Source organism: Colossoma macropomum, unplaced genomic scaffold (assembly GCF_904425465.1).
Source record: "Colossoma macropomum unplaced genomic scaffold, Colossoma_macropomum, whole genome shotgun sequence".
NCBI classification, from domain to species: Eukaryota; Metazoa; Chordata; class Actinopteri; order Characiformes; family Serrasalmidae; genus Colossoma; species Colossoma macropomum.
The window spans coordinates 5,895,005-5,965,988 of NW_023494809.1; the positions used below are offsets into that span (position 1 = coordinate 5,895,005).

The window sequence follows — 70,984 nt, forward strand, 5'->3', positions numbered from 1 at the left end:
GAGGGGGAGGGCGAATAATAAATAATTGCCCCCTCTTTGAAGGCATATGATGCCCTAAATGTAACTAAAGCCCAGCAGTGAGGAGCTGAACTTTACCCTCCTCTGCTGTCACTGTAGACTGGCAGGGTCGCCTACAGAGCAGCGCTGGTAGCTGTTAATGAAGTGATGCTCTTTTTATTTGAGGGTCCCATTTCAGAGGAAGATTTCAACCACTACCCTGTAACTCAGTTCCAAGGGGCAACACTCAAAAACAAGGAGTAGGGGTAAGAATAAGAAATGGGACTGGGCCTTAGTAATACTGGTAGACCTCAGGGCGTAAAAAGACGTTTTGCTTTAAAACTGTACTAATTGTGGGCTGATTTCGAGTTGTGGCAACGTAAGCTGTTTTCTCAACAATCAGGTCGGGATGATGAAGAAGGTGGCTATGCATGTTCGTTGTGTTGCCCATGTACTTTATTTTAATGACACAGTTCTTGCAAATCACAGAGTCTCTATTTCATTTGTCCCTTTTTTTGGTTTTTTGGTTTTTGGCGCCAGTGTATTGATAACAAAAGAAAGCGATACAATATATTGCCGTATCAAAACATTATCCCACCCCTAATACATATGTCAAAATACAATATTTAAAAACAAATACAAAGCAGCAGTTCTTACTGTCTATATTCTGCTGCTATGTAAACAGTTCCTAGTTACATTATGCACCACAATAACTGAACTGAATCCTAATGTATTGAATACTTACCTAAAGAGCCATAATCAAACTGAATCATCCGAGATTTACACCAATCCAGCGTATCTTTCCTCCTGCTGCTGCAGCAAAAACAACCCTACATCATACAATGAGTGACACCTGTCTGTTTTATTTCAAACAAAAACACAGCCATTATACACACAACCTCATTTTATGTGTCTTTACATTAATAATACTTCAATCAGGTATCAAAAGGCTTAAAGCAGCAAAATAATTTTTCATTTATTCCTGAAAAAAAATCTTTTCAGCGCATTCATTAGATGCCATCTTCTATTTGACTGTTTCTGACTCCAGTCCTGCACTCTTACAGATGATAAAGGTTCTTAAACTCTCGCGTTCTCGCTTTAGATGTACGGTTCTATGTAAAATTGTAGCTAATATAGAAGCGTTACTTTATGTGGAGGCTCTTTATACCTTAAAAAGGCCCTCTGCACTCATCTACACACATCTCATTTACAAAAATATTTCTTCAAAGAATCATTCACTGAACGGTTCTTTAGGGAACCAATAGTGGTTCTGCTATGACACTTCAACACTGCTCCTTTCTGCTTCAACTCTTTATTTTGAGTGTAGTAACATCAGTGTCCTGCTCTAACTCTCCAGCACTGCTGGGAATAATTAATGAGCTCACAACACTGAGTGTTTACATGCACTCAATACTCCCATCATAATTGGATTCTGCAGCTATCTGATTATTCAAATGGTCATGTAAGCAGCACACTGATTTCTTAGATCAGAGTAAAGTCACGTCTTCTTCTGCGAGTTTATTGGCTGGTTGTAAAGCAGAAATCTGATTACTTTCTGACTCATGTATACCTGGAGTTTCCCCATTATCAGATTACCCAAGAGCACATTAATGTATTGATCGGATTACTGACAAAATCTGTTTTTCTGCAGTTATTGGATTATTTAGTGCATGTAAACACACTCGGCAGTTTAAGAAATAAATTCTTATTTCTGAGCTTTTGTCCATAAATACAGACCTAAGATGTAGTTCAAGATGATCCAGACAAAATGTTATTCTTCCAAAAATCATGTTTAGTTATTCAATTTTTCCACTAATACCTTAATTAGAAAGTTATTAATCTATGTAAGAATAAACACATTCAGGCATAACATTATGACCACCTCCTTGTTTCTACACTCATTGTCCATTTTATCAGCAGCACTGCTGAGTCTGATCCACTCAGACCAGCGCAACACACACTAACACACCACCACCACGTCAGTGTTACTGCAGTGCTGAGAATGATCCACCACCCAAATAGTACCTGCTCTGTGAGGGTCCATGGGGGTCCTGACCACTGAAGAACAGGGTAAAAGGGGGCTAACAAAGTATCAGAGAAACAGATGGACTACAGTCTGTAACTGTAGAACTACAAAGTGCACCTATATAGTAAGTGGAGCTGATAAAATGGACAATGAGCGTAGAAACAAGGAGGTGGTCAGAATGTTATGCCTGATCGATTTATAAAGACGTAAACAGAGTCATTCAGAGTGGTTTGGTGTGAAACGCTCTGTTCTAGAGAAACTTACTGAGTCAGAACTGTTCACAGTGGTGGTGATAGGAACCAGACGTCCACCTCTAAAAGCTCCCTCACAGAAAGTTCCTACATGAAATGGTTATGAATTCACTGCCTGATGACTGAGACACTGTTTTATAGTACTTTTTAAATTTATTCATGGCAGAGAGGCACATGTGTTCTTTGCATTCAAGAACATTCCTTATGATTTGCTCAGTATTTGTCTCAAGACCTTTAATACGTTTGTTCTTCGAAAATCTTTTGTGAATCCAACCTTAAGTGAGCTTGAGCAGGAAACATCTGAAAAGAACTCTAGAACTTGGGTTGAGAACCTCTGTTCTATTTCTGTATATGACCTTCACACAGTTATAGAGCATCTCCACACTCACAGTGTTGGTAAGAAAAGATACCCCCCCCACCCATCCAAATGCCATCCCACAGAAAAGACCACCGTCCTCACTCTTGTCCTCCTCCTGCCTGCCCAGGAGTTTTTCGACCTTCTTTGGGACGTCCCATCTGCTTCCTGGGGCCTTTTCCTCTACCACCACCACCTCCAGGACCTCCACTCCATCCTCCTCCTCCTCCTCCTCTTTTCCTCCTCTGTTGATGCCTCTGGCCCTGAGACTCCTCTTTAACAGCCTGAGCCCAAAGAGCATCAAAGCTGCCCGGCGCTTGGTAGCCAGGCTGGTTCGAGTCCAGTGGGTCTCTGGAGAGCAGAACCCAAATTCCAGGCACGTTCCTGCTGACAGTGAGGCTGTCCAGGCCGGCCCCCGGCTCCAGCGGCTCCCACTTCTCCTGCACCGTCCGGTAGAGCAGCCGGGTGCACTGGTGAAGGCCTCGGACAGCGCCTCTTCAGGATCTCCACGCAGGTGATGGTCTTCGCCACGCTCGGACCCACTCCTGTGAACACGATCTGCCTACACAAGCTTTCTCCAGAGGCTGGAGCACTTGTTTCTGGTTCCTCTGGAGTTCCGGCACTTTCCACAGGCGCCTTTCCCTCCATGCGGCCTAAAGCGAACTTCATGAGGTTGCGGATCTTGCTGCCGTCCCGCACCCGGACCTCAGGAGTGTTGGGCTGGAGGTTAGTGAAGGGACACGGGCACGGCTGCTCCACCACACCTGCTTTTCTGTAGTTCTCCATTGGTCACCTGGGGTTGGAGCTCACCTGTGTGCAGATTAAAAAAAAAGGAGTGTATATTTTCCCTACACTGTTATCAACTATAGTGTTAGTAATGATATGGATAAAAACAACTGCAATACATCCTGCAATAAAACAGACACACACTGTTTAACATGCAAAGACTGGTCTGCATGATTCTTGACCACAATCTTGGCCATTTCTGACCTTGTAACTACAATTTACATCTGGGTACAACTTGTCAGAGGACAGTTCCATACATTTTTCAGAATTTCTGCATAGTTCATTGCAGAGACACTTACTAAATCTGATGTCTTTACAGTGGTGGTGATAGGAACCACGGGTTACCATGACAACAAAACAAATATAGACATTTTATTTACTATTCAAAAGCACCAGTGAACCTACACAAGTCTTCTGAGCTTATATGGAATGTTGATGATGGGAAAATAGTGGTAAATATAAAAATAATTAAAAAAAAGTTTTATTTTGTTAGGCCTTCTGTCTAAATGCCTGAAATTGAAAAAATGTCTTGGACCAAAATCGTCTCAAAAGCATTTCATGTAGGAACTTTCTGTGAGGGAGCTTTTAGAGGTGGACGTCTGGTTCCTATCACCACCACTGTGAACAATTATGACTTGGCAAGTTTATCTAGAACAGAGCGTTTCACACCAAACCACTCTGAACCGCTCTGTTTACATCTAAAATATATAAGTATGCAGTAATTTTGAAAAACTGGTTCATCTTTAAGATAAAGACAAATCAAACTGTGACACTGAAACTGAATGTAAGGTCACTCTGTGGAGTCTTTTGAGGTTTATCAGTTTCTCCAAACCCTCAGATCCAGCAAAATCCACCGTTATGTCAGAAGGTGCACTCTTAAAAACCAGGGTTCTTCACTAAAGACAATGGTTCCATATAGAACCATGAACACTCAGTACCAGTTGCATCTTTAAATGGTTTATCGCATGGTGAAATGGTTCTTCTTTTTGATGGAGAATATGCTCTAAATGGTTCTATACAGCACCAAACAGGGTTCTGCTACTGTTACAAGCTTGACATGGTAAGAACAGCAGCAGAACTCTTTGTTGATGCTATATAGAAACATATACAACACATTCTCCATCACTCTAAAGAACCATTTCTCCATGAAAAGAACAATTTAATTCAAATATACAGATCCACTGTTTTTACTGAAGATCCCATGAAAAGCATCTTTTTAAGAGTGCAGGTGGAATTTTTGGGAACACAGCTTGTCTGTCTTAAATGTCCAATAACAGTCCGTTGGGCTTAAGCTGACTTCTTATTTTTACGTTCCACCTTAAATGCTGCAGCATTTACGTTATATTCGTAAGGCTATCTGCTGCAACATTTAAGGTGGAACGGAAATTTAGAACAAGATCTGTTCAGCTTTGTTAGCACTCTGCTGTTACCCGACACCCAGTCCTTCATAACCCTTTACTGATGGTCATTAACTTAACTACTTGAGCGCAATTCGTGTTGAATGGTCAGCAACATTTTCTCAATATAAACAGTATTACTGGTCATCATTATTGATTAGGAAACACCATTTAAACAGTGTAAAGACCCTGTACCTTTCACAGCAGCACCTGAACGCCAGCGGAGAGAAAACTACCTTATAAACAGCCCAACTTGCCCCAGATGGTCGTGCGGATCTGATTGACGCTGACCAGCTAGTAATACAACCAGCTAAGCTAAGCTACCTTAGCTATCTCGGTTTAGGCTGTATTAGCCCGTCATCCTGACAAACTGCAGCCGAAAACTTGTTCTACTCCGCGTTCTGCTTATCTAGTTCACATACTTGAAAAACTTGATGAACTGTCAGTTAGCCACCACAGCAGAGCAGCCACGTGGTGTTGGAGTGAAACGCACTTGCCGATAAGCGTTCGAATCTGCTGCAAACTGACGAAAGTGTTCATGGGAAATGTAGTTCAGCTCGATTACGCGTTACAGCATCTTTTACAATACATACAAATCTAAGTACAGTTCAGCTTAAGTCTTTTCGGTAACACACACACACATACACACAGACACACACACATGCACATATGTATATACATATATATATATATATATATATATATATATATATACTGGGTGAAAGTCAGAGACCACCTTTCGCCCATTTTATTTGCAGTCATAATGGCCATTAAATACAAGTTATTCATAGATTAAACATAAAATAATCCTCTTGCATAAGAAAAGAGAAAATCAAAGGACACACTAAGTGAAAAAAAACAAAATAACTGAAATCATTAAAAGCTACAGAGAAAATGGGGCTCCTGAGAACCACCTGGAAGACCTGGTCGACCCCAAAACTGCCCCCATCAGATAAACAGCACTTAAAGCTTTCATCTCTGAGAGAGAGGAGAAAATCAAGCTGCTTCAGATCTGAAAACATCCACAGGTGTTTCTGTCCATCCTTCCACTGTGAGAAGACGACTCAGCGCTGTGGGTCTGAAAGGATGTGTAGCTGATCAAGAAGAACCTCACTGAGAAAAGGAGACGGACACATCAAACAAAGAAGCTGAACGATGGACTGACCACCCCAGAGTCCAGACCTCAACACCACTGAATGTGTTTGATTACTTCAGAAAACGATCAACCAGCTTCTAAGACTGAACTTTGGAGGTGTGTCTGCAGATTCTTTGAGGAACTGAAAGTGAGTCTCCTGAAAAGAATGGAAGCTGGAATAAAGGAGAAGAGAGACTCACTGACACTCAGACAGCTGAGAGTAGATTTGGTTGTTGAGCTGTTCATGAATAACTTATATTAAATGGCTGTTTTGACTGGAAACAGAATAATCAAGTCAAGTCAAGTCAGCTTTATTGTCAATACTACAATATGTACAGGACATACAGAGTACTGAAAGTGCGTTACTCTCAGACCCCATGGTGTAAACACTAAACACTAATCATAAACAAAATAAACACTAATTGTAGAAAAATAGAATAATAAAAAGAAAAAATAGAAAAATAATAATAATATAAATAATCTAACTATAAGAAGGTCCTGAAATTAACACTAAAGTGCCATAAGGCACATACAGATTAAAGTCTGTGGGTATAAATAGTGCAAATATAAACAGTAGTGCAAATTGGAATGAGCTTATGGAGCTTATGATTGAAGAGTCTCTGACTTTTTAATGTCTAGAATGGAATTCTAGTTCAGTTTTATGTGCATGTGGCACTTTTTACAACAGACATGTATATTGCATTTCTATATTGCACTGGAAATGCCAGCACATTGTTGTTTATTTGTAATATAGATAACAAGCTAGCATGTTGCATGTATGTAAAGCCCAAGTAGCTTGTCTTCCTTGGCCCACAGACTGTTGAGGCGAGTGTCTAACCCTCACCCGTGACTATATATGGTATAGAGAGGATATTATCTCTTCCTTTTAAGTGCAGTTGCCAAACCACTGTTACAAAATTAGTGTTGCACTATATGTCCACTTATTCTCACTCACCACTTCAGCCCTGCACTGCCCAGAGGAGTCTGACACACTTCACTGGTGAAGGAGGTAAGATCACAATAACACTGTAAAGCTTCTACAATCAGCCTTTAAAGGCTGACAAAGGTTTCTCTCATTAGCTTTTGTTGTTTAAAAGGAGGGGCGGGGCTTCAGCTTCTCATACTTAAAGGGGAATTCCACCTATTTTGAGAATTGTCTGCGTAATTAAGTGGTTAAGATGTAAACAGACTCGTTCAGAGTGGTTTGGTATGAAACGCTCTGTTCTAGAGAAACTTACCGAGTCAGAACTGTTCACAGTGGTGGTGATAGGAACCAGACGTCCACCTCTAAAAGCTCCCTCACAGAAAGTTCCTACAGGAAATGGTTGTGAATTCACTGCCTGATGACTGAGACGCTGTTTTATGATAGTTTTGAGAAGATTTTGGCCTTTTTAATTTAGTGGGACATGCAGGGTGTTGTGAGGCCTCAAAAGAAGACTTTTCTTAAAAGAAATGTTTTTTCACATTTACCACTATTTTATCATCATCAACAGCACATAAAAACTAGCAACTAGCTAATCTATGGCGGCTGCACAGAGATGAAGTAAACACATCACAGCTCATTATTTGAATTTATGGAAAAAATGAATTTATCAAAAAAAGTCTGATGCTTCTGACCTTTCTCAAGGTCATGGCCAATTAATCTGGATGAAAAAGTGCTGTTTTTATATAAATATTTGTGTACATGACATTCTATGACATTGTTTGAACAATTGCCATATTTACGCTTGTTTTTTGGTATAAAAAATGTATGTTTTCAACATATATTTAATCCTTATTAATCCTAATCATTATTGTATTGTTTTGTTATTGTTGTTATTGTTACTATTATAAATTAGTTTACTTTTGTGATATTGTTATCATCCGAGTAGTAGAAAATACTGTGATATGAATTTGAGTTCATATCACCCACACCATGTGAAATCCATCCAAAAGCGATGTCAAAATTTAAAAAAACAAAAACACACACACATGTTTGCTTCTGTGAATTGCAGGGACATTACATAGACCACCATCCATTTCCTGCGGACCTACCCAAACCTTAACCATAATTACTGCTAGCCTAGGCCTAACCCTGACCCTCACTTTAACCTTTTCCTTACATGAAAACATGTCTTCACCTTAAAATTGAATGATTTACATTGTGGCGACCAGCTTGTGGTCCTCATAAAGAACGTCAGCGTCTGTACACTCTCAGAAATAAGGTACTAAACTGTCACTAAACTCCTGTCACTAGGGTGGTTCCCTCAAGGGTCCATCTCAGTACCTTTAGTCAGGGAACATAACTGAACCATAATCCACTGAAATGATATGTTCTAAGCTGTACTGACTCCACACACCCCGTCTCGTCTCCAGGCTTTTATTTTACTGTTCTGTTTAAAACATTCGGTTATGAAAAGGTACAAATACGAACTTTTCACCTGGAAAAACTTATTTAAGGATCACAATCAGACCTTAAAACCACTGTTGGACCTTTGAGGGAACATTTACACTGTTTGTACCTTGACGAACAAAAATGTACCTGAACAGAACCTTTATTTCTAAACCAGTCAATGCACCAGCAATATTCTTACACAAGTGACTATAAAATACAGAGAATAGGCTGAAGTGTTCCTTTAAAGCAGGAAAAACCTCATCTGAGATGGGGGGCTGTAACTCATACGTAGCACTTGAGCATCTTTATCTAAAGGTGTGCGCTTCTCTCCAGACAGAGCGAGGAAGAAGATGTCGGCTGTAGCTGAAGACCTGGAGGCCGAGCTGAGCTGCGCCGTGTGTTTGGACGTTTATAAAGACCCACGGCTGCTGACCTGCGGCCACAACTTCTGCCACGCCTGCCTGCTCAAAGTGTGGGAGAACCAGGGCGCCAACATGCAGAGATATTCGTGCCCAGAGTGTCGCACTGTGTTTGAAGACTATCCTGCCGCTCAGAGAAACATCAAGCTGTCCAACATCATTGAACGCATCCAGGCCAGCAGAGAACCGCCGTCCGAGGACAGCGTAGCTGGACCAGGTGGGCCGCAACGTAAAATACATTTTATCAGTTCAACCTGTGTGGCCTGTGAACCTGTTTGTCTTGTTTGTGTTTGTGTCTATTGAGCAGTCAGCCTTTTAAAAGGCTGGCTTTATTGCATACCTGTAAACGCTGAAAAAAAGAGCGAGGTCATTTGCATAGGCTGCAATAAAGGTTTGTTTATTTTGCGTTAGAGAGGCTTTACTTTTATATATCAAGTCACCAAACCAGAGGTCACGATGTGCACAATGCAAATATAGTCATTTTACTAAAGCCATCAGTGAACCTACATGTTTTAAAACCTTAATATTTCAGGCTTATTACACACTAAGGCTTATTATTCAGTAACTACAGGGACTTCATTGAAAACTGGCTGAGCTATTCTTACATTATAGTAGTGTGTAATAAAGCTTTGGGCCTGCTGGTGGGCTCTGGTCACTTAAGAGGTTAATATGTAATGTTGATGATGGTAAAAAAAAGCAGTGATTCTAAAAAAGTAAGATATTTTGGGACTATTTTGCCTCACAACACCCTGCATGTACCCCTCCATGAATAGATTTCTTTTAAATATATGTTTAAGGCCAAAACCTTTTCATAGCTATCATAAAACAGTGTCTCAGTCATCAGGCAGTGAATTCATAACCATTTCATGTAGGAACTTTCTGTGAGGGAGCTTTTAGAGGTGGACGTCTGGTTCCTATCACCACCACTGTGAACAGTTCTGACTCAGTAAGTTTCTCTAGAACAGAGCGTTTCACACCAAACCACTCTGAACGACTCCGTTTACATCTTAACCATTTAATTATGTAGAATTTTTGAAAAATACTAAGTACAGAGCCGAGGCCCTTTCCTTACAGGTGTTTTGTAGTAAGTAGTTTAATTGATTTTATTGAAATCATCCAAATGTCCTGTTATAAATGTGGTATTTACGCAATAGGTGATGTCAGGTGAGCTTTACAAGGCTGGCAGACCTGACTTTTACATATCAAATCTTAGGCCCAATCCCTTCTCACCCCTCTCCCTTACCACTTAGCCCTAGTCCTTCGTTTAGGGGTAGGGTGTCCTGACTCTTGTTCTAGAAGGGTTGTCTCATTTCATAGGGAAGATTTCAGCCACTACCCCTTGTAACTCAGTTCCACGGGGCAAGGTGACACTCAAAAACAAGGGGTAGGAGTAAAAATAAGAAATGGGACTGGGCCTTAGTGCTTTGAACCAAACCAGGAGGGGAAGAAAAAGAGAATTTCACCAGTTTTTCAAAATTTCTGCAGAGAAACTTGCTGACTTTGATTTCTTAACAGTGGTGGTGATAAGAACAAGGGGTTGCAATGTCTACAACACAAATATGGACATTTTATTTACTATCCAAAACCACAGTGAACCTACACGAACCTACAAGAAGTTTTCATAATAATAGAAACAACACTAATTAACAGTGTATTTCATCAGATGCAAATCTCACACTTCAATTTCAATTTTTTAATTTTTCTCATTTTTTTACAGTGCAGCGAAGCGCCGGAGATGCTAAGTGTGTGCTAATGAGGACAGAAGTGTGCGCTAATCACGGGAAGCCCTGGGAGTTTTTCTGCAAGGAGCACAAGGCCTGTCTCTGCACATCCTGCCTGGAGGAGCACAAAACCCACCAGTACCAGCCGCTGGAGGACGCTAAAGCTGTTAGCATGGACGTTCTGAAAGAAAACATCAGGAACCTGGAGGATTCACAGAAGCAAATGCAGACCAATGCGGAATGGCTGCAGGCTGCTAGCTCACGGCTAACCAGTGATCGTGCTAACCTGAGGGAGCAGGTGATACAGCTGTTTAATGACATACAAGAGACTCTCAATGTTGAGAAGGAGACCGTTTTAGCTCTAGTTGACAACGAGAGGGAAACGTCTCTCACACATTTAGAGTCTCGCACCAGGGAGGTGGAGAAGAAGAGAGAGGAGTTAGCACGGCTAATCACGGAGGCTAACGGACTGGTGGAAAAAGAGATATCCAGCAAAGACTTCATGGACCGTTTCGATGGGGTGCTGGAAAGGATGCTAAATGCAGATAAACGCGCCACACTATGCCGTGTGGAGAAGCGGGAGCTGGACAGGACTATTACTGGTCAGCTAAAGCAACATGGTCAAGCTGCTGTGAGGAATCTTAGCAAAGGGATACGTGAAAAACTAAGGCAGGAGAAAAGCACGCTAATGGAGCCTCCACGGTTGACACCGCAGAAAACAATCAGTTCCACCACTTCAAAGCCTTCTGTGCTACCAAAACCAGTCCGTTCCCCCACTCTGAAACCTTCCACCCATTTCACCTTGGATCCAAACACGGCCCACTGTAACATTAGCATATCTGACGACCTTTTATCTGCCCAGTGGGTGGCCCGTCCTTTGCCCCATCCGGCTCATCCGGAGCGTTTCCGGCTGCACCCGCAGGTGCTGTGTGGTCAGGGTCTGTCCAGAGGAGAGCACGCTTGGCAGGTGGAGGTGGGCGGGACTCGCAGGTGGGAGGTGGGGGTCACCTGTAAGAGCCGTGACCAGGCCTGGGTGGACTCCTGCATCAGCTGGGCTCTGCGCTGGGATGGCCGCCAGCTCCAGGCGTTCGAGGGACACAAGCGTTACTCCAACCCCAAACTCAGCACCATAAAGCAAGCCCCAGTGCTCATACAGGTCCACCTGGACTGTGGGCAGAAAACGCTGAGTTTCCTCACCGCAGAGGAGGGTCTCCTGCACAGATTCAGTATAAAAGCCTCAGGACCCGTCTTTCCAGGCTTCTATTTGGAGGAATCGTTTGTGAAAATCAAGAAGCAGGAAATTATCCAAAAAACAATAATTACATGAATTTTAGAGTGACTGTTTTCAACCATGCTTAATATGACTGTAGAGATATAGATCTCTCTACAGTGGTGGTGATAGGAACCAGGGGTCGCCATGACTACAACACAAATATAGACATTTTATTTACTATCCAGAACCACCAGTGAACCTACACGAGTCTTCTGAGTTTATATGGAATGTTGATGATGGAAAATAGTGGAAAATCTGAAATAATAAGTTTTCTTTGGGGACTATTTGCCTCACAGTAACCTGCATGTACATTATATCTATCATAATGTCTCAGTCATCAGGCAGTGAATTCATGACCATTTCATATAATAACTTTCTGTGAGGGAGCTTTTAGAGGTGGAAGTCTGGTTCCTATCACCACCACTGTGAACAGTTCTGGCTTGGGAAGTTTCTCTAGAATGAAGTGTTTCATATCAAACTACTCTGAACGACTCTGTTTACATCTTAACCTCTTAATTGTGCAGAAATATTCTCAGTACACAAAGTCCCCATGCCCAATGCCAAGCATGGGCTACACGGGTATAAAGCCCCCCAGCAGCACTGGAGCAATTATTTCTCCATGTGTGAGTGCTATACAGACAGAGAAATAAGCTCCAACCACAGACTTTAGGTCTGTGGTCAGTAGAAACCACTGAAAGGGCTCCAAAAGAAGAAGAAGAACAACAACAATGATGCAGCAGTGAACTTTTGTGTATGATGTGTAACATTGAAAAAGTTTTTTTGAAGCAATTAGATGTGTTTCTATTATCAAACAATTTATATGAGAAGTTTCAGTCAGGTTTTGGTTCTAACCATAATACTGAGACAGCATTGGTTAGTGTTGTGAATGACCTCAGGCTCAGTGCTGATGCACAAAGTCCTTCTATTCTGGTTTTATTAGATCTTAGTGCAGCTTTTGATACCATTGATCACAAGACTCTAATCCACCGTCTTGAATGCTGGGTAGGCCTCTTGGGCACAGTTTTAGAATAGTTTAAATCATATTTAATGATCAGAAAGTTCTTAGTTTCTGGGAAATCATCATCAACATTTTTGTGGAGTCCCTCAAGGTTCAGTTTTAGGGCCTTTGCTTTTCTCCTTTTTTTTTTCTCTTTTTAGTTGCCTCTAGGTGATGTCATTAGGAAACATAATTTTTCATACGCGGATGACACACAAATGCATTTCCATTCCAGTTGATAATCAAGACTCTGTTTACAGCCTGACCAGCTGTGTGTCAGATATTTTGGCTCCTCTTTATTATTATTCTTTATTCTATATTCTACTTATTTTATTTTACTTTTCCCTCAGTTTGATACTGTTCAGTGTGTTACATGTGATACGTGTTGACTCACCAAGACAAGCTACATAGCACCAAAAAGAGTTCTACTACGGTTATGATGTCAAGCTTGCAATAGAAGAACGCTTTCTGGCGATATATAGAACCCTTTTCAAAAATGTGCTATATAGAACAGCACATTCTCCATCAACCTAAAGAACCCTTTAACCATGCATAGAACCCTTTAATCATACAAAGGGTTGTCTGAGTGCAAATTGTTCTATACAGAACCAGTTTCTTTGCTAAAGAACCCTTGAAGAACCATCTTTTTAAAGTGTGTAAGCTAAAAGCTTCACTAATTGCAAAAAGGGTTCTATATAGTACCAAAAAAGGGATCTGTGGCTTGTAACAACAGTGCAACCATTTTGGTGCTATACAGAACCTTTTTAAAATGTGCTATACAGAACCATCTATAACACATTCTCCATCAATCTGAAGAACCAGTTCATGATGCTTTAATCATGCAAATCAAGGTTCTTTTAGTGGTCATGGTTCTATCTATCTAAACCAGTTTCTTGGCTGAAGAGCCCTTGAAGAACCATCTTTTTTAATCATGCAAAGGGTTCCTTGAGTGTTCATGGTTCTATCTAGAACCATTTTCTTTACTAAAGAACCTTTGAGGAAAGTGGGCTGGAAGGCTGTGAAGGTTTATAAGAGATGATGCTCTGAGCGTCACGTTTTCTTCCCAGTTCAGGCTCCGCTTTCTTTAAGTTTCGCTTTCCTGCGCGTGACGCAGTTTCGCTTTCCGTTCTGTCCGTATAAATAGCGCCCCGCGCGGACACGAGCAGGACCGCAGGCGGCGCGAGCTCCCGGCAGCGCGAGCGCTTATTATTTTCTGCATGAACAGGTGAGTTATGATCTACTTTAATGTAACATTTTCAGTCTGACATACTCCGTTACTGATGCAGTGACCTGCTGTGTGTGCTGTGCGGTCACCTCGGCGGGACACCACAGCTATACATATGCTTATGTATCTGCTCTTTGCTGCATTAGTGACCCTGAACAGCAGCGGGATAAACCCTGCAGGCCTGTAGGAGTCGCATTAGGGTGAACTCAAAAACTCAAAAGGCTTATATATTCGTATATTCATATCTGCTGTGCTTTTATGAGGAAGCCATGCAAATGTGTTAAACTGTTAGAACTGAGGTTCTATTTGGATATTACAGGCACTGCAACACAGTCAAGCACTCAAGGTGTTTGTTTTTTCAGGTGGGACAGACTTTGTTTGTCTTCAAAAGTAGGACAGTGCTTTAAGCTAATAGAAAATATATTTGTTATAGCCTGCAGGCAGGATTATAATATCCTATGCAAAGCAACAGGACATTTCAAATTTGACTGAATAAATAACAAACTTTAGCCAGTTCAGTTCCTGATTACACACACACACACACACACACACACACACACACACACACACATATATATATATATATATATATATATATTGGAAAGAAGAACAAAACATACTTTCCTTTTACTGTCTATTTGGTCTATTCATCATAACTGGGAGTCTATGTGAGGAACAAGGGATGAAAAAATGACACATAGAGGAGTGCGGGTCAGTGTGGCTGTGGATTAGAGTTTGAGGACCTGCCCTGAGTGAGGACATGTGGATTGGTGGCTGTTGGGCAAAGAAGTAATAGACTTTGTGCGTGGTGGCAAAAATGAATGGGAGTCTATGGTAGAAACGAAGGATGGAAAAAAAGACAAACAGAAGAGTGCGGGTCGGAACAATACTGAATTTGTGCTTGGGGGCCTGCCCTGAGATAGCATATGCGAAACGGTAAAGGGCAACAGGCATTTTCAAATTAGGTTTTGTTCCAACAGCAGCGATACATGCATATATATGTATATGACTGTTATGGTTAAAAGGTGCAGTATGCAAGTCTGGAGACTGATTGTTCATTTTGAACTCAAATTCATGGACGTGCGTTGCCAAGGTGAACAACACTGGACTGTCGAATTTGTTTTTCTAGATCTTCGTGGCCATAAAACCCTTCGCAAACATTGTACGGACAAATACCTTGATAATGCTAATCTAAATCTGGCCCTGATGATTCCACAGATTATCTTTGGCCTGTAGTCAGAAAGGTAGGCTGACAGCAGTCAGCTAATGTTGGTACCTGTACTTACATAATTAGGCCTGTTATGAATTATCCACGATAACTGGTACCTGTACGCGCACAATACAATAACAGGTGCATGTACATACATAATTAGGCCTGTTATGAATACACTGATAACTGTTACACTCCACGGTGGTCATCACATGTTAACAGGGGTCAGTATGTGGGTGTAATGAAAATATACTGCAACATTTTCATGAAAAGGTAGAGTTCAGCCCACTCAGAGTGGTGGAGTGAGGAGCAGGACTGCTGTGTGTTCTTTCAAAGACTGCTAAAAATGTGCTAATAATAAATACTAAAAAACACCGGTGGCTCGCATCACCTACACACTTAAAAAAGGTGGTTCTTCAAGGGTTCTTTGGTAAAGAAAGTGGTTCTATACAACTCTAAGAACCTTAGCATGATGAAAGCGTTCTTCAGATTGAAGGAGACTGTGCTGTAGATGGTTGCATATAGAACGATTTTGAATAGGGCTCTATATAGCATCAAAAAGGGTTCTTCTATTGTTACAAGCTTGACATTGTAACGATATAAGAACTCTTTTTGGTTCCATATAGAACCCTATTTAAAAAGGTTCTATATACAACCATCTAGAGCACATTCTGAAGAACCCTTTCACAATGCAAGGAACTCGTTAATCGTGTTCACAGTTCTACATAGAACCATTTTCTGTACTAAAGAATCCTCGAAGAACCATCTTTTTAAAGCTGTAGCATGTCCAGCAACAGTGCAACGGTACTTAAACCCACTTTGTGAAATAATTTTGTGACAATATATTGTTTTATACTGGCCATCTCTTTAAAAATTATACAAGAAAAGCTATTTATGTTTGAGTTCTAGTCTATAAATCCTAAAATTGCATAATAAAGGCGTTTTAATCTTGTGCTTGGTGGAATCAGACGCATTTCATACTATGGCCACACCCACAACAATGGTGCCAGGCCAATAAAAACAAAGGCCGAATGACAAGCACTCTTATGGTAATGATTCATAATTGTTACATTTGCTTGGCTCCTGTCACTCAAAGAGTAGCGCAGCATTAAGCCTATTCATCCCACTTTACCTAATGTCTCACTTTTGCTGAACTCATCCAATTAATATGTATGTGAAACCTGTATCATGTAACTTTGCTGAAAGTCATACTGGATGTAAAACCTGAATTCATTTTATATATATTTTTTCTGTTGAAATTTAAAGTGTGAAAAACTGGGCATCATGGCAGTCAATGAGCTGAAGAGCTACACTGAGAGTAAAAAGTGTATCTTGAAGAAGCACCACTTCAGAGACAGCAAGCTCGTGATTGATGGATGCAATTTATACCACACTGTTTACTTCGCCTCTCACTTGGATCAAGAACACGGCGGAGAATATGAAGGTTTTGAGAAAGCGGTGAGCTGTTTCTTTAGGAACCTCAGAGAATGCGCCATTAAGCCTTACGTTGTGCTCAGTGGAGAGGATGAGATCAGTGACAAAACGTTTGGCGCCCTGAAGAAACGAGCTGACATCAGAATCAAAAAGGCTCATTCCTTGTCCAGAGGGTGTCCCCGAAACGTCCTACCAATCCTCATCAAAACTGTGTTCATTCAGCTCCTCAGGAAGCTCAAGGTGCCATTTATTCAGTGTGTTGCCAAGGCTGACTGGGAGGCCGCAGCTTTGGCCAACGAGTGGAACTGCCCGGTTCTGTCCAACAACACTGACTTCTACATATATGACATCAAGGGAGGGTTTTTACCCCTTTATTGTTTCCAGTGGAGGAACGTGATGCTGACTAAGAGGTCTGACAAAAAATTCATTCCCGCCAAACTGTTTTCAGTTGAAAAACTTTGTGGCACTTTCAGCTGCATGAACAAACAACTTCTCCCTATTTTGGCCACCATCTTGGGCATCAACAACACTGACCTGGACAGAGGAATGTTTCCAAATTGGGCGGAGTTCTCAGTTAGTGCTGAAGAGATCAGGTATGTTGATGGCTTGCTCAAGTGGCTGTCCGGCTTTGAGGGCCCAGTAGAGGCCATTTGTGCCCTCATGGGCTGCCTCACAAACTCAGATGATTCGGCTACTGTCATCAAAGCTCTCACTGAAGGACTTCAGGTCTACAGCCTCGCTCCAAGCTCCATAGCTAAGTTCTTCATAAGCGAGAAACCACAGAGCAGGCTTCCAGGTCCTTTACAGAGCCTGCCGGAATGGACCCTCGAGCCTTTGGCCAAGGGCAAGCTCAACTCCATGATCACTGATGTCCTAGCAATGCAGAAGATCATTCTAAACATTTCTGTTGAGAATTTTCAGCTCTGCAGCAGCAATCTGACCTCCCAGCCCATACGACAGGTCATTTATGGCTTACTGCTGTGCACCAGGCAGAAAAATGGCAGTGGGGACGACTCACCTGAAGCAGAGGTAGAGGAGTATGACCGGGAGGGGCTAAAGCTAACCAGCTCCAGGGTTGCAGCAGTCCTTCCAAGCCTGACCATTCCAGACCTTCACCTGGACACACTGTGGGAGGTAAAGCAGTAGATGCTTCATTATGGTTGGTGAAGATGATCACACTCAGTTACCAGTTTAATTTGTCCACCCACCTTGTAATATTGGCAGTTTTATCAGAAACATCTTGTTGGGAATGTAAGGGGTTAATGCTTTGGAAACGCAGTGCATTGTGGATATTGTAGTGCATGCTGTAGTAGTCGCCGGGTGCTGCAGCCTCGAGCAGCACGTAAAGTTTCCTCTCTCGCTCCTCCGCTCCTTTTTCTTTTATTTAACACAGCCACTCGTTTTTATTTTTGTGTTATGCCTAAGCTGTCTGCAATAAACACCCAATTCTTTGGGGTAATTCTGCCTTTGACCTGTCTTTGCGGTGGAAATGAACTAAAGTTTGGGTATTACCCCAGAACGGGTGGAAAAGCTGAAGCCGTTCTGGCCCAGGAGCTAGCAGGTGAAGCAGCTCCCCTGAGCCTCATGACCACGGTCGAAAGGCAGAAATCAGGAAAAGGTAACAGTCTGCCATCCAGGTGCACTTTGTAGGTGTACAGTTGTAGACTATAGCTCATCTGTAACTGTGCAATCAATTTAGTGACCAGGGAGGTGGTCCCAAGAAGAGATCATGGTCTTGCAAGGCCCCTGGGCACAAGAGTCCTAGGAACCCAAATTATAACAGTAATGCATGTACAAAAATATATATTATATATTTGAAAAACACAAGGCCCTAAAAGTAAGATTAAACAAGATTTCACATTGAAAAATGAGCTTAATTAAAGTGTGATTGGGTCTATGTTGTGGAAAAAAATGCTTTTGGTGTAAAATTTAAAGATTCAAGTCATTATTTCTTACCCTTTTTCTTTAAAGGTATCCCAATTGAATGGCAACAACAAAATATCATAAAAAACAGGAAATGAAAACTAATCCAGCATGTTGAAATATCTTGTGTTGCACTTATGCAGTACAAGGAATCACAATAGACTTGTTTCTGGCAGTGTTTCTGGCAGAACTCAAGGGTAGTCTGTATTGTCACCTATTCCTACCTAGGATTAGGGGGTGCATGACTTTTAAACTTCGACATTTATATCATGAAACTTGAGTTGATGTTGTCTACTCACTGACGATGTCATGAATAAAACTTTCCAACGAACCCTGGAACATGTCGCTAGCCTTCAGGGAACCAGAGATACAAACCCCAGAATCTCACAAATTTGTATCTGACTTAGGCGCACCCTAACCGGCCTTGCCAAAATGTTGGTCCGGAGGTCCGGAGAGCCAGAGAAATTTAGAGCTCTGTAACTCAGCAAAAATAAGAGTAACTGACTGGTGTTATACCCCCTTTCCAACCACACTCCGGAAACCAGAGATAACAATGTTCAGTATGTGATGTTTGAAGCACTGAAGATCAACAGAGAAACTTCACAGGTCGGTAGAACGTGATGCTCCCTTCCCCTGCTAGCCTTCAGGAAACCAGAGATTTGGACCCTGAAATCATCAGGTTCCTCACCTGCTGTCTTCTCTGAGACATCTGTATTGTTAGTGTCATAATCAAGTGATCAGCGACTAGTCGACCTCAGCTTAAAGCGTCGTCGCCGAGCAGTAAAGTCGACAAGTCTGTGCAGCCACTACGTAGGATACATTCTCTGAGTGGACAAGTGTAAAGCTACAAAGTGCACCTACAGTGGGGTGCGAAAGTTTGGGCAGCCTTGTTAATTTTCCTGATTTACCTTTATAAATCATTGATTGTTTGGATAAAAAAATTCCGTTAAATATATCATATAGGAGACAAACACAGTGATACTTGAGAAGTGAAACGAAGTTTATATGAATTACAGAAAGTGTGCAATAATTGTCTAAACAAAATTAGGCAGGTGCATAAATTTGGGCACCAAAAAAAAAACCTTAACTCAATATTTAGTAGATCCTCCTTTCGCAGAAATAACAGCCTCTAAACGCTTCCTATAGCTTCTAATGAGAGTCTGGATTGTGGCTGAAGGTATTTTAGACCATTCTTCTTTACAAAACATCTCTAGTTCATTCAGGTTTGATGGTTTCCGAGCATGGACAGCTCTCTTTAAGTGACACCACAGATTTTCAATAATATTCAGGTCTGGGGACTGAGATGGCCATTCCAGAACGTTGTACTTGTTCCTCTGCATGAATACCTTAGTAGATTTTGAGCAGTGTTTAGGGTCGTTGTCTTGTTGGAAGATCCAGCCCTGGCGCAGCTTCAGCTTTGTCACTGATTCCTGTACATTGATCTCCAGAATCTGCTGATATTGATTGGAATCCATGCGTCCCTCAACTTTAACAAGATTCCCAGTCCCTGTACTGGCCACACAGCCCCACAGCATGATGGAACCACCACCAAATTTTACTGTAGGTAGCAGGTGTTTTTCTTGGAGTGCTGTGTTCTTTTTCCTCCATGCATAACGACCCTTATTATGCCCAAATAACTCTATTTTAGGTTCATCAGTCCACAGCACCTTATTCCAAAATGAAGCTGGCTTGTCCAAATGTGCTTTAGCATACCTCAAGCGGCTCTGTTTGTGATGTGGGCGGAGAAAAGGCTTCCTCTGCATCACTCTCCCATACAGCATCTCCTTGTGTAAAGTGCGCCGAATAGTTGAACGATGTACAGTGACTCCATCAGCAGCAAGATCATGTTGTAGGTCTTTGGTGCTGGTCTGTGGGTTGACGCTGACTGTTCTCAACATCCTTCGCTTCTGTTTATTCGAGATTTTTCTTGGTCTGCCACTTCGAGCCTTGACTTGAACTGTGCCTGTGGTCTTCCATTTTCTCACAATGTTTCTCACAGTGGAGACTGAAAGCTGAAATCTCTGAGATAGCTTTCTGTATCCTCCCCCTAAACCATGACGGTGAACAATCTTTGTTTTCAGGTCATTTGAAAGTTGTTTTGAGACTCCCATGCTGCGACTCTTCAGAGAAGACGCAAAGAGGAGAAAAACTTACAATTGCCCCCCTTAAATACTCTTTCTCATAATTGGAGTCACCTGTGTATGGAGGTCAAGGGTCACTGAACTTACCAAACCAAATTTGATTTCCAAAAATTAGTTCTAAAGGTTTTGAAATCAATAAAATGACAACAGTGCCCAAATTTATGCACCTGCCTACTTTTGTTTAACCAATTATTGCACACTTTCTGTAAATCATATAAACTTCATTTCACTTCTCAAGTATCACTGTGTTTGTCCCCTATATGATATATTTCATGAAGTTTTTTTATCCAAACAATCAATGATTTATAAAGGTAAATCAGGAAAATTAACAAGGCTGCCCAAACTTTCGCACCCCACTGTATACTGTAGACATTTCTGATAAAATGGCCAATGAATGTAGAAGGGAGGCAGACCTAATAAGCCAGCAATGCTTATGTTATGTATTAATGTTGTAAGTCAGAACTGTAGAAAACCTCTTCTTTCAGAGAAAGAAAGCACTCATGCAGGCTGAGGCACATATTTGTAAGACTAAGTTAAAGCTAATATGTGGTAATAGGATGATAAAAACACTAATAGGTGGTTGGTGTAGTGTAGTGGGTAACACCTCTGGGTAAGCTGGGTAAGCACCCTATACTATACCAATAAGAGTCCTTGGGCAAGACTCCTAACACTACCGTCACCTACCTGTGTAAAATGTAAAAGTGTAAGTTGCTCTGGATAAGAGCGTCTGCCAAATGCTGTAAATGTAATTTAGCATGATGCACAAAACATTGGTTTGTCTACACACACACACACACACGACAACATTACAGTTTCCCAGTGCAGCTGCATTAAGGCTGTTCTTTTATCTTCTAGACATCCTGGCATTTGCGGCTCCGGATTTTCTTGGACACTTTGGGCGTTTTGCAAGTACCTGAGCGGCTCCTCGTCCTTCCCAGCCTGCAGCTGGCTGTGTACGTCACATGCTACTGGCTGAAGCACGCCCAGCCTGAGCCCAAACCAGAATTCTTCTGGGCCTTGCTGGTCGGCCTGGTGTACGGAGAGCTGTCCAGAGATCCACTTACAGAGAAAGGTGAATATACAGCTTCTCTGGCTTTAATAAATCATGATCAAGGCATAAGGTACTGTAATCCAGCGTCTCAGTGAACAGGGTCAAATTCTCTTATAACGTTTACTCTGCTGTAATATCAGCTTTACAGCCTTTCAGCCCATTTTAATCTGTGGTGTTCTGCAGGGACACTTAAAAAAGATGGTTCTTCAAGGGTTCTTTATTAAAGAAAATGGTTCTATATAGAACCACAAATACTCAAAAGAACACTTTGCCTGATCAAATGCATTGTTAAAGTGTTCTGCAGATTGACGGAGAATGTGCTGTAGATGGTTCTATATTGAACCTTTTGAAAAAAATGCTTTATACAGAACCCAAAAGGTTACATACAGTTCTATTGTTATGATGTCAAGTTTGTAACAACAGAAGAACCCTTTTGGGTGCTATATGGAACCCTTTTCAAAAAGGTTCTATATAGAACTATCTATTTTCCATCAATCTGAAGAACCTTTTCATGATGCAAAGAACCCTTTAATCATGCAAAGGGTTCTTTGAGTGTTCATGGTTCTATATAGAACCATTTTCTTTACTAAAGAACCCTTGAAGAACCATCTTTTTTACTACAGTTTCCAGCTTCCACCTGCATTTGTTTTTCTCACTGACCTTCCCTTGACTGTCCGGGGATGAGGTCAGGAGACATCTAGAACTGGCTTTATTTTCCAGAATCAATTTTGAAGTTGACTCTGGCAAAATCTTCTGTAACAAAGAAAGTCAATGAGACGAGTGTTTAACCTCTTTCTGCAGTGCCCCCTAGAGACCATTCCGCTGTTGGACTCATTATTATTATTGATATTTCTCATTAATGTAATTAGATCACATATTTTGTCCTGTAACTCTGTTATCAGGTGAACACGGAGTCGGTTAGCTCTCATAAATGTTATGATGTGTGTTGAGCTGCTAGTGAGCAATGAAGGGTGAAAATAGTACTGAATGATTTGGTGGAAATATCTAATTGCGATTTTTATCAATCATATTGCGACTTAAGTGATATAAATTCCGATTATTTACTATAAATTGATTTTCAGACCTGTTACCAACAACACAATAAAACCACTTTTTCTAGCTTAAGGCTCGACCCCTAATGTTGTGCGCCAGACAGCTAGCAAGTTGTGGTTGTGATGTCACAACAGATAGAGGTTTGGCTGCCTCTGATTGGTCTAACTAGCAACAAACTCTGTGTTTTAGGTTAAACGTCCCCACTTAAAACTTTTTTTGATAATGTAGGCTATGATTTAAAAAAATCGCTATTTCAAAATTGCATTTCCTTAAATTGCGATTTTGATTTGACAACTGAAATGGGGCCACATTTAGTTTCTTCACTTTCCATCAGCTGCTGGCTGACTAAATACCCTGTTCCAGTGCTTGCAATGTAATATAAACAATAGCCGGCTTGTTAATGAGGTGAATTAATTAGATTCTGTGCTTCACTCATATCATTTTTTTTCCCTTCCTGCTCTGCAGAGCTGCCAAAAAGGCTGAGGAACCTGAAAAGCCGTAAAGAGGAGACTCCTCTGGACCTGGAGGCAGCTCACGCTTACAGTCAGTGGCAGGGCAGTCTGAGGGACAGTATCTGCCTCAACCAGCTGCTGAACAATCCAGTGCCTGAACCAGAATACGCACGGTAAACACCACCTCCTCCTTCCACACCTTCTAAGCTGAATAATCACCACTTCTGTCTTATTATGACTCACTTAAGCGTGATACATCTCACCATGTGTGTGATTAATACCTGCGCCAGGATGCAGGTGTGCATGAAATAGCAACCAAGAGAAAAAACACAAAACACTCAAACATTAAGAGAAGGAGTTTTACGAAGGAGGCAAACCAAAACTAAAAAGAGAAAGAGAAAAAAAAGGGGGGGGGGGCAGTGGTTATGATTCACCGCTAGCCTTTAGAACAGGTTAAAGGAACATAAAGGAATATTCTGGCACTGTTTCAACCCAAACACTCAAAATGTCGTTTACTATTGAGAATAAACTTGACTCGTTTCTCCGAACTTAAAAAAGAACAGAAAACTCACTGACTCAAAATTATCATAGAATTATAATATTATAACAGAAGCTGGTTTCTATTATAAATATGTTTTACAGCCTGTTCCTTCATAATGTTCAGGGAATCTTACTGAAATCAGATACTCAATAATTCATAGTAGTTACTGAATAATTCATAGTAGATACTGAATAATTCATAGTAGATACTGAATAATTCATAGTGGTTACTGAATATTTCATAATGGGTAATGAATAATTCATAGTAGATGCTGAATAATTCATAGTGGTTACTGAATATTTCATAATGGGTAATGAATAATTCATAGTAGATACTGAATAATTCATAGTGGTTACTGAATATTTCATAATGGGTAATGAATAATTCATAGTAGATGCTGAATAATTCATGGTGGATACTGAGTTATTCATTACAGTTAATGATTAATTCATCATAGCTCCTAATTCATAGTAGATAGTGAATAATTAATAGTAGTTACTGAATAATTAATAACATTTACTAGTGGTTACAGAGCTTCTCAAGATTAATAACTGAATAATGTTTTCTGCTGTTAAGGTTGTACAGTGGGGTGCTGGTACACGGCGTAACCCGGGAGCTGAAGAGGGGCATCACTACAGAATCCCTGCTGGCCAGAGCCCCTTGCGCTCGGCAGCTCTACCAGCAACTGAGGGAAGCCGTGGAGCTCGAGCTGGACGATGACATGAAGACGAGGCTCAGAGCGGGCAGAGAGAGGCCAAGCGACAGTCCAGCGGGCAAGAAGTGTGCAGACGACCTGAGCACCATGTTTGAGCATCTGATGGACAAAGAAGAGGAGGATGATGAAGATCCACGTGGGAGAAGGAAGAAGAGCGAGGGCAGTAAACATGAGGACGAGATGTACGAACAGACCTGCAGCATTCGCACCAGACACAGGAGCAGGTCTCACAAAACAAACCCCAGATCCAAGAAATACGAGAACTCCTGCTGGGAATGAAATCTGGAGGCCAGCCAGGAGGAGTCACCTGTCCCAAACTGACTGACTGACCAATGAGAAACCAGTTTGCTTTTGTTGTGCACTACTCACTTCAACATATGAAATATTTCTATCGCTACAGCTCTGATGTTAATCAATCATGTGTTTTTAATTCATATATTCGACTAAATTGCACTTTAAGGATGTACATTAAGCTAAATCATGTATAAATCTATAAATATTTACATTTTTATAAGTGTTATTATTAGTAAATTATTTGATGATTCTCTCAATGTAGTATTACTTATGGTGTCAGTGTTTTACCAAGAGTTATTACTGTTTTCATGATCACTATGCAATAAAGTCTGTGGCATTTATGAGACAAACTATCATAGCGATGCAACTTACTGTTGTTTTCAAATGTCTCAAATTTTAAAACAAATAATTGGTTCTGTTTGACCCTGTGGATATATGAACTCATCTTAGTATTTGTTTAATTAAAAAATAAAAAAATAAAATAAATTGTGCAATTTTGTCTAAACCAAATAGCTTCTGAAGATCTGCAGGCTGGGCTGTGCTCTGCCGTGTGTTTGGACATTTATAAAGATCCATAACTGTTTACCAGTGACCACAACTACTGGACTACTAGAGCTCGGCCTTCGGTTCAAGTCGTAAATGTCAACACTCACCTCTAAAACAATGCTATTCACAATACATATGTTTGAATGTTCTAGATTAAACACAGACATTTGAAGTTTGTAAAAGACATTTAATATATTTTATCAGAACTTTGTAACAGATATCATATATCTGAACTTGTATGTATCAGTTTTACAGTGACTCAGTAAAGAGTTTTGACACAGAGCTGCAGCCACTGTTTTACATTCCTAACAACTACCTGAAACACTGCTTAGACTACGGCTCATGCAGAGATTGAATACAACAAACTTGAAAATTATAAATAAACATGAGATAAAATTACAAACAGGTTTCTTTTTATTTCACAGAAATCATTAAGCCTTCTCTGAAGATCTAGAAAGCCCTGAAGGTCCAGAATGTGGGAGGACCAGGGCACCAACCTGCAGAGATATTCATCTCCCCTTTAAATGGAACATGGAATAGTTTGTACTTGTTTATATCAATGTGCGTGTAAAATAAGTTCCTCCACTTTTGTACTGGATTGCTGTGGGACTAAAAAGACCCAAAAATCCATTGTTCTCTTAGTCCACCAGGTGGTGCTGAGGAGCTCCCCTCTCTGATAAGGTCCCTGACAGGCATTTAAGGCCTTTAATATAAGCCTGTTTTAAATGTTGTTTGTCTAAAAGCATCTGATAAATATGTAAATATAAGGACTGTTTTGAATGTTGTTTGTCTGCTTTACTGTTTTGTTTTGCCTCAATAATAAAAATAACACTGAAGTGAGATGAACAATAAAGTACAATACTTAGCAAATCACACATCTTTAATAATCACAATAGAATCATATCATAGCTCATTATATATATATATATATATATATATATATATATATATATATATATATATATATGTGTGTGTGTGTGTGTGTGTGTGTGTTGTGTGTGTGTGTGTGTATGTGTGTGTTTTGGGGACTTTATTAATTCCCACTCTTAGGTTTTACACCACACTGTCAGTTCAACTTAAAAATAGTCATCATACAGCAGTTTGAGCATTTTCATATTTCTAGACGTACTTGTTATTGATATATGCAGCCTGTATGTGGTCATATCATGGAAAACACTTTTTCAGAATAAAAGTCTGATGTAGTATGTAAACACTCCATAAAGTCCATATATGAAAACTAAGCTGCGAAAACAGCTCATTTTCAATTAACTGTATTTGTGATGTCACAAAAACCAACACATTTACATCTATTCATGTGTTCAGTCTACAGCAGCTTAGCTCTGCCCACTCACCCTGAATCTATAAGGAGTGTTTCAGCTCAGGCTGCTTTTTGAATGAAGGCAGCCAATCAGAACTGAACTCATTTGCATATACCTTAAAGGCAGTGTAACTGTATTAGTACTATATTAGCCTGTTTAGCTGTTAGGGACAAAGTGAGGTTGGAAAATGGTTATGTAAAAATGAATTATGGCTGTTTTTGGTGCATAAAACTACACACACACACACACACACACACACACACACACACACACACACACACACATCATAAATGAACGTTCATGAATAAGAAAACAAGAATTAATTTAGGATATGTGCTCTTTAGATATACATGTATTTTCAACCCAGTATGAAGCTGTTGCTTGTTTACCTGTTAGCTCTTTAGCTTTATGGTCTCGTTAGCTCTGTCAGATCAGGGGCCGGATTCACAGAAGTGTCTTAAAATCTTCTCAAATGTGTGTTTTTCTTATTGTTCTTCAAATCACTTCTAAGAATTCTCTTATTTTTTGTCTTACTCTTCATAAGAATAATTCTAAGAATAAGTGATTCTCTTGAAAACATTATGTTCTTAAATGTGTTCTTATCGTTCTCACACTCAGGCTGTAAGAGTTGACAAGGTCAGAATGTAAACTCATCTTGGACGCTGCCTCTGCTCGTCATCCTCGTCCGTCACCCCACCGTTATCATGTTTTCCAGTGAGGGTGGTTTTCCTGCTGGCTGTTTCCTCGTTTATCTCGTCTTGTTTGCTACATTTTTTCAACCCTTGGTTTGTTGTTTTTCCTCCACTTTACTCCTCTGAGTGGATTAAACGAAATAACAGAAATAACAGTGAATACTAATTCAAAACATATGTTTTGTCGTTCATGGTATGTGGTAAAACGCAACAAAGCCTACATAAGAAAACAAAGACGACTTTCTTAAGAAAATCTTAAGAATATAATTAAGATTATTTTGAGAGAATATCTGAGAACTGAATAAGTTCGAGAAAAACTGAGAGGTGTTTTTTTCGAGAACTACATTTAAGAACGTTGGGCCTGATTCACCAACCATTCTTAAGAAGAAATTCCTTCTTAAACCCCCTCACGCAGTTTTGACGAAGACTCTGTCATTCACCAGTCAAGTCAAGTCAAATTTATTTGTATAGCGCTTTTTACAACTGATGTTGTCACAAAGCAGCTTCACAGAAATCCATTAAGGACAAAGTTTCAACATGAAATGTAAATCCTCCAGGTGAGCAAGCCAGGAAAAACTCCCTCAACCAGTGTCTCTTATGTAGGATTTGTTCTTAGGTAAGAACAGAATCTACACACACTCGTGAGCACAAAGGTGAGAACAGTTCTGCACTTCAAGAACACGTCATGAATCTGACGTAGACTTTTTCTTAGGACCTTTATCAAGAACACATTTAAGAACAAACTTAGGAAGATGTTGGAGAACGAGGCCCATTCTAATGAACTTTTAGTATCTGTCTTAATAACCTTTGCAAGTTTTTTTCTTAAGAAAGCTTTTGTGATTCCAGCCCCAGATGGTCAAAGCTAAAAGGAGCCATTGTGCTGCAACAGCATCACACAAAAATGTGATGGGGGCTTGAATCTGCTCTTCATCTGACACCAAAACAGAGCCTTTCAGTACAAAAGGCTGGTGGTTTGGATCAGAGGAACTGTTCAGTTTCACCACAGACCTAACAGAAGCTGCTGTTTTAACTAAAGCCGCACTCTGGATTGGAGCTCTGATTTTGCTTCTTTTTCTTCCTTTTTAAAGATGAACCGTTGGCAATTAAATGATCAGTTTTATGGCAATAAAAACACTCATTTGGGGGCGAAGGAAAAAACTGACCAGCCCGACTGAATCAACTTAGACTGGTTATGTGGCAGCTCAAGAGGCTCCACGTCAACCTGCTTGAACAAAGTCATCACCCAGCACAGCAGCTTCAGAGTTTTCTCTCATTCAATTAGACTTCAACACCATCTGGTGAACAGCTCCTGAATTCCTCTGACAAAATTAACTCCTTTATTCAGCGTAGTTTCTTTGTCTCTCATGAACTCTACAAAGATCTGGTGCTGATCTTTCTTAGGAGGCCTAAACTTCTGCCTAGATTGGTGGACTGAATCTGTATAACCTGCACATCTCCAGAGCTCAGGACATTCCGAAATGTGAGATTTTACAGAAGTGGTGACCAAAGCAGCCACAGCTCTTAAATAACAAACATAAACAGCTGAAGTAGCTTCTTATTCACCAGCTTCTCATCTGAATTTTCGGTTCCACCTTAAATGGTGCTGCAGTTACACTGAGGTGCCTTAAACGCAGTGGTTGACTGCTTGAATGTGTAACCAACTTTGAAAAAGAAGCTGGCGAATACAAAGCTAACGTCCGCCTCAGTAAGTGCATCAATGTACCTCAATAAATGCATCAGTTTACCTTGATAAAAGCATAATTAGAGCTGGGCGATATGGATAAAAATGTTATCACGATAAACCAAGCTCGTTCAAAATCGTTCGATATCGATACATATCACAATATATGTCAAATCATTATTTCTTTCAAGTTTAAAGGCTGATACCTAACATATACCCTAGCTCAACTACTGGTGTAGATTGCATGAAGCCAGAAAGTTTAGATATACGGGGTTTGTACTTTTGGCAGGTTTCACATTCCTTGCAATGGTTCCACACATCTTTTCTAATTGTTGGCCAGTATGCCATGTCCAGGAGTTGCATCAAGGTTTTCATCTTCCCTAGGTGCCCACCCAAAGAAGCATCATGTGCATATTGTAGAATGGCCCTTTGGTGTGCCGTTGGAACCACCACCTGCAAGGTCTGTCCTTGTTGTTGGTCTGGAACCGAATGAAACAAAATCCCATGCTTTATGATAAAGCATATGCGATCTGTTCGTGGTTTGTCGCCTTTGGCATCCCTCCTCATGGGGTCCAGGGTGGAGTCTTCTACCTGAGCTTTGGAGATCTCGGCCCAGTCAACAGGAAAAGACAACTGATGGGGTGTTGTGGCTTGACAAGTGGCTACCATTCCTTCTTCGGATACGGGTCTGATACGGGACAGGGTGTCTGGTACTACATTGCACCTCCCCTTCCTATAATGGACCGTAAAGTCAAATCCTTGCAAGCGGATTGCCCACCTGGTCAATCTTGACGAGGGTTTGGGATGATTAAAAACCCAAGACAGGGCAGCATGATCTGTAACCACGTCAAAGTATTGCCCTTCCAAGTACACTCTCCACTTCTCAATGGCCCATATCACTGCCAGACACTCCTTTTCTGAAGTAGTTCAGCTCAACACCTTTCAAAAGCCTGAAGGTGTATGCAATCACATGTTCTTGTCCCTCTACTTCTTGAAGGAATACCGCTCCCAGCCCTTTGTCACTTGCATCAACCTGTACTTGAAAACCCTTTGTAAAGTCAGGTGGCAGCAGGATTGGTGAGGAGATCAAGGCCTGCTTGATGTCTTGAAAGGCTCTTTGGCACTTATCAGTCCACATCCACGTGGCACCTTTCTTCTTCAGGGCGTTCAAACAGGCGGCTCTGTCAGCAAACCGTGGCATGAAGCGATGGTACCATCCAGCCATCCCCAAAAACCTCTGTACCTCTTTCACAGACCGAGGCTCAGGAAAGTTCTTCATTGCTTCCACCTTTCCGTGCTCTGTTCGGATACCATTAGCTGACACCACATGACCCAAAAAGGTGAGCTCCCTTTTCAGAAGGTTACACTTCTTGAGATTGAGAGTGAGCCCAGCCTCATGAAGAAAACAGAACACATCCTCCAGGTCTTGTAAGTGCTGCTCCACTGAAGTGGAGCAGACAACTATGTCATCTATGTACACAAAGCAGCAGTGACCCTTCAACTTCCTCAGAACAAACTCCATAAGTCTTTGAAAGGTAGCCACAGCATTTTTGAGGCCAAAGGGAAGGGCAGTAAATTCAAACAACCCCCAGCAGGTGGTAAAAGCAGTCTTCTGGATGCTTTCTGGTTCCAGTCCTACTTGCCAATATCCACTCCTTAAATCTAAGGTGCTGAATACAGTGGCTCTATGAAGGGACTCCAGAATTTCCTGAACCTGAGGCATATGGTAGCCATCTAGATGGGTTTTGGTGTTGAGCCTCCTGTAGTCAACACAAAATCTCACACCTCCATCCTTTTTTGGCACCAATACAACTGGAGATGCATATGGAGATGTTGAGGGCCTTATAATATCTTTCTCAACCATGACCTCAATCTCTTTCTTGATGAGCTCCTGTTTGTCAATGGAGACTCTATACGGACACTGACGCACTGGCAACTCATCCACGGTGGTAATACGGTGAATCACCGCAGTGGTATGTCCTAGGCGCGTGGTGCAAACTGAAGGCCAACTGATCAAAAGTTGCTGGAGCTTCTGCTTATCATGGGTACCCACATTGGCTCCTTCCACCAGATTTTTGATTTGGTTAAGCAACTCAGGATCGTCAAGCGGCATGATGTCCTTGGCCAGGTACAGGTGTAATCTTGCTCTGACATCTGGCTCCACCTGCTTGTCTGCCAAGAAAGAGAAAGAATCCTCCAGTGTGGGCATAGTATAACTGGAATGCAGAAAGTCTAATGTAATACCTGTTGTTCTCAAAAAGTCCAAACCAATGATGATTGGGAAGGCTAGATCTTGATTAGACATCACATAGAACGGATGTTGGGATTCGCAGCCATGCAAACAACATTCCAGCTCTACTTTGCCCTTGGCTTCTTGGCTCTGCCCATTAGCCAGAGGGAATGTTTGACCATTGCTAGGCCTCCAAAGTTCACCCTTCTTTCTCACTTCATTCCAGCAGGCTTCCTGTATTAGCGAGAAGGTACTTCCAGTGTCAATCATGGCTGAAAGTTGTTGCCCCCGAACCACGAGAGGTAAAGTAAGAGATTTGACCGGCTGTGAGATGTACTGGACCACAGTAGTTTGGCCAGTGTTGAAAGGTGGTTTTTTGCTAGATTTGTGACCTGATCTCTCTCCTCCTCTCTCATGATTGACTCTCTCCCAGTAGTGTTTGGCTTCTGAAAGGTCCCTCTCTATCAGGGTTCCAACGTGTACCAGCTCGTTGACACTAGTGACGTTTCCCCTCAAGAGGCTTGCAAGTCAGGGGTTGCAGTTCCTTAATATAGCCTGCAATAATTCTTTCTCAGAAATTCCTTTCTCCACCTCAGACAGAGCTCGGTATTGGTAAGCAAAATCCCATATGCTTTCATTGATACCCTGTGTACGCTCCCGTAACCGCCTCTCTGCTTCATCCTCATAATCTTCAGACAGGAATGCCCTAAGGAAAGCTGTCTTAAACTTTCCCCAAGTTCTGACTGCCCCCTTTTCGGCCATCCACCAATCCTTGGCTGTTCCCAGCCAGAACCGAGGTGAGCGCAGCAAGAATTGCAGCGTCACTCAGGGGCCGGACTGCCAGAAACTCTTCACATTTTTCTATGAAGGCAACTGGATCCATTTCCTCCCCAAGACCTTCATACCTGGGAAAGTCAATCTTCACGGGTGGTTTGGTGTGCATTCCAATCACACTGTCCATAAGACGATCACCAGTTCTTTCTCCTTTTCTCTCCATTGCTCTGGAGAAAGGGGTGGAAGAAGTGAAATTGCAGGCCTGAAAACTCTTCGAGTTGCACATCTCTCCTCTTGAAACAGTCTACAACTGACCTTCCAAGCTCTTGTATCTCCAGATCCATCTCCTTCTTAAGCCGCTCACTCCACCTGTCCATATGGTATCCCAGTCGATTCTCTAGGGCCTTGATGCCCTCTTCAAAACTGGCTCTCAGCCCCTGCAGCTTTTCTCCCCATTTCTCTTGTTCTTGGGTCATGAGGGAACAGCGCTCTTCCTCCATCCCTGGTAGTCTTTCTTCCAGGTCCACTATTTTGTTCTCCAGCCTCAGTAGCCTTTCCTCCCAACCTTCAGGAATATTGTCCACAGGAGGTGGAGGAGGGGGAAGCCAATTTTGTTGGTCCTCTGCTCTCTCACCAGGTTCTGAAATCTCCTCCTCATCATCTGAGCAGATGTATAGCTGGCTCAGGGTGTCAATGATGTCATTCATGGATCTTTGAGTCACGAACGGACCAGCAGTGAAGTCTAAAGGGGGTGAGGATCCATCCACTGCCTCTGACCGTGCACTCACCGCCATCTTTACAGAAAGTTTTGTTCTATTGAAAATAGGCAAATGAAAATGAGACACAAAAGGTAGGCAGTAGTTTCTATTCTTGATCTGTGCAGGTCCCCGTATGGGCCACCACATGTTACCAACTACTTAAAATAGGATAACACAGAAACGTTTAAAAAATATGGGTAACCTGCACCTACCGTGCTATGGAGGAAGATGTATGAGAGGGTGTCAAAAGGAAATACAAAATTTATAACTGAGCACAGAAAACACGTCCACAAACATACGGTGAAGCCCACAAAATGTATTGAAAGCACCCCAAATCCTATTTACAACCCAACAACAACAACAACAACAACAGGAACTGACATCAATATACACTATATACAATTGCTCAGTCCTTTAGCTTCAACAAATGAAGTCCTTAAGTCCAGTTTTTATGTACAGCCAAGTAAGGAACAGCCTCACCGGGTTTGTAATTGATGAGGCAAATCCTTGAGGAATATAGATATCTTGAAGGTAGAGATGGCTCTCGTGGGCGGATAGTCCAGGGGAAAGTTGAGACTGTTCCTGGGAGAGTTTCTGAGGGTTCCTGAGGTTTTGGTGAAATGTCCAGCAGAATACGTTGAAAGGTAATCCTTACACCAACAGGGCGGTTGATGGGTAGCATAAAATCTCCTCCTAATAATACATTAAGCAAAACAGCAACAATAATGTAGGGTTTAACCAAACAAAGCCTGGAGTTAGCATAGCATGCTAACAGCTACATTCAACCCAGTTGGAAACCAGACCATTCATAATAAATGAATGAAAGTGGTTCACAGACCATATAAGGACAAAAAACATTGTACTTACACCAGCAAAGAAACACATGTTTCCCAGTACAGGAGACAAACAGCCAAAAAAGAGAGCACATCTGTTGCAAACAACTCTCTTCTTCTTCTTCCTGTTTGCCTGCCCTTTCATTTCCTGAACCTGCCCTTTTATTTCCTGAACCTGCCTCAAGTCAGTATAGACTACAGCTCCCCTTGAGGCTGTAGGTGGAAATGCAAGCAATGATCATAATGATATAAGCCATGAAAAAAAAAGAAAAACCATGATCATGTGACCATGACGGTTACAAATTTACCTATAAATGCATCAATTTACCTATAAATGCATTAATGAGGAAACACTTTAAACTTTGTCTTGGAGATGTTTAATGAGGAGCTAATGAGCAGCACAGCAGAGCTGTAATCAGCAACCAGAGCTGCTGGACTGTTGAACGCCATAGCAGACAGTTTAGGGTCAATTTGATTACTGGTCAGATGTTAGGCATGTGGGTCAGAATATGGTCAGATGCCGGACAGCGTCATACAGTTCTGCCTCGTGTCAATATTTGATGATCATATAGTTTTACAACCTTTGTTGGATCATTTATGACTTTACTATCTCATTACAAACAGCCACTGCGCTGCTGAACGAACTTGCTACCAAAATGGTGGCAGCACAATTGTGATGTCATCAGGGTACTACCCATATGCACTATATGTACTTTTTTTTCATATTTCTCATTCTCTTTTACATAAGAAGAGATGGTCTGGATATAAGCCAAACATCACAGACTTCCTCTATGAGATTAAGAAATATTAAAAATAACTAACAAACAAGCAAAAAGGAATTATTCATTATGATTATGATTTATTACATGTGTAATTACACCCCCTGGTGGCTGGTTGTTGTATGCATTCTATATTAAAAAAGGAAAGCTAAAAAAATGTATGTTTTTATTGCTGCAGTTTCACTGGATACAGTGCTTTATAAAACAAATGGTCATGGTGCTAAAATCTGATTGGCTGAGCCGCATTTGAAGCCATTGTAAAATCCACATATAGGCGCACCGATGACCACCTCACAGTGACTGAATTACGTATCACTGCGCCACCGCACAAAAAAGCCATATCACATGGTGCACCAAGTGTACTGATTAAGTAAGAACCCATTTTTTGTTTAAACTGAGGGGCTGACAGCTTATGTTCTTAACTAGAACCAGGCTGGTCAGCTAGCTAACAGGCTAAAAGAGCCAACAGCCTAAACAGCTCCATCATTAATATCACAGGCTTGAATTAAAGTATTTACGATATGATTTACTGTAAAACAGTAGAATCAAAGTCTAAAAATGTCACTTGAATGTTTTACACACTTCAAATGTCCGTGTTTCAGTCAGAGGTCACTCAATCCCAGACTGAATCCCAAACGGCTCTGTACTCCCTAAATAGTGTTCTAGCTGTGAAAGTTTAGAAATTCTAGCCTCTACAGCCAAACAGTGCATCACTTATCGAGTGTGGACGAGTCTGAGTCCCAAATGACTGTTTCTTAGCTGTATTTTGCTCTGTTGGGCTGCAGGATCCAGTATTTAAACTCCTATGTAGTGCACTATGTAGGGAGCAGGGAGCCGTTTGAGATTCAGCCCCAGTGTGAGAAGAGGGGCTGGATTGGTGCTAAATAAGACTCGCGGTGGAAATTTGGTGACCAAAAAATACTAATAAAGTGAAAGTTGTTGTATTAAACAGCGCTGTGTTATCATATGTTCACTGCTCTACAACAAAAAAGTTAAAAAGTTCATGAAATGGCCGCAACGTACAGCGATGGACAGCCAAACGTTCTCTTCATTCAGTGGTTCATAGTTGCTTGGCAATGATACTGTACTCTGAAGGAACTACATTTCTTGGCGGAATACTTAGGTCGATTATTATTAATAATAACTTTAATTATTTTTTACTGAAAAAGTGTGTATTTTATCATATTTTATGTTGGCCACCATTTTATAAAAGCAATAAGCCAGGCTTATTGCAGCATAAACACTGATCTATACAGTAAGAGAATATATAGTATGAGAGAATCTATACAGTAAGAGAGGATCTATACAGTTAGAGATGATCTATACAGTTAAAGATGATCTATACAGTTAGAGATGATCTATACAGTTAAAGATGATCTATACAGTAAGAGAGGATGTATACAGTTAGAGATGATCTATACAGTTAGAGATGATGTATACAGTTAGAGATGATGTATACAGTAAGAGATGATCTATACAGTTAGAGATGATCTATACAGTTAGAGATGATCTATACAGTTAAAGATGATCTATACAGTAAGAGAGGATCTATACAGTTAGAGATGATGTATACAGTTAGAGATGATCTATACAGTTAAAGATGATCTATACAGTTAGAGATGATCTATACAGTAAGAGATAATCTGTACAGTTAAAGATGATCTATACAGTAAGAGAGGATCTATACAGTTAGAGATGATCTATACAGTAAGAGAGGATCTACACAGTAAGAGAGGATCTATACAGTTAGAGATGATGTATACAGTAAGAGATGATCTATACAGTTAAAGATGATCTATACAGTTAGAGATGATCTATACAGTAAGAGATAATCTGTACAGTTAAAGATGATCTATACAGTAAGAGAGGATCTATACAGTAAGAGAGGATCTATACAGTTAGAGATGATCTATACAGTCAGAGATGATGTATACAGTAAGAGATGATGTATACAGTTAAAGATGATCTATACAGTCAGAGATGATCTATACAGTTAGAGATGATGTATACACTCTCATGTATGCAGTAAGAGCTCTGCAGGTTATTCCGGGCTGAGTCAGTGTAAGTCGCTCTGGAAACCGCTCACAAACAAACACTCCTCTCAGCTGAGCGGCTCTTCTGCTGCTCCTTAGGTTTCGTCTTCCTCTGTGTGACGCACAGTTTCGCTTTACATAAATAAGCGCCCCGCGCGGGCACGAGCAGAAACACAGAAGCGCGGGCAGCGCGAGCGCTCTTCTTTATTCTCGCAGCAAAACAGGTAAATTATACTGGAACCTATTCAGATTAAATACGCAGGAGTTTCTCAGACGGGCGCCTGTTTGAGCTCCGAGTGTGAAGTTTAAATGAAACCCTCAGAAAGTTTAGCTGAAACTTAGAAAGGCAGATTCTGATCTTGTAGAACTTGTTTGAGTTCTTACTGCATCAGTCATAAGAAAGCTGGCTGTTACACAGAATATGGTTCTCTAAGGGTTCTTTTAGGGCCGTTTGCATGCTTAATGGTTCTTTGCATGGTGAAATGGTTTTTCAGATTGATGGAGAATCTGTTGTATATGGTTCTAGATAGAACCTTTTTAAAAAAAAGTACTATATAGCACCAAAAAGCGTTCTACTATCAAATACACTTGAAACGATGGTTCTTTGCTGGTTCTTTAGTAAAGCCAATAGTTCTATAAAGGACCATTTACATGCTTAAATCGTTCTTTGTATGGTGAAATGGTTCTTCAGATTAATGGAAAATGTGTTGTATTTGGCTCTATGTAGAACCTTTTTTTTTTAAAAAAAAAACAAAACAAAACAAAAAAAAGGTTCTGGAAACAACCAAAATTGTATACACTCGATGGTTGTTTAGTAAAGGCAATAGTTCTAATTAGGACCTTTTGTATGCTTAAATGGTTCTTTTCATAGTGAAATGGTTCCTCAGACTGATGGAGAATTGTTGTATAGACTATAGAAGAGCACTTGCTACAGCACGCTCAGTTTACCTCTCCTCTCTCATAGAAAACAATAAAAATAATCCTAGATTACTTTTCAGCACAATCTCTAAAATAACAGAGAACAAAACAGTTAGTGAACCCCAGGTTCCATCAGCCTATAGCAGCAACGATTTTATTAACTTCTTTAATGATAAAATTGAAAAAATTAGGCAGAAAATTCAGAATACATAGTTAAACTCTACAAACCTGCTTCCCCATAATGCCAGTCTAAATCCTGAGAATACTATGATCCCTGCAGAGAGGCTGGAATCGTTTACCTTACTCCAAGAAAATGAACTAGTTAAAATAGTCTCTTCCGCAAAAACATCTACTTGTATGTTAGATCCGATTCCTACAGGTTCACTCAAGGAAATTTTGCCAGAAATAACCAAGCCTATTCTGTCAATAATAAACTCCTCTCTTATCCTTGGATACATCCCAAAATCTCTTAAACTAGCAGTAATTAGACTGCTGATTAAGAAAGCGAACCTCGATCCCTGCGAACTATCAAATTATAGACCCATCTCGAATCTCCCCTTTATATCAAAGATCCTGGAAAAAGTTATAGCAAAACAATTAAGCTCCTATTTGCAGAGGAATCAAATACACGAAAAATTTAAATCTGGTTTTAGGCCACATCATAGTACAGAGACAGCACTAGTACAAATTGTAAATGATCTATTATTAGTCTCTGACCAAGAAAAAGTGTCTCTGTTAGTCCTTCTCGATCTTAGAGCGGCATTTGACACAATAGACCCTGCTATCTTATTAGATAGACTAGAGAACCTTGTAGGAGTAACAGGAACAGCTCTTTCCTGGTTCCGGTCCTACTTCACTGATCGCTATCAGTTTGTTAATATAAACGGTGAATCATCTGTCCTCGCAAAAGTAAAGTATGGTGTTCCACAAGGCTCTGTTTTAGGACCTGTTTTATTCACACTATATATGCTACCACTGGGCACCATTATCAGTATACACGGCATAAATTTCCACTGCTATGCCGATGACACTAAGTTATACTTAGCAAGCAAACCGGATGATAAAATTAAACTTAGCAAGATTGAGGACTGTATAAAAGACGTAAAAGACTGGATGTCGAGTAACTTTCTCCTTCTAAACTTGGACAAAACAGAGGTTCTGCTTCTTGGTCCAAAAAGCAGCTAGAAATAAACCGTCTACTTTAACACTTAAACTTAACAATTTCTCAGTTGCATCAAGCTCATCTGTAAAAAGCCTTGGTGTCTTTATAGACCCTGATCTGTCCTTCGACGCACACATAACTAATATTACTAGAACAGCCTTCCTGCATCTCCGCAATATTGCTAAATTGAGAAATGCATTCTCTCTACAGGATGCAGAAAAGTTAGTTCATGCATTTATTACTTCAAGGCTAGATTACTGTAGTGCCCTGCTGTCTGGATGTCCCAGCAAAAGCCTTAACAAGCTTCAGTTAGTCCAGAACGCTGCAGCCAGGGTTCTTACTAGAACCAGAAAGTTTGACCATATCAGCCCAGTTCTATCAAACCTACACTGGTTACCAGTTAAATTTCGCATTGATTATAAAATTCTATTACTGACCTATAAAGCCCTAAACGGACTTGCCCCTCAGTACCTGAGTGAACTTCTCTCTCACTATGAACCATCACGCCTACTTAGATCACAAGGTGCTGCTCACTGTTAGTACCTAGAATTAATAAAGTTACGTCAGGGGGCGGAGCTTCTCATACAAAGCCCCCCAGCTTTGGAATAGTCTTCCTGTTAATGTTCGGGACTCAGACACAGCCTCAGTGTTTAAGTCTAGGCTAAAAACTTACTTGTATAGTCAAGCCTTTGGTAATTAGTCTTCCCTGTCGGTTCTATACCTGCCAAGTCTCTGCTGCTCTGCTAACACTGTAATCTGTGATCAGTCACTCATTACAGAACTGACTCTCTGTGTGTTTTTCCTTTCTTTCTTTTCTTTGCCGAATTGAACAGCTGCCCATCCTGTGCGTCTGATGCTGCTGCCTCTTCTGCCTTGATTGGGTGCCACTGCTCGCCAGCCCTCTGGACCGGCTTACCAACATTGAGCCTCCTGCTGTACAACGCCGTACAAACCTCACCCTCACAACCTGACCCCACTGATGCTGATGATGCTGCTGCATAAACTAAACTAATCAAATTAATCATTGCTCCACCTGTTTTCCCTGTTTCTGTACTAACAATGTTTTACTATCCGGTGTCGACCAGAGGAGGATGGGTTCCCCTTCTGAGTCTTGGTTCCTCTCAAGGTTTCTTCCTGTTTCTCTTAGGGAGTTTTTCCTTGCCACTGTCACCACTGGTGACGCTCATGGAGGCTTGGACCTGGATTTCTTCCTGTAATGCTGTTTTTTTTTTTTGTTTTGTTTTGTAAAGCTGCTTTGTGACAACACCTGTTGTAAAAAGCGCTATATAAATAAACTTTGCTTGCTTGCTATATGGTTCTACATAGAACCTTTTTAAAAAAAAACAGTTGTGTATAGCACCAAAAAGTGTTCTGCTATTGTATGCCCTCTTAAAAATGATAGTTCTTCAATGGTTCTTTCATAAAAAAAATGGTTCTACATAGAACTGTGAACACTCAAAGAACCCATTGCATGCTTAAATGGTTCTTTGTATCATGAAATTGTTCTTCAGATTGATGCAGAATGTGCTATATATGGTTCTACATAGAACCTTTTTGAATAGGTTTCTATATAGCACCAAAAAGGGTTCTGCTATTGTTACAATACAAACTTGTTACAATAGAAGTTGCTATAAAGAACCCTTTTAAAAAGGTTCTACATAGAAACATATACAGCACATTCTCCATCAATCTGATCATGCAAAGGGTTTTTTGAGTGTTTATGGTTCTATTTAGAACCACTTTCTTTACTAAAGAACCCTTGAAAAGCCATCTTTTGACAAGTGTTTGAAAGTAGCAGAAACTTTTTTGGTGCTATATAGAATCATATACAAAACTTTCTCCATCAATCTGAAGAACCATTTCACCACGCAAAGAACCATTTAAGCTTGCAAAAGGTTCTATATAGAACTCATGGTTCTATGTAGAACCGCTGCCTTTACTAAAGAACTCTTGAGGAACCATCTTTTTAAAGTGTCACTCTTTTAAATTTAAAAAGTAAGTAACCAGGTTAACTTTCAGTTCACTGAACTTGTAATGTTTACAGAAGAATAATTTGTTTTTAGTTTGTTAACTTAATATTTTAAGCGTTTTTAAGTTTAAACGCAGCATCATTTTGCTCACTGTACATTTCAGAATTATAGGCAAACTCTAATCCTGATAAAAGCCACATAAAACCTGGTAACACTGCATTAAAGGCTGTATGATTAAAGAATTCATACTGGATTGTCAGTGTAAATGAATCTTCTCATTTATAGGTCTATATTTTGTTGTCCGAGACTAAAAGTCTAGAAGGTGGGCGCCATGGGAGTCCAAGGACTCAAGACCTACATGGAGGGCAACAGCGACGTCCTGAAGAGGCGAAACTTTAGGAACAGCAAGCTCGTCATCGATGGATCCAATCTGTACTACAGCCTCTACTTCCAGTCTCACCTGGATCAAGCGCACGGAGGAGAATATGAAGGCTTTGAGAAAGTGGTCAGTCGCTTCTTCGCAAACCTCAGAATCTGCACAATCAAGCCTTACGTCGTGCTGGACGGAGGGGACGACATCAGCGATAAGAAGTTCGACACCCTGAAGAAAAGAGCCGAAGACAGGATCAAGAGGGCCGACGCCTTGTCCAAAGGACGACGAGGAGAAGCCCTTCCGATCCTCATCAAGAACGTCTTCAAGCAGGTCCTCAGGAAGCTCAAGGTGCCGCTTATCCAGTGCGTCGCCGAGGCCGACTGGGAGGTCGCAGCTCTGGCTAATGAGTGGAACTGTCCGGTTCTGTCCAACGACTCTGATTTCTACATATTCGACATCAAGGGAGGGTTTTTACCCCTTTTTGACTTCCACTGGAGGAAAGTGACGTCAATCAGACAGTCAGACAAAAAGTACATTCCAGCCAGTTGGTATTCCGTCAGCAACCTGTGCAGCACCTTAAACTGCATGAACAAGCAGCTTCTCCCTATTTTCGCCACCATCTTGGGCAACGACTACGCCCACCTGGACAAAACACTGTTTCCAAACTGGACAAAGTTCTCACTTACTCCTGGAGGAAACCGCAATATCGATGGCTTGCTCAGATGGCTGTCGCGCCATAAGTGCCCCAAAGACGCCATTAAAGCCCTTCGGAGCACGATTACGAACCCGAGGGATTCAGCCATGGTCCTCAAGGTTCTCAAGCAGGGCCTGCAGGAGTACCGCCTGACTCCCAGCTCCATAGCTCAGTTCTTCGAGAGAGGAGAACCACAGAGCAAGCTCCCAAGACCTTTACAGAGCCTGCCAGAGTGGTTCCTGAAGGCCCTGGGCGAGGGGAAGCTCAACTCCATCCTTCTTGATGTCCTCACGCTGCACAGGGTCACTCTCAACTTTTCAGTGCAGGATTTTAGCCTCTGCAGCAACAACCTGACCTCCAGGCCCATACGGCAGGTCATTTACGGCTTAATGCTGCAGGCCGCCACAGAAGAAGAGCGGTACGAGGTAGAGGAGTATGACAGGCAGGGGCTGACGCTAACCAGCTCCACGGTTCCAGCCATCCCGACAGACCTTCAGCTGGACACACTGTGGGAGGTAATGCAGACTTAAAACTAGTGCTATTGTTTAGTTATAGTCTATGAAGACAGTTATATGCTAATATCATGCTAACTCATATTTTTCTATTTTTTTAACAAAAGTAACAAAGATGTGGAATGTAAACATTGCTAAATTTCATTCCACAGCCCATATATGGAAACTAAGCTGCAAAAACAGCTCATAATGTCATAATCATGAACACATTTCCATATGACCACACTTCAGCCTACAGCAGTTTAGCCCCACCCATTCAGCCTACAGCAGTTTAGCCCCACCCATTCAGCTTACATCAGTTTAGCCCCACCCATTCAGCTTACATCAGTTTAGCCCCACCCTTTCAGCCTACAGCAGTTTAGCCCCGCCCATTCAGCCTACAGCAGTTTAGCCCGAGGAATCAGTCAGGCCAGGGTCTTTTCTGTGTGGAGTTTGCATGTTCTGCCCGTGTCTGTCTGGGTTTCCTCCAGGTGCTCCGGTTTCCTCCCACATGCAGTCAGGTGAACTGGAGATGCTAAATTGCCCCTTGGAATGAATGTGTATGTCTGTGTGTCTGTGATGGACTGGTGACCTGTCCAGGGTGTTTCCTGCCTTCTGCCCACTGAACGCTGGGATTGACTCCAGCACCCCCCACGACCCAGTTGGATAAGCGGTTTAGAAGATGGATGGATGGTACAGAGAGTTTTCCAGAGCATTCACTATAAATCTGCTCTTTTATCTTCTAGACGCCACAGAATCGGAGGCTTGAGGTCTTCTTGGACGCTTTGTGTGTGTCTCAGGCTTTTGACGAGCTCCTTGTTCCTGCAAACCTGCAGCTAGCCATGTACGTCACATGCTACTGGCTGAAACATGCGGAGCCTGAGCCCAAACCAGAATTCCTCTGGGCCTTGCTGGTCGGCCTGGTGTACGGAGAGCTGTCCAGAGATCCACTCACAGAGAAAGGTGAATATACAGCTTCTCTGGCTTTAATAAATCACAATCAAATCATTATATCAAGAGATTAAAGGAAAAAATACATTTACACAGTTGCTCCCTCATGCTGATGTCGATCAGCCAAGACATGTTTGGTATCTGAAGTTTGCTTCTTTAGTTTTAGCACTGGAGCTACAAGCCCAATGTAGCTAACAAGTACTGGAAGCTTATACCCCACCAATTAGCACTGTGTGAACATTTAGGTAAACAGAAAAAAAAATGTATTTGCTGGGGGGACTTCCAATCCAGCTGGCTAGGTGATGACCTCATAAAACAATAGGTATCCCGACAATAAGAATTAAAAGTTGCCCGTATAACTAGAATTTCATTTCTGAGAATCGGAGATTCAGCGGATGAACAAAAATGCCTAAAGTAGGGAATAAAAATCTTGCACAGAGTAAAAAAACATGACCTTGAAGAAGAAAGTGAACTTCCACAAGCTAATATCAACATGGAGGATGGCAGGCAATCCATCACTGACTCGGAGCTGACAAGCGGTGCTAACATGGGTCTTATCCGGACAGAGAGAATTTAGAAGGGACTCCAGTTAGCAACGAAATGGCATAAGATTAGATATCAATAAAATTCACAAAAGATTGAAGAGGAGCGAATGAAGCTCAAGCTACAGAATGAAAGAGTATGTGCTTAAAAGACCTTGGCAGAAAAAAGGATTTGAAATCCAAGGAAAAGGGGTGCACCTGGACAATGATTATGCACCTGAGTGGCTGAGGAAGCGGACGGAATATGCAGAAGTGAAAGCTGTGCTCAAGGAACGAGATTTAAAATTTCAGACTTCCGTTCATGGCCAGGCTCAGAGTGTTTTACAAGGATGGCACGGTGGTTTACAGCTCGGCAGAGGAAGCAATGGTGGACATGGCAGAGAGGGGGATACCGGTGACCTTTCTGAAACATCCAACTTCTCTTCTCGACCACATCAGCCAGCTGACTTGGTGTCTCAGCGGAAAACAAAGAAACCAGGAGAATGCAGGCTCTAATCGAAGCTTCAAGGAATGACTCCAGGGACATCTGATAAGTACATTTGCTATGAAACATACTTCCTCCAAGAATGTTAAACAATGCTGAAACTAATGGTGAGAGTCAGTGTTCATTTTCAATTCTGCTTCCCTACATGGTATTAGTATTGCTAAGATAGATAATGCTAAAGGCGTATGGAGGATAGGTTTAAAGTCAGGACACCTCTTTTGCATATGGACCTATGCATCATCCTAACAGCTGAAGAGGGCTCTCTTTCAATGTCAGGAGGAAGAGTCTTTCCTTTGATACACATTTTCCATAAAAAAGGCCTTAAAACTTAAAGTTAATGTTGATATTTGCGACTTGGTTCACTACTTGGTTATCATGTTACTGGTTATTGATTATAGCTGTGCTACTGTTCCTTATAGCACCATGGGTGAGAGATATGATATATATGTAGACTTACGGGGATCTAAAATATACTCAAAGACATAATGCAAAGCTTCAATCTAATTAAAGTAACTACTTATAATGTAAATGGTCTAGGAAATCCAATTAAGAGGAGGAAAAGTTCTGGCAAAGTTGAAAAGAGAGGGAGCAGAAGTAGCTCTCCTTCAAGAGACTCATTTAAAAGAATTAGAACATGAAAAACTCACGAGATGGAGATTTAACCAGTATGCGTCTTCCTGTTGTCAGCGCTCTAAGAGAGGTGTAGCAATTCTAATTTCTAGTAAACTAAACAAGGAAAAGATGGGAGACAGACGGGAGATTTGTGCTGGTCCTGGGATATCTGCAGGGTATGTATGTTAGTTACTTTCCTGAATGTTTATGCTCCTCGGGATCCGAATGGAAATTTTATAAACAATTCTTTGATTTATTTATCCTGGAGGCTCAGGGAACCCTAATATTTGGAGGAGATTTTAATGTTAGACTTCACTCATCCCTGGAAACGTGAAGACTTTATTATTCAGGAGCGAAGAAAATTACAAAAAACATAAATTTAATGAAGCAGGAATTGGGGCTTTCAGATATATGGAGAGATTTGAATCCACTGATTCCAAGATTGACTATTTCTTCATGTTTCAAAGAAACTTGTCTAGGGTGATAGGTTGCAAGTTTGGGGCCATGGACTTACCCCAATCACTGTGGACTTGATATTAGGCTCCGAAAATAAAAAAAAAAACATCTGGAGGCTAAATACAGGCATTCTTAACCAAATGAGGTGGTATTTAAGGATGGATATAAAAGAATATCTTGACAAAAATGATAATGGGAAAGTATCGCCACCAATTTTTTGGTACGCATGTAAAGCTGTTCTTCGAGAGAAAATTATAGGATATAGCTCAAATTTTAAAAAGCAGAGAAAATAATATCTGGATAAGTTAAAAACAGAATAAAGGAATTAAAGAACCTACATAAAAAGACATTGAAACAAAAATGGAAATAGACAAGAAAAAGAATTCATTAAATGAAATCTACTCAAATGATATTTAAAAAAAGTTTATCTTTCTAAAACAAAGACGGTATGAAGCAGAAAGAAAATCAGCCAAATTGCTTGTGGACAAATTAATAAAGCAACAAGCAGAAAATACAATTTATAAAATAAAAGACCCCACAACAAATCCTATACACAGCAAATTAAAGGATAAACAACAATCATTTGAAACTTTTTGTAAAACTTTATACAGGCAGCCTAAAATAGATGAAAGACAGATGAAACCTTTTCTTGACCTGATAAAATTAATTCGAAATTAAATTAAATTGGTAAAAAGTAAGGGACGAACAAAATAAGCTTCTAGTTGGTACAATATCGGATGAAGAAATCAAAAAGGCAATTTAAATTTAAAACCCAATAAGGCAGGAGGTCTGGATGCTTTCACTACATGGATTCCACCAGACTTTTATTAAAACTATTCAAGCATTGTACAGTGACCCAAGGGCAAGCATTAAAATAAACGGCGCCACATCAAACACCTTTAATCTGGAGAGAGGGACTAGACAGGGCTGCTCAGTAAGTCCATTATTTTTTTGGTACATTTATTGAGGTGTTAAGTCAGGGGATCACTCAGGATGAGAACGTTACAGGCATGAAACTGCTAGGCCAAGAATATGAGATCTCATTACATCATGATACATTTGGCAAGGGAAAAAGCCTAGGGTGAGATTTCAAACTATTAAATTAGCAAAGAATAAGGGAGATAAAGATTCTGAGATGGTGTGCTCATGACCTTGATTTTTCCCCAAATAAGTTGGACATGCACCATAAGGACTGGGTGAGTCGGGGCCTCTCTTCATACTGTACCTTCTTCAGTCAAGGGACACTGAAAAACTTACAGATGTTAAAACACTACATGAACTAAATAATAGTGACTTTTTAGACAATTTACTGAAAGATTTATTAATGCCTATAGAATAGATTAGGGGCTTAAGGTAATCTAAAGAATATATAGGGGTCTTCAGGAAGCCAAAATAGCAAGTACCATCTACATAAAAAAAGGGAAAGGGAAACCAATAGTTGCATTACAGAAGAAGTCTGGTCAAAATGCTATGAATTTCAGTGGATGATATCAGGGTCAGCTTCATGTAAAGTGTTCAGCTGGAAGAGTCTTAGTAGATATTTTATGACAGTTGTTCAGAGGTCTCACCACCTTGGCTCTCCTAGCTGTTGAAGGAATTGTGGCTCCCAGGAAGCATATCACTATCACTTGTTTTGGGCCTGCCCAAAAATAAACATTTTCTGGTGCCTTTAATTGGGAAGAACTTTTCTGGGGTTTCTACACTCAACATCTATAAATGTTAAAATACTTGTTTGGAATTTTGAGTGCAGCTGCTAGAAAATCAATTACAAAGAAATGGCGTAAGCCAGATACCCCATCCCTAGAGGACTGGGATGATATTATCTATGAAATCTTTATAATGGAAAGACTCACCTTCCCCATAAGGCTCCAGGAAGCTAAATTTGAGGAATATTGGAAGAATTGAAAAATGTATATGACCCTGAAATGCCCCTCTTTTGTTTGAATTTTTTTGAATATATGTTTGAATGTGCTTATTTACAACCCCATTTCCAAAAATGTTGGGACACCGTGCAAAATGTAAATAAGACTAGAATGCAATCATAAACAAATTACATAAAGCCTGTATTTCTTTCAAAATGGTACAAAGAGAACATTTTAAATACTGAAACTGAGAAATGTTGTTTTTTGAAAAATATTTGCCCATTTTGAATTTGATTCCAGCAACACGTTCTGAAAAAATTGGGACAGGTTTATGTCTACTGCTATTTTGCACCACTTCTTGTTTTAACAGCACTCTGTAAGCGTTTGGGAACTGAGGAAACACTGCTGTAGTTTTGAAACTGAAATGTTTACCCATTCTTGCTTAATACAGGATTTCAGCTGCTCAACAGTTCAGGGTCTCCTTTGTCATATTTTTGTTTCATTATGCAGCAAATGTTTTCATTGGGTGACAGGTCTGGACTGCAGGCAGGTCAGTTTAGCATCCAGACTCTTTTACTTTAGAGCCAGGCTGCTGTAATACATGCAGAATGTGGTTTGACATCGTCTTGCTGAAATAATCAAGGCCTTCCCTGAAAAAGACGTTGTCTGAATGGCAGCATATGTCGCCAAAATCTGTATATATCGTTCAGCATTAATGGTGCCTTCACAGATGTGAGCGTCAACCATGCTATGTACACTAATGCCCCCTATATACCATCATGAATACTGGCTTTTGAACTGTACGCTGATAACAAGCTGAGTAGTCTTCAGCCCGTAGGACACAGTGTCCATGATTTCCAAAAAGAATTTCAAAATTTGATTTGTTGGACCACAGGACAGTTTCTGCTTTACCTCCGTCCATCTTAAACTAACTTGGGCCCAGAGAAGACGGCAGCGTTTCTGGATTCTGTTTATCTATGGTTTTGTCCTAGAATAGTAGAGTTTTTAATTGCATTTGTGGATGCAGTGATGAACTGTTTTCACAGACACTGGTTTTCAGAAGTGTTTCTGAGCCCATGCAGTGATTTCCACTACAGAATCATGTCTGTTTTTAATGCAGTGCTGTCTGAGGGCCCAAAGATCACGGCCAGCAAATACTGGTTTTGGCCTCGTCCCTTACATACAGAGATTTCTCCAGATTCTCTGAATCTTTTAATGTTATTATGTACCGTAGATGATGAAAAGCAAAAGTTCTTTGCTATTATATGTTGAGAAATGTTATTGTTGTATTGTTGCACTATTTCATCATGCAGTCTTTGTGGTGGTGAACCCCTCCTCATCTTTTCTTCTGAAAGACTCCGCCTCTCTGAGATGATCATTATACCCAATCATGTTACTGACCTGTTGTCAATCAAACACCAGGTGTTTTTTACCATTACCTGGTACCATTTACCAGGCTTTTGTTTCCCCGTCCCAACTTTTTCTGAACATGTTGCTGGCATGAATTTCACAGCGGGCAGATATTTTTCATAAAACAATAAAATTCATCACTTTCAACATTTGATCTGTTGTCTTTGTTATATTTTGAACTAAATATAGGGTTTAAACGATTTGCAAATCATTGTATTCTGTTTTTATTTACATTTTGCACAGCGTCCCAACTTTTTTGGAAATGGAGTTGTATTTTCAATTTTTCATTTTGCCAGCTTAATTTTCTCTATCTTTAATCAGCACACCAGGTTCTATCGTTGAGTTCTATACACATTAGATAAAGTGAAAAGTACAGCTGGGCGATATGGTCAAAAATGTTATCATGATAAACAAAATCCATATCGTTCGATATCGATGCATACTGCAATAAATGTCAAATCATTATTTCTTTCAAGTTTGAAGGCGGATTTTTGGTCCTGGGTGGTTAATCGCTGTTTTAAACCATCCTTTATGGTCAGAACACAACAAACACTCACCAACCAGTGGAACATTTCACAAATCTGTCATGGGAGAGTGGGAGAAAGTGTCTGCTGAGCTGTTTTTACCAACTGGAAAAGCATGGCTATTTTTGTGATAGTCATAATTTAAGAAAGAAAACATTATTTTCAGCTGGTGCCGAGCGCTCGGCTACCCCGCTACACATGACATCACAGTATTCAGACACCAGCTAGACGACTGGATTCTCTATACTATCGTAGTAGTTTAAGTGGTGAACCGCAAAATATCAACACCAGACAAACAGAGTCCTCCTTTAGGTACGTTTAAACTGAAAGCGGTGCTTTTGTGCTGTGTTTGATCTACAGTATCATCAATTCTCCGTGTTGTGGAGTGACGGAGCTGCTTCAAGTTAGCCAGCTGCTAAAAACAGCTAGCCTGGAAAGCTAGCGCTCTCCCGCTCTCCAAAGCCTCACAGCTTTCTCAGGTTACTTTCGTTTAAATCAGGGCTGTAATTTACATGAACCCACTTCTTTCTTTCACTTTCATTGCTTGTGAATGCACTAATACTTAAATATGACTGTCTGAGCGCTGTAACAGTGCTGTAGTTGTGAGGAGCAGACGTGATTTAACGCTGCTAAAGCTGTTAGGATGTTAGTAAAGAGGTGAGTTCACTGTAGGTCAGTACAGTTACACCACTGACCTCGTCACTCACACTCGGTCACAGGAGAACAGATCGCCGGTCGTTCCACTCAAACAGGGAATGTATAACTCCGCGTTTCAGCCGTTGCTAAAGACTCATCTTACTCGTGGCCCCCTCCCTCTCTAATCATGTAGAAAAGCTCGGAAGTGCTCCCTCTCCTGGCCACAGCAGAGTAGTGTACTTGTACTGAGCAATAACAAAGTTGAATCTATCTATCTATCTATCTATCTATCTATCTATCTATCTGATTCTAAATAAAGAAAAAAAATCTTTCTTGGCCAAGTTATCCCTTCAGCAACAATTGCCAAGCTTATATGAACGGGATGGAAACAGTTTTATAGAAATCTATGTTTTTTATTTCATATCTTAATCTACTCCCTGAAAACTCTACTCCATTCTATTCTGTTAATCAACCCTTAGAAGCCCACAGTTATTATTGTGGATTTACTACACATTCAATTAAAAAGACTTAGATGTAAATATATTTATCAATTATTTATTAATCTGTGTCAGAGAAAAACCTTTTATCTCCAAAACAGTAACTTTACAGAAGGAAAAAAACCTTCAAACTTTCCATGTAAGTCAATGTATCCAGACTTTATTTCAAGTAATTTTTTGACTATTTCTGTTGGCCATTTATTGTGAATTTTTTACATAATGTAAAGGGCAGCAAGCATTTTTCAAATTATGTTAAAAACAAATATAGCAAAATGACAAAAATAAAAAGATATTTATTTCTGCGAAAGCAAGACATTTTTACCAAATTTAGATCATGATAAAATATCACCTTTTGTACTTAAACACAAATGTGATCTGGATTGAAAGTTTACTATCAGCACTTTCCACACAATTTCTCTGCTTGTTTCAATGAGCTACGAGGCAGAAATAAGCAAATGAAATGTGAGAAGATGCTGTTTATTATGTGCATGTTGTGGAGAATCTATCAGAGCTAATGAACCTTCTCTGGTTGAATTTCACCCATACCATTTTCCCTTCCTGCTTTGCAGAGCTGCCAAAAAGGCTGAGGAACCTGAAAAGCCGTAAAGAGGAGACTCCTCTGGACCTGGAGGCAGCTCACGCTTACAGTCAGTGGCAGGGCAGTCTGAGGGACAGTATCTGCCTCAACCAGCTGCTGAACAATCCAGTGCCTGAACCAGAATACGCACGGTAAACACCACCTCCTCCTTCCACACCGTCAGAGCTGAATAATCACCACTGCTCTGTTAGTCAAGCCTGATCCTGCTGGGTCCCTGTCCTACATATTCTGGAGTTTCCCCTGCTGTAGCACAACCTGATCCAACCAATCAGATCATTTCTCCTTGATGATCTTTAACCTCATTAACCTCCTCGAGAGGGAAGACCAAAACATGCAGAACAGGGAAACACAGTTATTATGAGTCACTAAGGCACGATGAACCTCGCCTCGCTGGCATGATCATGACTAAGCCAACAGTAACGCGAACCTTCACTGCTCCTTCAGGCAAAAAGACTTTAGAGTCACAAGACTTCATTCAAACCAGCAATGAGAAACATTCACACGCCCTCATGTCTTTTTCTGTTTGATCATCCTTTTTCTTATTAAATCGATTGTTGCAAGTGTAGATTGAAATAATTGTTTTCACTCTTTATAGTCTTTAAATGTGGCACTACTGTGTACTCACTGAACAACATCAGAAAAGTTCGATTTCACGATGTATCTTGCACAACGTAAAGATGCATTTGAGTAACTTGATAATACATCTGGGGCGTCGATGGCGTTCTCTAAACTTTCTATCTGGGGCGTCGATGGCGTTCTCTAAACTTTCTATCTGGGGCGTCGATGGCGTTCTCTAAACTTTCTATCTGGGGCGTCGATGGCGTTCTCTAAACTTTCGATCTGAGGCGTCGATGGCGTTCTCTAAACTTTCTATCTGAGGCGTCGATGGCGTTCTCTAAACTTTCTATCTGGGGCGTCGATGGCGTTCTCTAAACTTTCGATCTGAGGCGTCGATGGCGTTCTCTAAACTTTGGATCTGAGGCGTCGATGGCGTTCTCTAAACTTTGGATCTGAGGTGTGGATGGCGTTCTCTAAACTTTCTATCTGGAGCGTCGATGGCGTTCTCTAAACTTTCGATCTGAGGCATCGATGGCGTTCTCTAAACTTTGGATCTGAGGTGTGGATGGCGTTCTCTAAACTTTCGATCTGAGGCGTCGATGGCGTTCTCTAAACTTTGGATCTGAGGCGTCGATGGCGTTCTCTAAACTTTGGATCTGAGGCGTCGATGGCGTTCTCTAAACTTTGGATCTGAGGTGTGGATGGCGTTCTCTAAACTTTCTATCTGGGGCGTCGATGGCGTTCTCTAAACTTTGGATCTGAGGCGTCGATGGCGTTCTCTAAACTTTGGATCTGAGGCGTCGATGGCGTTCTCTAAACTTTCTATCTGAGGCGTCGATGGCGTTCTCTAAACTTTCTATCTGAGGTGTGGATGGCGTTCTCTAAACTTTCTATCTGGGGCGTCGATGGCGTTCTCTAAACTTTCGATCTGGGGCGTTGATGGCGTTCTCTAAACTTTGGATCTGAGGTGTGGATGGCGTTCTCTAAACTTTGGATCTGAGGCGTCGATGGCGTTCTCTAAACTTTGGATCTGAGGCGTCGATGGCGTTCTCTAAACTTTTGATCTGAGGTGTGGATGGCGTTCTCTAAACTTTCTATCTGGGGCGTCGATGGCGTTCTCTAAACTTTGGATCTGAGGTGTGGATGGCGTTCTCTAAACTTTCTATCTGGGGCGTCGATGGCGTTCTCTAAACTTTCGATCTGAGGCGTCGATGGCGTTCTCTAAACTTTGGATCTGAGGTGTGGATGGCGTTCTCTAAACTTTGGATCTGAGGTGTGGATGGCGTTCTCTAAACTTTCTATCTGGGGCGTCGATGGCGTTCTCTAAACTTTCTATCTGGAGCGTCGATGGCGTTCTCTAAACTTTGGATCTGAGGTGTGGATGGCGTTCTCTGAACTTTCTATCTGAGGCGTCGATGGCGTTCTCTAAACTTTCTATCTGGAGCGTCGATGGCGTTCTCTAAACTTTGGATCTGAGGTGTGGATGGCGTTCTCTAAACTTTCTATCTGGGGCGTCGATGGCGTTCTCTAAACTTTGGATCTGAGGCGTCGATGGCGTTCTCTAAACTTTGGATCTGAGGTGTGGATGGCGTTCTCTAAACTTTCTATCTGAGGCGTCGATGGTGTTCTCTAAACTTTCTATCTGGGGCGTTGTTGATGGGTATGGAGGGTGTTGTTTTGGGGTATCGAGGGTGTTTTATTTTTTGTCTTCGGGGATCGAGGGTGTTTTGTTTTTTTCTTCGGGGTATTGAGGGTGTTGTTTCGCTGTTGTCTTCGGGGTATTGAGGGTGTTGTTTCGTTGTTGTCTTCGGGATATTGAGGGTGTTGTTTCGTTTTTGTCTTCGGGGTATTGAGGGTGTTGTTTCATTGTTGTCTTCGGGGTATTGAGGGTGTTGTTTCGTTGTTGTCTTCGGGATATTGAGGGTGTTGTTTCGTTTTTGTCTTCGGGGTATTGAGGGTGTTGTTTCGTTGTTGTCTTCGGGGTATTGAGCATCTGCTAATTTTTGTATTTGGGTGTCGAGGATGTCCTTTAATTTTTACTTTCGGGATATATATATTTTTTATTCTTTTTGTTGTTAAGGTTGTATAGTGGCCTGTTTGTGCACCATGTTGCCAGTAAATACCAGTCTCTGCTAGCTGAAGTTAAAGCCCTGGATTTGTTCCAAAGACTGAGTACACTGGTGCAAAGCGAGCTGGAAGAAGACTTCACCTCTGATGAAGAGGATGATGAAGATCCACACAAGAGGGGGAAAAAAGGCAATGCTGGTATCCAAGATGATGAGATTCGCATACAAAAACGCCAGAGACACAAGCTCAAGAGCAGAACCAGCAAAACAGATTTAAAGCTCAAGAAACCTGAGCGCTCCTACTGGGAATAAAGGACATTTTTTTTGACTCAGCAGTACAAGAATTATCGATATTCCTAACTGAGCGATTCACTGATACAATGAACAATTAATTGATTCATTGAGTGAGTCACTAACTATGTTTCCATCTGCTTTAAGTGCAGGTTACAAGCAAGAAAACAAAAAAGTGCTGAACATTTCTTGCAAATTTCCTAAATTTCTTTAAATTCTTATAGCGATGGAAGAGCTTTGTGTAATGAGGTCATTTCCTGCCACGTTTTGCTTTATCGACCAAGTCACACTTATTATTTCCACGTCCCTTAATTTTCCACAGTCTAGCAATAAGAATAAGAATATGCAGCCACTCTGTAAATATTGGGCAGCTTGTTATTCTTAGGCCTCAGTTAATCGGCTACATAGTCAAACATTTAAAACCACAGTTTTCATATAAAAGGTCTGCGATGTAAACCTGCGTGGTCATTCGCTGACTCACTGACCAGGCAGACGGCTGTGAACTCTTTTGTCTGTCTGTTTGTTTTGGTGTGTACCAGCTTAAATGATTCAGACGGCTCACTTCAATATTTACACTCCTCTCCTTTTCTTGCTCAACCGTATGAAAATACTGTTGATGTTCCCAGCTCATCACTGTCGCTCTGATTTTAACGTTTCTTTTATTGTAGAATGGACTTTTTCTACTGAACTGCATGGATTTTAATGGGTTTTTCAGTATTTTACTGAATGTTTTTGAATACAGTGCAATAAAATCTGTCATGCATTAATAAGCTGTCATAGGAATATGTATTTGAAATACTTTGAAATGTGCTTCACACCTTTAAAAAAAAACAATAAAATTTAATATTTTATCTAAAATTGTCCACTGTGTTAATATTTGAACCCACAATTCAAATTAAAATCTAAATATTTTTACTGCTTTGATGGAAAAAGGAAACAAAAATACACAACATACGCAACTGTTCTTAAAGATCTGTAGAAATTTTAATGTACAACTGTATTCTGAAATAGCAACGAGATTTCCGACTTCTGTTGTGCATAACACAAAATAAATTAAAAAGCATTAAAAAAAATAATAATCAAAAACCCAAACCCTTCCATCACCCCTCATTCGATATTTCCATAACAGGGACACTGTGACTGGCCTGCATTTGGAAAATGAAAATCTTAATAAAAGCATGTTTATTTTCCCCAGTGATTGGTGCGCGAGAGTAAATGTGGCCTCGGAGAACCGCTTACTGCTATAAAGAGGAAAGAAACACATACTGCGAAACACTGTGTCCACTCACTGTCCACTCTGTTACCTTGTCAGTCCACCTTGTAGATGTAAAGTCAGAGACGATAGCTCATCTGCTGCTGCACAGTTTGTGTTGGTCATCCTCTAGTCCTTCATCAGTGGTCACAGGACGCTGCCCACAGGACGCTGTTGGCTGGATATTTTTGGTTGGTGGACTATTCTCAGTCCAGCAGTGACACTGAGGTGTTTAAAAACTCCAGCAGCACTGCTGTGTCTGATCCACTCAGACCAGCACAACACACACTAACACACCACCACCACGTCAGTCTGTAACTGTAGAACTACAAAGTGCACCTATATAGTAAGTGGAGCTGATAAAATGGACAATGAGCTCTACATCAACCTGCTTGAACAAAGTCATCACCCAGCACAGCAGCTTCAGAGTTTTCTCTCATTCAATTAGACTTCAACACCATCTGGTGAACAGCTCCTGAATTCCTCTGACAAAATTAACTCCTTTATTCAGCGTAGCTTCTTTGTCTCTCATGAACTCTACAAAGATCTGGTGCTGACCTTTCTTAGGAGGCCTAAACTTCTGCCTAGATTGGTGGACTGAATCTGTATAACCTGCACATCTCCAGAGCTCAGGACATTTCGAAATGTGAGATTTTACAGAAGTGGTGACCAAAGCAGCCACAGCTCTTTAGTAACAAACATAAACAGCTGAAGTAGCTTCTTATTCACCAGCTTCTCATCTGAATTTTCGGTTCCACATTAAATGGTGCTGCAGTTACACTGAGGTGCCTAATTAAGTGCATCAATTTACCTCAATAAATGTATCAATTTACCTCAGTAAATCCAACCTTAATGAGGAAACACTTTAAACCTTTTCTTGGAGATTAATGAAGTTTAGTGAGGAGCTAACGAGCAGCACAGCAGAGCTGTAATCAGCAACCAGAGCTGCTGGACTGTTGAACCCCATAGCAGACAGTTTAGGGCCGATTTAATTACCGGGCAGATGTTAGGCATGTGGGTCAGAACAGGGTCAGGTGCCGGACAGTGTCATACAGTTCTGCCTCGTGTCAATATTTGATGATCATATAGTTTTACAGCTTTTGTTGGATCATTTATGACTTTATTTTTTCTCGTTACAAACAGCCACTGCGCTGCTGAACGAACTTGCTACCAAAATGGTGGCAGCACAATTGTGATGTCATCAGGGTACTACCCATATGCACTATATGTACTTTTTTTTCATATTTCTCATTCTCTTTTACATAAGAAGAGATGGTCTGGATATAAGCCAAACATCACAGACTTCCTCTATGAGATTAAGAAATATTAAAAATAACTAACAAACAAGCGAAAAGGAATTATTCATTATGATTATGATTTATTACATGTGTAATTACACCCCCTGGTGGCTGGTTGTTGTAGGCATTCTATATTAAAAAAGGAAAGCTAGAAAAATTTGTGTTTTTATTGCTGCAGTTTCACTGGATACAGTGCTTTATAAAACAAATGGTCATGGTGCTAAAATCTGATTGGCTGAGCCGCATTTGAAGCCATTGTAAAATCCACATATAGGCGCACCGATGACCACCTCACAGTGACTGAATTACGTATCACTGCGCCACCGCACAAAAAAGCCATATCACATGGTGCACCAAGTGTACTGATTAAGTAAGAACCCATTTTTTGTTTAAACTGAGGGGCTGACAGCTTATGTTCTTAACTAGAACCAGGCTGGTCAGCTAGCTAACAGGCTAAAAGAGCCAACAGCCTAAACAGCTCCATCATTAATATCACAGGCTTGAATTAAAGTATTTACGATATGATTTACTGTAAAACAGTAGAATCAAAGTCTAAAAATGTCACTTGAATGTTTTACACACTTCAAATGTCCGTGTTTCAGTCAGAGGTCACTCAATCCCAGACTGAATCCCAAACGGCTCTGTACTCCCTAAATAGTGTTCTAGCTATGAAAGTTTAGAAATTCTAGCCTCTACAGCCAAACAGTGCATCACTTATCGAGTGTGGACGAGTCTGAGTCCCAAATGACTGTTTCTTAGCTGTATTTTGCTCTGTTGGGCTGCAGGATCCAGTATTTAAACTCCTATGTAGTGCACTATGTAGGGAGCAGGGAGCCGTTTGAGATTCAGCCCCAGTGTGAGAAGAGGGGCTGGATTGGTGCTAAATAAGACTCGCGGTGGAAATTTGGTGACCAAAAAATACTAATAAAGTGAAAGTTGTTGTATTAAACAGCGCTGTGTTATCATATGTTCACTGCTCTACAACAAAAAAGTTAAAAAGTTCATGAAATGGCCGCAACGTACAGCGATGGACAGCCAAACGTTCTCTTCATTCAGTGGTTCATAGTTGCTTGGCAATGATACTGTACTCTGAAGGAACTACATTTCTTGGCGGAATACTTAGGTCGATTATTATTAATAATAACTTTAATTATTTTTTACTGAAAAAGTGTGTATTTTATCATATTTTATGTTGGCCACCATTTTATAAAAGCAATAAGCCAGGCTTATTGCAGCATAAACACTGATCTATACAGTAAGAGAATATATAGTATGAGAGAATCTATACAGTAAGAGAGGATCTATACAGTTAGAGATGATCTATACAGTTAAAGATGATCTATACAGTTAGAGATGATCTATACAGTAAGAGATTATCTATACAGTTAGAGATGATGTATACAGTTAGAGATGATGTATACAGTAAGAGATGATCTATACAGTTAAAGATGATCTATACAGTAAGAGAGGATGTATACAGTTAGAGATGATCTATACAGTTAGAGATGATGTATACAGTTAGAGATGATGTATACAGTAAGAGATGATCTATACAGTTAGAGATGATCTATACAGTTAGAGATAATCTGTACAGTTAAAGATGATCTATACAGTAAGAGAGGATCTATACAGTTAGAGATGATGTATACAGTTAGAGATGATCTATACAGTTAAAGATGATCTATACAGTTAGAGATGATCTATACAGTAAGAGATAATCTGTACAGTTAAAGATGATCTATACAGTAAGAGAGGATCTATACAGTTAGAGATGATCTATACAGTAAGAGAGGATCTACACAGTAAGAGAGGATCTATACAGTTAGAGATGATGTATACAGTAAGAGATGATCTATACAGTTAAAGATGATCTATACAGTTAGAGATGATTTATACAGTAAGAGATAATCTGTACAGTTAAAGATGATCTATACAGTAAGAGAGGATCTATACAGTAAGAGAGGATCTATACAGTTAGAGATGATCTATACAGTCAGAGATGATGTATACAGTAAGAGATGATGTATACAGTTAAAGATGATCTATACAGTCAGAGATGATCTATACAGTTAGAGATGATGTATACACTCTCATGTATGCAGTAAGAGCTCTGCAGGTTATTCCGGGCTGAGTCAGTGTAAGTCGCTCTGGAAACCGCTCACAAACAAACACTCCTCTCAGCTGAGCGGCTCTTCTGCTGCTCCTTAGGTTTCGTTTTCCTCTGTGTGACGCACAGTTTCGCTTTCCGTCCTGCCTACATAAATAAGCGCCCCGCGCGGGCACGAGCAGAAACACAGAAGCGCGGGCAGCGCGAGCGCTCTTCTTTATTCTCGCAGCAAAACAGGTAAATTATACTGGAACCTATTCAGATTAAATACGCAGGAGTTTCTCAGACGGGCGCCTGTTTGAGCTCCGAGTGTGAAGTTTAAATGAAACCCTCAGAAAGTTTAGCTGAAACTTAGAAAGGCAGATTCTGATCTTGTAGAACTTGTTTGCGTTCTTACTGCATCAGTCATAAGAAAGCTGGCTGTTACACAGAATATGGTTCTCTAAGGGTTCTTTTAGGGCTGTTTGCATGCTTAATGGTTCTTTGCATGGTGAAGTGGTTCTTCAGATTGATATTGTGTTGTATGGATGTGTTGTAGATGGTTCTAGATAGAACCTTTTTTAAAAAAAGTGCTATATATAGCACCAAAAAGCGTTCTGCTATCGTATACACTTGAAACGATGGTTCTTTACTCGTTCTTTAGTAAAGGCAATAGTTCTAATTAGGACCTTTTGCATGCTTAAATCGTTCTTTAGATAGATGGAGAATGTGTTGTATTTTTTTTGAAAAGGGTTCTATATAGCACCAAAAAGGGTTCTGCTATTGTTACAATACAAGCTTGTTACAACAGAAGTTGCTTTATAGAACCATTTTCAAAAAGGTTCTATATAGAACCATCGACAGCACTTTCTCTGTCAATCTGATCATGCAAAGGTTCTTTGAGTGTTTATGGTTCTATTTATAACCATTTTCTTTACTAAAGAACCCTTGAAAACCATTTTTTTAAGTGTATAAAAGTGTGTGACAGTAGCAGAAACCTTTTTGGTGCTATATAGAATAACTTACATTCTCCATCAATCTGAAGAACCATTTCACCATGCAAAGAACCCTTTAAGCATGCAAACTATAATTTTTAAGAGGGTATACAATAGCAGAACCCTTTTTGGTGCTATACAGTGGTATAAAGAACCATTTAAGCATGTAAATGGTTCTATATAGAACTCATGATTCTATATAGAACCGCTGCCTTTACTAAAGAACCATCAACCAAGTGTCACTCTTTTAAACTTAAAAAGTAACCAGTTTAACTTAAAATTTAAGTTCACTGGACTTGTAATGTTTAGAGAATAAATTGTTCATTTAAATTAATGTTTTACGGTTTTAAAAAAGTTTAAAAGCTGCATCATTCATACTGGATTGTCAGTGTAAATGAATCTTCTCATTTATAGGTCTATATTTTGTTGTCTGAGACTAAAAGTCTAGAAGGTGGGCGCCATGGGAGTCCAAGGACTCAAGACCTACATGGAGGGCAACAGCGACGTCCTGAAGAGGCGAAACTTCAGGAACAGCAGGCTCGTCATCGATGGATCCAATCTGTACTACAGCCTCTACTTCCAGTCTCACCTGGATCAAGCGCACGGAGGAGAATATGAAGGCTTTGAGAAAGTGGTCAGTCGCTTCTTCGCAAACCTCAGAATCTGCAAAATCAAGCCTTACGTCGTGCTGGACGGAGGGGACGACATCAGCAATAAGAAGTTCGACACCCTGAAGAAAAGAGCCGAAGACAGGATCAAGAGGACCGACGCCTTGTCCAAAGGACGACGAGGAGAAGCCCTTCCGATCCTCATCAAGAACGTCTTCAAGCAGGTCCTCAGGAAGCTCAAGGTGCCACTTATCCAGTGCGTCGCCGAGGCCGACTGGGAGGTCGCAGCTCTGGCTAATGAGTGGAACTGTCCGGTTCTGTCCAACGACTCTGATTTCTACATATTCGACATCAAGGGAGGGTTTTTACCCCTTTCTGACTTCCACTGGAGGAAAGTGAAGTCAATCAGACAGTCAGACAAAAAGTACATTCCAGCCAGTTGGTATTCCGTCAGCAACCTGTGCAGCACCTTAAACTGCATGAACAAGCAGCTTCTCCCTATTTTCGCCACCATCTTGGGCAACGACTACGCCCACCTGGACAAAACACTGTTTCCAAACTGGACAAAGTTCTCACTTACTCCTGGAGGAAACCGCAATATCGATGGCTTGCTCAGGTGGCTGTCGCGCCATAAGTGCCCCAAAGACGCCATTAAAGCCCTTCGGAGCACCATTACGAACCCGAGGGATTCAGCCACGGTCCTCAAAGTTCTCAAGCAGGGCCTGCAGGAGTACCGCCTGACTCCCAGCTCCATAGCTCAGTTCTTCAAGAGGGGAGAACCACAGAGCAAGCTCCCAAGACCTTTACAGAGCCTGCCGGAGTGGTTCCTGAAGGCCCTGGGCGAGGGGAAGCTCAACTCCATCCTTCTTGATGTCCTCACGCTGCATAGGGTCACTCTCAACTTTTCAGTCCAGGATTTTAGCCTCTGCAGCAACAACCTGACCTCCAGGCCCATACGGCAGGTCATTTACGGCTTAATGCTGCAGGCCACCGCAGAAGAAGAGCAGTACGAGGTAGAGGAGTATGACAGGCAGGGGCTGACGCTAACCAGCTCCACGGTTCCAGCCATCCTGACAAACCTTCAGCTGGACACACTGTGGGAGGTAATGCAGAATCTCCTAGCATATTTTTTTTTAAATTGTAATTAATAGTAATAGTAATACATACAGAATGTAAACATTGTTAACGTGTACTTTCCATATACGGAAACTAATCTGTAAAACAGCCCGTTTTGAATTCGCCCATTCAGTGTACAGCAGTTTAGCCCCACCCATTCAGCCTACAGCAGTTTAGCCCCACCCATTCAGCCTACAGCAGTTTAGCCACACCCATTCAGCCTACAGCAGTTGAGCTCCGCCCTTTGAGGCTACAGCAGTTTTGCCCCACCCATTCAGCCTACAGCAGTTTAGCCCCACCCATTCAGCCTACAGCAGTTTAGCTCCCACCCCTTCAGCCTACAGCAGTTTAGCCCCACCCTTTCAGCCTACAGCACAGCGCTTCCTGTTGAAGCACTGTGGAGCGATGTTCAGAGTTGTTAGAGTGGAAGTGGGAAAACGATTAAATGTTGTGCTGTTTCTGGCTGTCGGGAAGCTGAAGGATCAATGTGGATAATGGTCACCATTCAAACATACAGAATGTGGGCCCTCTAAGTAAACGCATGATAGGACTATAACTAATATGACAATGTTTGCTGTTTGACCTCCTCCAAACTCTAATAACTCTGTAAAGTCACTGTAAATCTGCTCTTTTATCTTCTAGACGCCACAGAATCTGAGGCTTGAGGTCTTCTTGGACGCTTTGTGTGTGTCTCAGGCTCCTGACGAGCTCCTCGTGCCTGCAAACCTCCAGCTGGCCGTGTACGTCACATGCTACTGGCTGAAGCGCGCAGAGCCTGAGCCCAGACCAGAATTCTTCTGGGCCTTGCTGGTCGGCCTGGTGTACGGAGAGCTGTCCAGAGATCCACTTACAGAGAAAGGTGAATATACAGCTTCTCTGGCTTTAATAAATCACAGCCAAGGTATTATATAAGGAGATTACAGTTGTACCCAGATAGTGTATATATATATATAAATATATATATATATATATATGTTCATTCTGTCTAATACTCTGCTTAAACTCCTGTGGGCTGCCTGGAAAACACTGAGCAAAATGCCAGTTGACCGCCAGATTTGCTATCAGGACCTACAGTGGCCCACTGACCTCTTGCTATCTGGGCAGCTCAGCAGAAAATTCCCCTCATCCTGTTGTTGACCAGCCAAGATGTGTTTAGTTCCTGAAGTTTGCTTTTTTATTGGAGCTGCGAGGCTCATGTAGCTAACCAGTGATAGAAGCTTCCATCCCACCAATTAGCACTGTGTAAACATACAAGTAGAAAACTGTTTAAATGTTAATTTTGGCCAAACCAAACAAGCAACAATTAGCTTGCTTATAGTAACGGGATCGGAACGGTTTTATGGAAAAGTTTTTTTTTTTTTTCCATATTTTAATTCAAACCTGGAATCTCCAGCCTATCCAAAGAAAAAAGTATGTCCAAAGTGATAACTGTACAGTGGAACGAACCATTTCTGTTGGTTCATTTATTGTGATGTTTTTTCACGCCATGTAAAGAGCAGCTGGTATTTTCAAATTATGTCAAAAAAATTAAAAAAGGCAAAAATTGAGATTCGATGTTTTGTTCCAACAGCTACAATGTGCTGGTTATGGAATGAACTTCAACTACGTTCAATTCACTTTCTTTATTGACAGGATTGAGTCTAAAATCCTGATTTTTCTCCTGCCAAAAAATTACAAAACACAGCAAAAATGTAAAGGCAGAAATAAAACTACAATAAAATTCATGATCATGATAAAATATCACCTTTTGTACTTAAACACAAATGTGATCTGGATTCAAAGTTTACTATCAGCACTTTCCACACAATTTCTCTGCTTGTTTCAATGAGCTACGAGGCAGAAATAAGCAAATGAAATGTGAGAAGATGCTGTTTATTATGTGCATGTTGTGGAGAATCTATCAGAGCTAATGAACCTTCTCTGGTTGAATTTCACTCATACCATTTTCCCTTCCTGCTTTGCAGAGCTGCCAAAAAGGCTGAGGAACCTGAAAAGCTGTAAAGAGGAGACTCCTCTGGACCTGGAGGCAGCTCACGCTTACAGTCAGTGGCAGGGCAGTCTGAGGGACAGTATCTGCCTCAACCAGCTGCTGAACAATCCAGTGCCTGAACCAGAATACGCACGGTAAACACCACCTCCACCTTCCACACCATCAGAGCTGAATAATCACCACTGCTCTGTTAGTCAAGCCTGATCCTGCTGGGTCCCTGTCCTACATATTCTGGAGTTTCTCCTGCTGTAGCACACCTATTCTCATTCAAACAGTTCAGCTTTAAGAAAAGCTAAAAGGTCTTAATACGCTGAGCAACGTAAAGATCTATTCAAGTATCTTGATGCTACATTTTTGCCATACTGCCCATTCTGATGTCCTAATATTTGTAGTCCAGGTATCGAAGGTGTCCTCTAAGTTTTGTATTTGGGTATCTAGGGTGTCCTAGTTTTTGTAGTCAGGGTCTCGAGGGTGTCATCTAATTTTTGTAGTCAGGGTATTGAGGGCATACACTAATTTTTATATTCAGAGTATCAAGGGTGTCATCTAATTTTTGTATTCAGGGTGTTGAAGGCATTCAGGGTATCAAAGATGTTCTCTAATTTTTAGATTTGAGGTGTTAAGGGCTTCCTTTGATTTTTGTACTGGGGCACTGAGGGTGTTCACTTATTTTACACTGGGATATTTATGAAATCCTCTCTTGTTTTTGCTGTGAAGGTTGTACAGTGGCCTTTTCCTGCACCATGTGATCACTGAGATGAGCAGAGGCATCACTCCTGAATCCCTGCTGGCCGGAGCTCCTCACGCCTTGCATCTCTACCAAACGCTGAGGGAGGCCGTGGAGCGCGAGCTGGACGAAGACTTGGTCAGGAGGATGAGGGCCAAAGTGAAACGGGCCCAGCCGAGCGAGCGTCCAGCGCGTCGGGAGCTCACGGACGACATAAGCATGTATCTCATCTATGAGGACGATGAGGAAGATCCACGCACAGGGAAGAAGGGCAAGGCTGACAACCAAGACGACGAGATTTCTGAACAAAAATGCTTGGTCCGCACGAGACACAAGGCCAAGAGCAGGACCAGCAAAAGGGATCCAAAAGCCAAGAAATCTGAGCGCTCCTGCTGGGAATAAAGGACATTTGATTGAATCAGCAGTCCAAGAACAATCAGTATTCCTAACTGAGCGATTCACTGATTCATTGAACAAGTAATTGATTCACTGGGTGATTCAATAACTAGGTTTTACGTCGACTTCCTGTGCAGGTTACAAGCAAGAAAACTAAAATTTTGTTGTAGTTCGTTTCTTTAAATTCTTACAGTGATGTAAAAGCTTTGTGTAATGAGGTCATTTCCTGTCACGGTGTGCTTTATCGACCAAGTCACACTTAATATTTCCACGAATGTGAAAGTGTTTCATCTATATTGCAGTTTTTTTTGATTGGCTTCCCTTCATTTTCCACAGTCTAGCAATAAGAATAAGAATATGCAGCCATTCTGTAAATATTGGGCAGCTTGTTATTCTTAGGCCTCAGTTAATCGGCTACATAGTCAAACATTTAAAACCACGTTTTCATATAAAAGGTCTGCGATGTAAACCTGCGTGGTCATTCGCTGACTCACTGACCAGGCAGATGGCTGTGAACTCTTTTGTCTGTCTGTTTGTTTTGGTGTGTACCAGCTTAAATGATTCAGACGGCTCACTTCAATATTTACACTCCTCTCCTTTTCTTGCTCAACCGTATGAAAATACTGTTGATGTTCCCAGCTCATCACTGTCGCTCTGATTTTAACGTTTCTTTATTGTAGAATGGACTTTTTCTACTGAACTGCATGGATTTTTAATGGGATTTTAATAATGGAGTTAAGCTAAAAAAAGATTCCAGGGTTTGTTTGTACATAAAACTATAACTTTAAAAGTTTCAGTATTTTACTGAATGTTTTTGAATACTGTGCAATAAAATCTGTCGTGCATTAATAAACTGTCATAGGAATATGTATTTGAAATACTTTGAAATGTGTTTCATACCTTTAAAAAAAAAAACAATAAAATTTAATATTTTATCTAAAATTGTCCACTGTGTTAATATTTGAACCCACAATTGAAATAAAAATCTAAATATTTTTACTGCTTTGATGAAAAAGGAAACAAAAATACGCAACATACGCAACAGGGACACTGTGACTGGCCTGCATTTGGAAAATGAAAATCTTACCAAAATAAAAGCATGTTTATTTTCCCCAGTGATTGGTGCGCGAGAGTAAATGTGGCCTCGGAGAACCGCTTACTGCTATAAAGAGGAAAGAAACACGTACTGCGAAACACTGTGTCCCCTCACTGTCCACTCTGTTACCTTGTCAGTCCACCTTGTAGATGTAAAGTCAGAGACGATAGCTCATCTGCTGCTGCACAGTTTGTGTTGGTCATCCTCTAGTCCTTCATCAGTGGTCACAGGACGCTGCCCACAGGACGCTGTTGGCTGGATATTTTTGGTTGGTGGACTATTCTCAGTCCAGCAGTGACACTGAGGTGTTTAAAAACTCCAGCAGCACTGCTGTGTCTGATCCACTCAGACCAGCACAACACACACTAACACACCACCACCACGTCAGTGTTACTGCAGTGCTGAGAATGATCCACTACCCAAATAGTACCTGCTCTGTGAGGGTCCATGGGGGCCCTGACCACTGAAGAACAGGGTAAAAGGGGGCTAACAAAGTATCAGAGAAACAGATGGACTACAGTCTGTAACTGTAGAACTACAAAGTGCACCTATATAGTAAGTGGAGCTGATAAAATGGACAATGAGCTCTACATCAACCTGCTTGAACAAAGTCATCACCCAGCACAGCAGCTTCAGAGTTTTCTCTCATTCAATTAGACTTCAACACCATCTGGTGAACAGCTCCTGAATTCCTCTGACAAAATTAACTCCTTTATTCAGCGTAGCTTCTTTGTCTCTCATGAACTCTACAAAGATCTGGTGCTGACCTTTCTTAGGAGGCCTAAACTTCTGCCTAGATTGGTGGACTGAATCTGTATAACCTGCACATCTCCAGAGCTCAGGACATTCCGAAATGTGAGATTTTACAGAAGTGGTGACCAAAGCAGCCACAGCTCTTTAGTAACAAACATAAACAGCTGAAGTAGCTTCTTATTCACCAGCTTCTCGGTTCCAGCTTAACGCTGCAGTCAAGCTGAGGTGTCTTACCTCAGTAAGTGCATCAATTTACCTCAATAAATGCATCAATTTACCTCAATAAGTGCATCAATTTACCTCAATAAATGCATAATTTACCTCAATAAATGCATCAATTTACCTCAATAAATGCATAATTTACCTCAATAAATGCATCAATTTACCTCAATAAATACATCAATTTACCTCAATAAATGTGTTAATTTACCTCAATAAGTGCATCAATTTACCTCAATAAATGCATCAATTTACCTCAATAAATGCATCAATTTACCTCAATAAATACATCAATTTACCTCAATGTGTTAATTTACCTCAATAAGTGCATCAATTTACCTCAAGAAGTGCATCAATTTACCTCAATAAATGCATCAATTTACCTCAATAAATGCATTAATTTACCTCAATAAATGCATCAACTTACCTCAATAAGTGCATCAATTTACCTCAATAGGTGCATCAATTTACCTTGATAAGTGCATCAATTTACCTCAATAAGTGCATCAATTTACCTTGATAAGTGCATCAATTTACCTCAATAAATGCATCAATTTACCTCAATAAATGCATCAATTTACCTCAATAAATGCATTAATTTACCTCAATAAATGCATCAACTTACCTCAATAAGTGCATCAATTTACCTCAATAAGTGCATCAACTTACCTCAATAAGTGCATCAATTTACCTCAATAAGTGCATCAATTTACCTTGATAAGTGCATCAATTTACCTCAATAAGTGCATCAATTTACCTCAATAAGTGCATCAATTTACCTTGATAAGTGCATCAATTTACCTCAATAAGTGCATCAATTTACCTTGATAAGTGCATCAATTTACCTCAATAAATCCATCAATTAACCTTAATAAATGCATTAATTTACCTCAATAAATGCATCAACTTACCTCAATAAGTGCATCAATTTACCTCAATAAGTGCATCAATTTACCTCAATAAGTGCATCAATTTACCTTGATAAGTGCATCAATTTACCTCAATAAGTGCATCAATTTACCTTGATAAGTGCATCAATTTACCTCAATAAATCCATCAATTAACCTTAATAAATGCATTAATTTACCTCAATAAATGCATCAACTTACCTCAATAAGTGCATCAATTTACCTCAATAAGTGCATCAATTTACCTTGATAAGTGCATCAATTTACCTCAATAAGTGCATCAATTTACCTCAATAAGTGCATCAATTTACCTTGATAAGTGCATCAATTTACCTCAATAAATACAATTTACCTCAATGAATGCATCAATTTACCTCAGTAAGTGCATCAATTTACCTCAATGAATGCATCAACTTACCTCAATAAATGCATCAATTTACCTTGATAAGTGCATCAATTTACCTCAATAAATGCATCAATGTACCTCAGTAAGTGCATCAATTTACCTCAATAAGTGCATCAATTTACCTTGATAAGTGCATCAATTTACCTCAATAAGTGCATCAATTTACCTTGATAAGTGCATCAATTTACCTTGATAAGTGCATCAATTTACCTCAATAAATACAATTTACCTCAATGAATGCATCAATTTACCTCAATAAGTGCATCAATTTACCTCAATGAATGCATCAACTTACCTCAATAAATGCATCAATTTACCGCAGTAAGTGCATCAATTTACCTTGATAAGTGCATCAATTTACCTTGATAAGTGCATCAATTTACCTCGATAAGTGCATCAATTTACCTTGATAAGTGCATCAATTTACCTCAATAAATACAATTTACCTCAATGAATGCATCAATTTACCTCAATAAGTGCATCAATTTACCTCAATGAATGCATCAATTTACCTCAATAAGTGCATCAATTTACCTCAATAACTGTATCAATTTACCTCAATAAGTGCATCAATTTACCTCAATAAATACAATTTACCTCAATGAATGCATCAATTTACCTCAATAAGTGCATCAATTTACCTCAATAACTGTATCAATTTACCGCAGTAAGTGCATCAATTTACCTCAATAAGTGCATCAATTTACCTCAATAACTGTATCAATTTACCGCAGTAAGTGCATCAATTTACCTCAATAAGTGCATCAATTTACCTCAATAACTGTATCAATTTACCTCAATAAGTGCATCAATTTACCTCAATAAATGTATCAATTTACCTCAGTAAATCCAACCTTGATGAGGAAACACTTTAAACCTTTTCTTGGAGATTAATGAAGTTCAGTGAGGAGCTAACGAGCAGCACAGCAGAGCTGTAATCAGCAACCAGAGCTGCTGGACTGTTGAACCCCATAGCAGATAGTTTAGGGCCGATTTAATTACCGGGCAGATGTTAGGCATGTGGGTCAGAATAGGGTCAGGTGCCGGACAGTGTCATACAGTTCTGCCTCGTGTCAATATTTGATGATCATATAGTTTTACAGCTTTTGTTGGATCATTTATGACTTTATTATCTCGTTACAAACAGCCACTGCGCTGCTGAACGAACTTGCTACCAAAATGGTGGCAGCACAATTGTGATGTCATCAGGGTACTACCCATATGCACTATATGTACTTTTTTTTCATATTTCTCATTCTCTTTTACATAAGAAGAGATGGTCTGGATATAAGCCAAACATCACAGACTTCCTCTATGAGATTAAGAAATATTAAAAATAACTAACAAACAAGCAAAAAGGAATTATTCATTATGATTATGATTTATTACATGTGTAATTACACCCCCTGGTGGCTGGTTGTTGTATGCATTCTATATTAAAAAAGGAAAGCTAGAAAAATTTGTGTTTTTATTGCTGCAGTTTCACTGGATACAGTGCTTTATAAGATGAATGGTCACGGTGAGAGATGATCTATACAGTAAGAGATGATCTATACAGTTAGAGATGATCTATACAGTCAGAGATGATGTATACAGTTAGAGATGATCTATACAGTTAAAGATGATCTATACAGTCAGAGATGATGTACACAGTTAAAGATGATCTATACAGTAAGAGATGATCTATACAGTTAGAGATGATCTATACAGTCAGAGATGATGTATACAGTCAGAGATGATGTATACAGTTAGAGATGATCTATACAGTTAGAGATGATCTATACAGTCAGAGATGATCTATACAGTTAGAGATGATGTATACACTCTCATGTATGCAGTAAGAGCTCTGCAGGTTATTCCGGGCTGAGTCAGTGTAAGTCGCTCTGGAAACCGCTCACAAACAAACACTCCTCTCAGCTGAGCGGCTCTTCTGCTGCTCCTTAGGTTTCGTTTTCCTCTGTGTGACGCACAGTTTCGCTTTCCGTCCTGCCTACATAAATAAGCGCCCCGCGCGGGCACGAGCAGAAACACAGAAGGGCGGGCAGCGCGAGCGCTCTTCTTTATTCTCGCAGCAAAACAGGTAAATTATACTGGAACCTATTCAGATTAAATACGCAGGAGTTTCTCAGACGGTCGCCTGTTTGAGCTCCGAGTGTGAAGTTTAAATGAAACCCTCAGAAAGTTTAGCTGAAACTTAGAAAGGCAGATTCTGATCTTGTAGAACTTGTTTGCGTTCTTACTGCATCAGTCATAAGAAAGCTGGCTGTTACACAGAATATGGTTCTCTAAGGGTTCTTTTAGGGCTGTTTGCATGCTTAATGGTTCTTTGCATGGTGAAGTGGTTCTTCAGATTGATATTGTGTTGTATGGATGTGTTGTAGATGGTTCTAGATAGAACCTTTTTTAAAAAAAGTGCTATATATAGCACCAAAAAGCGTTCTGCTATCGTATACACTTGAAACGATGGTTCTTTACTCGTTCTTTAGTAAAGGCAATAGTTTTATTTAGGACCATTTACATGCTTAATGGTTCTTTGCATGGTGAAATGGTTTTTCAGATTAATGGAAAATGTGTTGTATATGGTTCTACATAGAACCATAGCCCCAAAAAGGGTTCTGCTATTGTACACCCTCTTAAAAATTATAGTTCTTCAATGGTTCTTTAGTAAAGAAAATGGTTCTATGTAGAACCGTGAACACTCAAAGATCCCCTTGCATGCTTAAATGGTTCTTTGCATCATGAAATTGTTCTTCAGATTGATGGAGAATGTGCTGTATATGGTTCTATATAGAACCTTTTTGAAAAGCGTTCTATATAGCCCCAAAAAGGGTTCTGCTATTGTTACAACACAAGCTGGTTAGAATAGAAGTTGCTATATAGAACCCTTTTTAAAAAAGTTCTATATAGAACCATATACAGCACTTTTTCCATCAATCTGATCATGCAAAGGGTTCTTTGAGTATTTATGGTTCTATTTAGAACTATGTTCTTTACTAAAGAACCCTCGAAAAACCATCTTTTTAAGTGGGTACAAGTGTGTGACAGTAGCAGAAACTTTTTTGGTGCTATATATAATCATATACAACACATTCTCCGTCAATCTGAAGAACCATTTCATCATGCAAAGAACCCTTTAAGCATGCAAAGATCTCATGCTTCTAAATCGAGCCATTGCCTTTACTAAAGAACTCTTGAGGAACCATCTTTTTAAAGTGTCACTCTTTTAAACTTAAAAAGTAAGTAACCAGGTTAACTTTGAGTTCACTGAACTTGTAATGTTTACAGAAGAATAATTTGTTTTTAGTTTGTTAACTTAATATTTTAAGTGTTTTTAAGTTTAAACGCGGCATCATTTTGCTCACTGTACCTTTCAGAATTATAGGCAAACTCTAATCCTGATAAAAGCCACATAAAACCTGGTAACACTGCATTAAAGGCTGTATGATTAAAGAATTCATACTGGTTCGTAAATTTGTATTTGTAATATTTTGTAGGTCTATATTTTGTTGTCCGAGACTAAAAGTCTAGAAGGTGGGCGCCATGGGAGTCCAAGGACTCAAGACCTACATGGAGGGCAACAGCGACGTCCTAAAGAGGCGAAACTTCAGGAACAGCAAGCTCGTC

At 40.5% G+C, this 70,984-nt stretch overlaps 7 protein-coding genes across 8 annotated transcripts in view; 5 read left to right on the forward strand and 2 right to left on the reverse strand.

The window, feature by feature from the left end:
• Positions 1 to 2,305: 2,305 nt before the first annotated feature.
• rpp25l (ribonuclease P/MRP 25 subunit-like) lies at positions 2,306 to 5,238 on the reverse strand. Its single transcript, XM_036558368.1, is given in 3 exon segments — positions 2,306 to 3,117; positions 3,119 to 3,439; positions 5,008 to 5,238. Coding segments are annotated over 2 exon segments (684 nt in total). The 5' UTR covers positions 3,416 to 3,439; positions 5,008 to 5,238; the 3' UTR covers positions 2,306 to 2,730.
• A 1,658-nt stretch (positions 5,239 to 6,896) lies between these two features.
• Positions 6,897 to 14,160, forward strand: LOC118798511 (E3 ubiquitin-protein ligase TRIM39-like). Its single transcript, XM_036557890.1, has 5 exons — positions 6,897 to 6,956; positions 8,655 to 8,957; positions 10,458 to 11,736; positions 13,876 to 13,956; positions 14,103 to 14,160. The coding sequence occupies exons 2-5, from the start codon at positions 8,672 to 8,674 to the stop codon at positions 14,158 to 14,160; spliced, it is 1,704 nt and encodes a 567-aa protein (XP_036413783.1). The 5' UTR covers positions 6,897 to 6,956; positions 8,655 to 8,671.
• Positions 13,897 to 25,543, forward strand: LOC118798867 (protein asteroid homolog 1-like). The gene is made up of 5 exons (XM_036558465.1): positions 13,897 to 13,956; positions 16,433 to 17,734; positions 21,520 to 21,736; positions 23,234 to 23,393; positions 24,338 to 25,543. Exons 2-5 carry the CDS (start codon positions 16,451 to 16,453, stop codon positions 24,753 to 24,755), a joined length of 2,079 nt encoding a protein of 692 aa, XP_036414358.1. The 5' UTR covers positions 13,897 to 13,956; positions 16,433 to 16,450; the 3' UTR covers positions 24,756 to 25,543.
• A 5,869-nt stretch (positions 25,544 to 31,412) lies between these two features.
• On the reverse strand, positions 31,413 to 33,751 carry LOC118798868. The gene is made up of 2 exons (XM_036558466.1): positions 33,638 to 33,751; positions 31,413 to 33,463 (listed from the first exon to the last, which is right to left on the reverse strand). Exon 2 carries the CDS (start codon positions 32,915 to 32,917, stop codon positions 32,207 to 32,209), a length of 711 nt encoding a protein of 236 aa, XP_036414359.1. The 5' UTR covers positions 32,918 to 33,463; positions 33,638 to 33,751; the 3' UTR covers positions 31,413 to 32,206.
• A 2,817-nt stretch (positions 33,752 to 36,568) lies between these two features.
• Positions 36,569 to 54,294, forward strand: LOC118798872 (protein asteroid homolog 1-like). Its single transcript, XM_036558474.1, has 5 exons — positions 36,569 to 36,639; positions 40,751 to 42,047; positions 42,770 to 42,986; positions 50,567 to 50,726; positions 53,234 to 54,294. The coding sequence occupies exons 2-5, from the start codon at positions 40,797 to 40,799 to the stop codon at positions 53,529 to 53,531; spliced, it is 1,926 nt and encodes a 641-aa protein (XP_036414367.1). The 5' UTR covers positions 36,569 to 36,639; positions 40,751 to 40,796; the 3' UTR covers positions 53,532 to 54,294.
• Positions 54,295 to 58,332: 4,038 nt separating this feature from the next.
• The window catches only part of LOC118798871 (protein asteroid homolog 1-like), an 18,219-nt gene continuing 5,567 nt past the window's right edge, over positions 58,333 to 70,984 (forward strand). Inside the window, exons 1-5 of one of the 2 annotated variants that reach the window (XM_036558473.1) lie at positions 58,333 to 58,404; positions 59,556 to 60,852; positions 61,508 to 61,724; positions 62,830 to 62,989; positions 63,573 to 64,027. In XM_036558473.1, the coding sequence (XP_036414366.1) occupies positions 59,602 to 60,852; positions 61,508 to 61,724; positions 62,830 to 62,989; positions 63,573 to 63,984 (2,040 nt within the window). In that variant the 5' untranslated portion in view covers positions 58,333 to 58,404; positions 59,556 to 59,601 and the 3' untranslated portion in view covers positions 63,985 to 64,027. Of the gene's footprint in view, positions 58,405 to 59,555; positions 60,853 to 61,507; positions 61,725 to 62,829; positions 62,990 to 63,572; positions 64,832 to 70,984 lie in introns of those variants that run through there. The other variant, XM_036558471.1, reaches the window with a different exon arrangement.
• The window catches only part of LOC118798870 (protein asteroid homolog 1-like), a 7,183-nt gene continuing 5,567 nt past the window's right edge, over positions 69,369 to 70,984 (forward strand). Inside the window, exons 1-2 of the mRNA XM_036558470.1 lie at positions 69,369 to 69,440; positions 70,855 to 70,984. The exon at positions 70,855 to 70,984 is cut by the window's right edge and continues 1,167 nt beyond it. Of these exons, the coding sequence (XP_036414363.1) occupies positions 70,901 to 70,984 (84 nt within the window). The 5' untranslated portion in view covers positions 69,369 to 69,440; positions 70,855 to 70,900. The remainder of the gene's footprint in view (positions 69,441 to 70,854) is intronic.

Bases quoted from the DNA above. Each gene is read 5' to 3' on its own strand.
- LOC118798511 (XM_036557890.1), top strand. From the start codon at position 8,672: ATGTCGGCTGTAGCTGAAGACCTGGAGGCCGAGCTGAGCTGCGCCGTG. The intron at 8,958-10,457 runs GTGGGCCGCAAC...ATTTTTTTACAG, and splicing joins GGACAGCGTAGCTGGACCAG to TGCAGCGAAGCGCCGGAGAT. The intron at 13,957-14,102 runs GTGAGTTATGAT...TTGCTGCATTAG, and splicing joins ATTATTTTCTGCATGAACAG to TGACCCTGAACAGCAGCGGG.
- LOC118798867 (XM_036558465.1), top strand. From the start codon at position 16,451: ATGGCAGTCAATGAGCTGAAGAGCTACACTGAGAGTAAAAAGTGTATC. The intron at 17,735-21,519 runs GTAAAGCAGTAG...TTTATCTTCTAG, and splicing joins ACCTGGACACACTGTGGGAG to ACATCCTGGCATTTGCGGCT. The intron at 21,737-23,233 runs GTGAATATACAG...CCTGCTCTGCAG, and splicing joins AGATCCACTTACAGAGAAAG to AGCTGCCAAAAAGGCTGAGG.
- LOC118798868 (XM_036558466.1), bottom strand. From the start codon at position 32,917: ATGTGGTGGCCCATACGGGGACCTGCACAGATCAAGAATAGAAACTAC.
- LOC118798872 (XM_036558474.1), top strand. From the start codon at position 40,797: ATGGGAGTCCAAGGACTCAAGACCTACATGGAGGGCAACAGCGACGTC. The intron at 42,048-42,769 runs GTAATGCAGACT...TTTATCTTCTAG, and splicing joins AGCTGGACACACTGTGGGAG to ACGCCACAGAATCGGAGGCT. The intron at 50,727-53,233 runs GTAAACACCACC...TTTGTTGTTAAG, and splicing joins CCTGAACCAGAATACGCACG to GTTGTATAGTGGCCTGTTTG.